Below are 72,089 nucleotides of genomic sequence, written 5' to 3' on the forward strand. Positions count from 1 at the left end.
TCTTATTTAATTAAATTTATTTAATTAAATAGGTTCATTTTTCTAATGTGTTTAAATTTAATTTAAATACTTCCATTCCTAATGTATTAAATCTATTTAATACATGATTCTCCATAAGTCCATTTTAAATCAATTCTATTTATTTAAATCCCTTCATCTCTATTAAATTCTTTAAACCTATTACTAGATTAAATCTTATTTAATTTAGTCTTAAACCTAGCCTAAGACCTAGTCTACACCCATCACTTTCATCCTCCTAAGCCTACCCACTACTTAATCCCACTTACTTTTCCTAATCACCTTGCTAAATCCCCTTTTAATCCTAAGTGTGTGCTCACACATGTGTGAGGAACACTCACACTTCCCACACCCCTCACACTTCTCACACCTCTTACACATTTGTCCCCCTTCACATGAGAATCAAGGTGTCTCACACATGTGTGAGAAACCATGCTTCTCACACCTCTTACACTTGTCATTGACCCATCACATCAAAGATTTCTCTCACATGTGTGAGAATCTTTCCACCTTTGAATGGTCAAAAACCCTAATCCACAGGGAGTCCACTTGGCCTCCACCTCATGGACACCTCATTGATCCTAAGAGATCCTAGACCTTCATCTTGCATTGAATCTCAACCGTCTCTTTCATCTCATTTCCTATAAAAGGAGAGCCCTCTCCTCATCTCCATAAGCACTATCTAGCCCATTGTTATGCTGCAGGATTTGTGAGCAACCACATCCCACAACAATGAAATTATCAACAACTTGGTGATTTTATGAGGTTTGCATTAGTGCTATTTTGAATGTTTTAAGCTCTTTTGATTTCATGTCATCATTATTTACATGTTGTCTTTCATATTTGAGGTTTGCATGAATATGTAGGAATAGACTTTAGTTGCTTATTGCTTATTCTGTTGTTACATTTTATGCAATACACCTAGTCACATTAACAATATCTATGTCAACCTTTAACAAGGTTGGCTCCTAGCAAATCTCACTTCAAAAGAGTGAATTTTTTTAGGTTGCTGGTCCGAGGTGGTTTTTACCTTTACATGCTTTCCACGTTAAAATCTTTGTGTCAAATGGGTGAAAGTTGTTTGACTAATTTGATGCATTGTAAACAAAGTGCTAAGGAAAAATTGACTGATATTATTAGTAAATTTAAGCATTTACATGCTCAGATTTCCTATCATGCCCCTAATATTGATATTTTGTTTATTTCAAATTTGCAAAAGGATATTAGAGATAAGATTTTTCAAATTTAATTTAACTCTTTTCAACAACTTTGTGTAGCACTTCATCATAATCAATTACAAGTGAGTCAATTTGAGAGAAATACTCCAATGATTCCTGTTCCTATTGATAAAAGTGATGTTGCTCCTAATCCCAAAAATTTTCAAAAATTCAACAACTATGTCAAGATAAACAAACAAGAAAATGTAATTGGTGATCAAGTTGTTATTGCATCTCACAATGCCACTTCTACATCCACTGCTTTTCGATTAAATTGTATGTTTACTCCTCTTTGTGAATCTTTACATTCTATTATGAATAGGTTGTTAACTTCTAATATGCTTACTTTACCTCCTATTCAAACTCTTTTACCTACTACGATTACATCTAAATCCTTTGATTCTAATTTTTTTTGTCAATATCATCGTCAAAATGGTCATGATACTGAGAAATATTATTCTTTAAAAGATAAGGTTCAAGATTTAATCGACTCTAATGTCTCATCTATTGATAATTTTGATGGTAGTGGGAAAAAATATATTTCTCCTCGTAATCAAAATCTTCAAATCTATACAAATCCTTTACCTCAACATGATACTAATACCATTGCTTAGCCATCTTCTATGGATATTGTGTATGATTCAAATATGGATGATCTTAATCACATTATTATTCAAGTGGAGCATATTGTTCAATCTATATCTCCACCTCAGTCTTAACCTCAGATTCAATCTCAAGTTCTATCTCAACCTCAACTAAAACCTAAGCCTAAATTGAAGACTCAACCTAAACCTTGACAACAACTTAAGAATAAAAGACCTTTGGAAATTTTGATTACCTTTGATGATTTTGAGACTATTAAAGCTCCTAATGGTCCCCTTTATAATTATGCTAGGATTTCTCAGCTACCTACTCTTGGTTGTCTTGTTGATCCTACATCCTCAGTCAATGTTATTACTGAAGAAAATGTTTTTATGAAAAGATTGCAATGCGATTCTTATGATACATCTGATGTGTGGATTCAAACTTGTAATGGTTTTCTTTATCCATCATTTGGTTCTATTAATTTATCGATTGAAATTTGTGGTAAAATTGTGAATACTACCTTTGTTGTTGTTCCTAGTTCTAATCAATTTCAAGTTAATATTGGTTTTCCATGGTTAAATGTCATGCATGTTGTTGCTTTACCTATCCATAAATGTCTTAAAATTTATTCATGATGAAGAAGTGAAGATAGTTAATCATAGTTTATACCACCCTTCTAGGCCTAAGGATTGTGCTACACTTGACTTCTTTTGGCCTTCATTATCTAATTCATGTTCTTCTCAACCTTATCATCATGTTTTCTCTTATCAAGCCTATAAGCATCAAAAGATTCTCAAATTAAGATTACCTCCTATGGATTTTAATCATGGTATTTTTCCTATACTTTTCATACCTCCTTTATCTATGGCTTTTACAATTGTTAATCAATCTCCTCCTATTGCTTGTTCGTCTACTGATAATCCTATTAATCCTCCTATAGAACATGTGAAGGATCTAGTAATTGCTCCCCCTAGTTCTCAACACATTTCAAACAAGAAAAAATGTAATCAATCTTCTAATGAATGTTGTAAGAAGTGTTGTGCTCAAGATAAAGCTCATAATTCTATTCTTCAAAAATCTTTACCTTCTTTGGATACAACTATGCATGATGTGTTAAAAGAATTTGTTGCTAATAATGATGTTAAGATGCAGTATTCTGATGATTTAGTTCATATCTTAGATCCTATTTTGATTAATCTAGATGAAGAAGATACTCTTGATGATACTGATGATGTTAATGATGAATATGAAACTATTGACATTGACATTGATTTACCTAATATGCTTTCATCACAATTGACACTTATACCTAGTATCGAACATTGTGATTCTCAAGAGAATCCTTGTTTGGAACTGGCTATCATTCCTAATATGTTGGATATAGTCCCTCTTACAAGTTACCCACCTTCTCTAAATGATATTGGGAAGAGTAGGCAACATGCTTGTTTTGCCTATCCTTTATGGTAGCCCTTTTGTGTGTTTGTCTGTTGTACTATGCTTCTCCTGTGATGTGTTTGCTAAATGTTGTTAGATTATTTTATACGATCCTTGTTGCTCTATTGGTGCAAGGTGATTAAAGAATCAAACTATTGTTTCATGTTATGTTTTACCTGTGCTATTATTTGTAAATGTTTTCTTGTGTAATTTTCTTGGATCCGTCACTTGGTAGCACTGATTCTTTTTGGTCTCTACATCATGGTCTAAAAAGATTTTTCTTCGTATTTCTTCTGTGATCTTTTCCTTCTTTGTGATTGTAGTTCTACTTTATTTGGGGAATGATTTCAATTCATTTTCAATAATACCATATATATTATCTTATGATCATATTGGCCCCATGATAGGTAGATCCCTTCTGTGTTCTCTACATGTCTATGTGGTATTTCTCTTGATTTTTCTTTGGCTGGAGGCATTTCATAGTGGAAACATAATTAGTGGAGTTGTTTATGTTTCCATTAAAGCCATTTCTCTTGTTAAAGTGTTAGCAATGACTTTAACATGAGGATGTATGCTACTCACTTATTGCACACACACAATTTTCAATATACATATATTATTTTTCAAGATATCTTTTCTCCCTTTTTGATTAGTGATTAACCCTTAAAGCATGGATTTGTATTTTAGGATCTCTTGATCCCTCCAGTTTCAAAAAAATTGATCACTTTAGGTTGAAGGTGTCCTTAAGATTGGATCTATTTTTCTTTTTGGCTTTACTCTTGTGGAATAGAATATTTTTGAGGGTGAATCCTTGATGGGTTGACTAGTGAGTAGCCACATTCACTAGGAAATTCAATTCCATTTTTCCCATTGCGTTGTTTCCTTGTGTGGTTCACAATGGGGCGTAAATTCTTATTGGGTGAGATAATCTCTTTCTATATTTCTCTTTCTCTAGAGACATCTCTCTTATTGTGATCTTGGAGTTGAAAAAAACTTGACTCCCTAGGGGCTTGAGGATCTCTTTTTCCCTTTGATTTTAATAAGATAATCTTTTCATTACGATCTCCTTTACCAAGAGTTTGCATCGAGTCCATACTCTTCCTAAAGTGGGGGTTTAATGCATCATCTTAAAATGGAAGCACTTCCATGGTAAGAGCATTTGGTCCTCTTGGAAAGTGGTCTAGGGTCATGTCAAGTGCCTTGAATAGGTATTTGCATGGATATGGTTGTTTCCCCCTATTCCGCTTCTCTCCCCCTATTCCCAACCTTTTTTTGACAACTTTCTCTAAGAAACTGAAGACTTTGACTTTTTGGGTCAATGATGACTTGAAGGGTCAAGGTCGACCCCAACCTTGACCTAGGTCAAGGATGAACTCAAACCTAACATAGGATAGAGTCAACCTCAACCTTGACCCCAGGTTCAAATTTCAAGTTATGAAGGTTTTGGGATGTCGAGCTTCAAAAAGTTCTCATTTTCCTACTTCTGGGTCAATTGTTTTGGGTTTTAGAATGGTAAGCTCTTAAATTTCATTTAATCTAGGTCCATTTCTAGGGGTTATGGTTAATTAGGATTTAATTCTCCAATGTCAACCTCTCTAGAAGTTTGTGCCCTAGATCACTACCTCTCATTTTTTTTAACAAGAAATAGGAAGAGAACATAACATAGCAAGATGAGACATTGTACCGAACAATCCATTATCAAGCATTCAAGCATTGAAGCATTCAAGATCCAATTCATTAGGAGATCCATTGTTATCCGTTGAAGGATTAAATTTCTATGGAGCCCTCTTGTTGAAGATTTCTCCATTTACATTCATTCAAGCCTCTTCCTATGCTAAGATCCATTCAAGATCGGTGTTGAAGATCTAATGCTATTGATTTGAGACATCCTACATTCATTTGGAGCATCCATACTCGTGGATTCAAGGATTCAAATCCTCCACAAGGATTTCAACATAAGTAAGGTGAATAGTTCTATTTACTTTATTTATACATATTGCAATTTTAATTACATTTCAAGGTTGATTCCAAAATGGGGTTTGACCAAGGAAAATCTCCTATCCAAACAAAAAAACCATTTTTCTTGCAAGCATAGGTACAAGACAAAAAATTGAAGTTCATATTTGGATACCCTTTTCGATGAACTTCTGAGATCTACAAACATAATTTTTGTCAAAGTAGTATAGGTCAAGGTTGACATTTTGGGGCAAGATTGTGCCTCGCTATTTGGGTTAAGGTTGATCTACCCTCAGAAGGACAATTTTTTTCTAGGTTTTCTCTATCTCGGCATTTCCAATCCAGAGTAGCTTGTAGAATTTCTCGAAACTATGCATAGACAACATAAATCATTATTTTCTAGATCTTCCCTACTTTGAGGTTAGTATTTGTCTTCTACTCATTCAAGATTTCATGTACATACTTTCTATAGAAAATTATAAGATTTCCTCCTTTCTTCATATTCTCCATTGTTTGATTCATTTGTGCATTGATCAGTTCTTTGTGATTAATCAATTTGGATCATTCTTTTTGGGAATTTGGGTTAAGGATAGGTCCTATATTCCGCCTCTTATATCATACACATATATTTCACTCTATTCACACGTCATCATTTTTTTATTCTATTCAAGTTACAAAATAATTTTCATTTTATTGCAACTCAGTAACAACTAAGTTAACGTTCGATAATAACTAAGTTACATTAGTATCAATTGATTGTAATAGGAATAGTGAATGAACAATTTGGAATAAAGTGATTAAGTTATTTAATTGTGAAGTTGAACAAGTACACCAAGTGATTTCTTATGGTGTTTATGAAGTTTGTTTAGAACTAAAATTGTTTGAAGGGACTGTAGGATAACTAAACGTAACTGATTCACCACCCCCCAAGTTATCTAACGCATGGCTATATGTCATGCATGTTGTTCCTTTAAATCTTCATCTCAAAGTAAATTCAATCTAAAATAATTTAGTGTATACACTTATTATTGGTAATCAACTTAATAATTATTTTCAAACTCAATCTAGTCTCCACAATGTCTATGAAAATTCTCCTTTGGATGTTTATTTGGGGTCATTTTTTGTGCATGAATAGATGCTTCCTTATAACAACATGGGATCCTTTATGGAACTCAATATGTCATTAATTTCACTTGGTTTTCAAACCATTTCAACTCATACTGTAAAACATTATTTGGTATTTGTGCCAAAAATGATAGAAAGCACCAAGAAAACAATTGAATCATATTGTTTTGACCCTCCTTCCTTGTCCATGACTTATAATTTATCTATAACTACCTTTGATTAGGATATCATTTTTCCTCAACTTTTTTCTGATTTCCTCTTTGCATGCATCACATGTATCATGATAACTCTACTAATGAATGTCAATCTTTATAAATACAATTAAACAACTCATTGATAACAATGCAATTCACATATCTTGTCATAGTGAGTTATATTCCAATCCTATTTTCTCAAGACAACATGACAATCCCTATTATGTTTTTTTGTACCATGTAACATAGTCAACCTATTCCTTTAGGGATTGTTGTCTTGCATGGTCCATTTTGTGAGTGGCATAATATGTTCTCTTTTCCCTTTTTCTTACACAAATCTCTTTTATTCTTTCAAGAATCCATTTTTATCTTGGTTAAGTGTTATTTATTTATCATGTAATATCCAATCTTACAAAAATATGTTGGTTTATATTAAGGATACAAATCCTTGAGTGCAACCTTGTTCATTATTTGCAATTGGGTTTCCATGGTAAATAGATCACTGTCTCAAAGGCTAAACAATGTGTTGTCATTCATAAATATTTCCTTTTTCACTTCTTGAATGGTATCTCATTGCATTCTTCCCTTCTATGGCCTCATTGGAGCTGCAACCTCCTTGGCTTGGTTTGGGTGTCTCTTATAGATATTTTCTTGATGTTGAAATTACTTTAGCCTTGTTCAACACTTCCTTAAGATGACAAAATTGTGCTTCTTTTTCCATCTTAAGGGGGTATACATAGTCTTCCTATTGCATATATCTTTTTCATTTTAAATGTGATGGATAGATTACACTAACATAACATAATTTTCTAGGGCCAATTACTCTCCCTTTTCACATATTTAGGATTTGTTGACTAGTATAACACAAATTGCTAGACCATTTGACCTACCTTGGAACATAAATTTATAATACACATGGTGATATATTTATTGATCCATTGAATTCAAAAATAAATAAAACCTAATGAATACAAAAAACCCTAATCCATTCATGAGATGCATATATATACATGCGTGTAAAATGAAAAGCTAGCAAAAGACACCAGGTTTTTATAGGATTGACTACTAGGCATAAAAGCCTATTAGACCATTTTGTTTTGTTTTGTTTTGTGTAGTTCATAGCAAGACACATAAGTCTTACTAGGTGAGGAAATCACATCACTTTTCTTTTTTGTTTATTAGCAATTACTCTCTTGTCATGATTTTGGATTTGACAAGGACTTGAGTCTGTTGGAGACTTGGTTATTTTCTTGTCCCCTAGGTTTTAACAAGACCATCTTATGTATTTGATCTAATTTACCATGAGTTTGAGTTTGGCTCATGCTTCTACTAAAGTGGGGCCTAAATAAATTTTCTTAAAAAGTGTATGGTTTCTTGACCTTTTAGCCACCCTTTTTAAGACCTCCTAGAACATAGATGTATTTATGCCTAAATGTTGTATTTTCTCAAGTTTATATCCATTTATAAGAATTTTTTCTCTATACCTAAGATATTGGAGAGAATTATGAGGAAAAAAAATCTTAGTTAAAGGTTGATATCAACCCTTACCTAGAATAGAGACCTAGATTGAGCCTTACAATGAAGATCAACATCTACCCAAGGAGAGTTTTTGCAGGATTAAAAAATTTCCTCAAGAATTTCCATTATTTTCTACCCAAATATAGCTTTCCCCCTTTTCAAATTTGATCTTGAATTTGGTATAAAATTATTTATCTCACTTTATTTGGATAAAAAAAGAGAATCATTTTCTAGAAGCAATTCATGATCCATATTTTTGTACAAGCATTCATGATATTCAAGTCATTGTTTGCAAGAAAGCTTTCAATGTGCATTCAAGGAGTTCAAACCAAAAAATAAAGGATTCATTAAAGGCCCTAATTCATTATTCATGCATTCCTTTCTCAAGATCTAGCTAGTTTACTCATTAGAGATAGTGGAGTTAGCCATGAAGGAAGGAGATCCTCATCACCATTGCATCTCCATTCACACGTTCATCCATGCAAGAATTAGAGTATACTTATATCCATGGATATATGCTTTGGAACTTGCAGATCTATTGCATTTGTGGAGTCAACCTACATTAGCATTGCATGTCTTACACATAGCTACATACAAGCATTCATACATCTTTATGGATTATAGATCTTGATTCATCCATAGAGATTTGACAAGTAAGGTGGGTATTTATGTTTGTCTTACTTTTACATTATTTCTTGTTTCAAGGTTAATTCCTAAATGGGGGTTCAACCAAGGCAATCCCATTCCCTCCAACATTTATTTTTCTTTTTTAACAGGTACAAATTTATAAGTTTTTGGAATTGAAGATTTAGATTCATGAAGATTGGATTTCACCTTTTATGAGAGTGTCTAATTCATAAAATTTTGTTTTTTCTAGATCTAGGATAATCTTAGTCTTAACCCTTCCCAAATTGTCCTAGATCCTCAAGATCAATCTAGACCCCCCAATTTAGACTAGATCTGTGACCTCTAAATATTAAGGGTTCACAATTTCAGGTCTTGAGTGCCTAGATCTAGTTTGGTTTTAGTTTATGTCACAATTTGATAATAATTTTTGAAATTTGAAGTGATACCACACTTTATCCCTCAAGTTGAGTATATTTCTCTCTTTTGCACTTCATAGAACTTCTTTACATGTTTCAAGTTTGATCCTTTTATATGCTCAATTGTCATTTACACTTCTACATTCATTTGCATCTAAATTAATCAATCTTCTTCATATGATAAATCAACACACATAAAAATAAAAATCATAGAATATAACATCAATCAAAAAAATCACAAAAAAAGAGATATATAAAGACCTTTTGAGTGTATACTTGAAGGATCCTTATATTTAACATTAGTACCCCTTGATCTATTTGGATTATGCTAATCTTATTTGGGTTCTTTTGACCTAATGTATTTAGGAGGTAGAGTAATCAATATAAATGCATAACTCTTATTTTATGTATTTATGTACCCCTTTTCCCACATCATAAGTAAAAATTCATGTTGCATCCACATCATGGCTACAATAACTTGATTATGAAGCTATGCCTTTTTTATGTCATATTTACCTTGAGAATGGGCATCTACAAAGAATGCAACATATTTAGAAAAGGAAAACAAGGAGTCCTTTAGAGTACATTAAGGAATATAATTCAAAAATTAATTAGTATTCAACCTATTAATCCTACTTCTCTTCTAACTTTCCAAATGCTTCCAAATCTATAACCCAAACAATGTGCAACATTAAATCCTTTTTTCCATGCATGCAATCTACTCATATCATAGCTGAAATTGTGTTTACTCAAGACAATTTACCTTCTAAAACATTTCAAGACCAAAATCATGCTCTTATGGTTTTGTCTTTATCAATAAGATCCAAATTAATACTAGTTTACGACTTAATAATTATAGCATTAACATGTAACATGAAATCATGGTTGATCTTTCAAATATCAAACCTAATCTTATTCCTATTTGTGTATTTAATGATGTTACTAAATGATGTTTGGTTGTTATCATTTTGCCTATTTAGGTAGGCCATGCTATTTTACATACACATATTAATGTCATGCCCATATCTTTTAGCTATAATATTCTTCTAGGATGCCCACAACTATATTCCATTAATGGTGTTCCTTTAACACTTTATGTCAAAGTAAATTTCATCTATAAGAACTTAGTGTATATACTTTTTGTTGATGATCAACTTAATACTTGTTTGCAAATTGAATCTGGTCCCCACAACATATCTATAAATTCCACTTTAGATGTTGATTAGGGTTCATCTTTTTTGTGTGAATATAAGCTTCCTATCAACAACATTAGATCCCTAATGGAACTTGATATGGATCCCAAAGTTAGAAGGGAAGTTCTAAAAGACTAAGACTAAAGAAAGGCCACAAAGGAGGAAGTTGATCAAATAATGAAAAATGATACATGGACCTTGGTCACCCAATCAAAAGACAAGAATGTCATTGGTACAAAATGGGTGTTCTAAAACAAGATTAACAAAGATGGAGAGGTACAGTAAAAAATAAGGCCATACTTGTATGGATAGGCTATGCACAAGAAGAAGGCACATACTATAGGGAGAAATTTGCATTGGTGGCCAAACTAGAATGATTCATAATGCTCCTAGTATTTGTAGCCTACAAGAACTTAAAAGTGTCTCAGGTGGACATAAATTCTACATTCCTAAATGTATTTCTAGAGGAGTAAGTGTATGTTGAGAAACTCGAGCGGTTTTAGGATCAACAAGGGAAAAATCAAGTATGCAGATTGACAAAATCCAAAAATGGAATGAAACAGGAACCTAGATCATGGTATGAGTGACTACATTCATTTTTGATAAAGATTAAGTTCATTAGAACTAGTGACAACTATAATTTATACATGAAGTAATAAATACAAATAAGTTTGTTGATTATATAATTCCTTGTGGATGATATAAAAATCAAGTATGTAGATTGACAAAATCCATATATGGATTGAAATAGGAACCTAGATCATGGTATGAGAGACTACATTCATGTTTGATAAAGATTGAGTTCATTAGAACTAGTGACAACTATAATTTATACATGAAGTAAGAAATACAAACAAGTTTGTTGATTGTATAATTCCTTGTGGATGATATCATCTTTGGAGGAGATGATAAGATATGTGTTGGGTTTTCTAAAGCCAGGAAAAGAGAATTCAAAATATCCATGATCAGAGAAATCAATTTCTTCATCAGACTTCAAGTATCCAAACTAAAATGAGGGATCTTTATAGGGAAAACAAAATATGTAAAGGAAATACTAAAGATGTTTAGTATGGAAGAAGAAAAACTGGTGGGTATTCTAATGGTGATTAGTTGAAAACTCTCAAAGGAGTATGAAAGCCCTAAAGTAAATTATTTTTTTCATCCATGACTAGTAAATTACAACATGTAATGCATATCGGGCCACATATAGAACATGTGGTTGGAATAGTAGCCAGATTTTTTGCCAACCCAAAGAAATCACACATGGTAGATGTGAAGAGGATCTTTAGATATCTAAAGGGTACTAAAGAGTATGGTCTATGGTATCCTCACAAGGGAAAATTTGATCTCACTATCTTTACTGATGTTGGCTGAGCGAGGAACATAGATAACCAGAAGAGAACACCTAGTGGTGCTATCTTTCTTGGAGGAAGATTGGTTGCATGAGCCAGCAAGAAGCATAAATACACATTATAGTCCACAACTAAAGTAGAATATGTTGCTACAACAATGAATTGCACTCAATTTGTTTAAATAAAATAACTACTTCAAGGAGTTCAAGAGAAAATGGAGGGACCAATAGTTATCAATAGTTATAACACTAGTGCAATCAATATATGCAAGAATTTGGCGATGCACTCAAAGACAAATCATATCTCCATAAATTACCATTTTCTGAGAAAGAAAGTGCAAGAAAAAGAGGATAGGTTGGAATATGTACAAACCAAGGAGAAGTTGGTTAATATTTTCACAAAGCATCTTAAAAATGATACTTTCAAGTATCTAAGAGGAAGCTTAGGGTCTCACACCTATCTAGCCTAAACTAATGACAGACATGTAATCGTTAATCCATGATCCAAAAATAAAGAACTCTAATGGTGGATTGATGAGAGAAAGAGACTACTATAAAGGGGGAACAATCAAAAGAAAAGAAGAAGAGAAAATACGATCACCTTTGGAATTGTTTTCAAAGGGGGAGAAGTTAAGAGAGAAGATAGAAGAAGAAAAAAAAGGGGAGTACACAACCAAAAGAAAATGAGAAGAGAAAGTGCAAGAATACACAAGAAAGAAGTTGAGAGGAGCCAAAGAATGGTCAAAGCATGTAGATGCATCATCTTAGGGGAGATGTTGAAAAAAAGAAGACAAAGAGAAGGAAAGACACCAAAATAGTGATAAAATGTCTAAGTGTTTCCATCAATATCAAAGGGGGAGATTGTTAGCATAACTGTATTGAACCCTAAAAACTAATTGATAGATCAACCATAAGACTCAGTTATTAAAGGTATTTTCATTGATGTCAAGACACAATAAGGAACTAATATTGGTAGCGAGAAAAGACTAACAAGGAACATTAGTGTGCAACTCTAGTTTGCAAGGGTGATCAAAGAAGAAAAAATGTGTGGGGCCAATAGAGGTGATGAAAGAGATGATCCACTTACATGAAGTATGCTAAGTGAAGTCTGTATAAGAAGGAGGATGCCAAGAAGAAAGGAAAGAAGATTGAATAGTAGCTATATAAAATGGTTTGGCTAAGTCAAAAAGAAAAGCATGGAGCAAGACACCCATGACTACCACATCATGAAGAGGGTACGAACACACTCATCATTGCACTAAATGGTGATGAGTTAAGATACGGAGGAATAGTGAGAAGAATTCAAATTTGAATTCTTTCCAACTAGAAAAATTCATCAAGGACACATGAGACCTTTGACTCCTATAAGAACATGCTAAATCTAACAAGAGCGATGCACTACTGCAATGGGAAGTCAAGCTAGAAATGAGGGTGAGAATTCAAATTTTGAATTTTCAGATTAGGGATTCTAAGTGAAGCAAGAAGAAAGTATAAAAGGAGATAGAGTCGAAAGAGAAAATTTTAGATTGTTGAATGATTAGCCAAAGAGTTGAGCTAAGTGTAATCTCAAGATGTGAAGGAAAGTGAGATAGAATTCACCTCTGAAGAATTAATGTGCTGAGGAGAAGCTAGTAAGCCTGAAAAAAACAAGCATAACCATGTACAAGAGCAAGGAGAGTCAAGAACACAAGTTATCAGAGTCTAAAGTTACATAGCTAAGAGAAGGTAGAGCATTACAAGTTAAGAGAGCTAGAGAAGGATCTATTTTAATCCAAGTGTATTAGATACTTTAGATCATTCCCTATTATCTACTAATCTCCACAATAGTAAATCCTATCAACGATGGACCCTAATAGGTTATTTGTATTGATTCCCCTAGCATGGTGACACATTAACTTGTATTGAAAAGTTCTTCAACCATGTTGCTCCTAATAGGGTGAGACTCTAATAGGTCTCATCAAAATCCCTTAACCAGGTGGCACCCAATAATGTCTTTTTAATCTTTTGACAAAGATAATCTCTTGATTGGGCACACTTCAAGAGAGTGCAAGCTTTGTGATGATCAAGTCACGCACTATGGTTTTTACCCTAACTAGATTTCCACAAGATAAATACTATGTTATGTGTTACTATTTTCATGTCCTTTGTTTTTTCTTTATCATGACCAGTTAACTTATATCTAGCACAAACCCATAGACAAATGTAAAGTGTGATAGAGAGTAAAAATTTGAAACTAGTGAGTATATTGATTCACCCCCTAGTATATTGACCTATGAGAGGAAAAATAATTACTTGATTATATAGTTTTTGTTAAATTTATAAGCTAGGAAGATATTGACCATGATTAGACATAGGAACTTAAAATTTTGAGACAACTGTTAGAGATCAAACCCGAGTCAACTTTGTGATAGGAATATATATCACTAAATCATATTCAAAAGAAGCACTTCACCATACAAAATACATATAATCCCAAAGTATTAATTAGAATGATAAGTTGGGGACTGGGAACTCTTGCATTATTCAAGATTTTGAAACCATCAATGTAAGTTCAAATTCATTTATTAGGAACCTATGACATTTTGGAGGTCTTCATAAATGATTAATCCAATGATATTTCCTTGCTTGTTAGTGTTCATTATCTTAGGTTGTACAAAAATTCAATAGTTTACAAAGAACTCATTAAAATGGTCTAGAAAGATGATATACATATAGTATATATAATCTTCCTCTTCTTGGAAACAATAGCTACTCATAAAAGACATTGTTTTAGCTTTATATTTTCAAAGTGTGGAGGAAACAAAACATGTTAATTTGATAGAAAGATAGTTGTTATAATTATGAATAAAGAAATCAGCCACAATCAATAATCCAAGAATAAACATTTATAGAAAATTATACAGTGGCAATTCACAGGTCCATAAAATCCACATGGGCTCTCAAAACTCACTTTGTAGGAGTTTGTAGATGCCAAAGTGTCACTTTCTACCAACTTTTCACTACATGGCATTGGCAACTTTAGATCTAAATTACTTAACTCACACATGCCAACCATGATCATATTCCAACATATTATCTTTTACTTGCATTTAATTTTTATTGTGTCCATAATCATTTTTTGAAATTTAATGCTTCAAAAATAGGCTTAATAATTTTATTTTATCACTTTAATTATTTCTAAACATATGCCCAAGTGAGGACGCTTTTCCAAGTAAGCTAAGGGTATCATTATATTTGATGATCAATATTTATATCTTTGATGCTTTCAAACATGAAAAGTTTGAATTCATTAAAACATGTGGTTTTATTAGTATGGTCTTTTCAAAATTCAATACTCCTTGTGCTTGTAATATTGCAATGATTGCTTGAAAAGTAATCACACTACAAGTATGATCACTTAAGTTTTCTAAGAAAATCATAAAGATTTGCTAGTAGGCCTCTTTACCAACTCCAATAGTAGAATACCTTATAGAATCAAATCGAATATTTAAGGCCTCCAAAAAAACTCAAAGTTAGTAGTAATCAGGAAAATAATTCTAACAATGAGAGGAGACCCAATTTTAAGTGATCTTGTTGTTCATAGTCTTATAGATCACAATGACTACAATACATGTCTTCACTTTAGAAGATAATGTAGTAATAATTAAGGGAATAAAAGTGCATATAAAAATGCTACAAAATCCATATTTTTGAGGAGTATCCATTGATAGGGAAGATTACATGATATCTCATAACCCAATCTTTGCAGTGACAAAGTCTACCATAATAAGAGATAATATTTTGGAGACCTAAGAAAGGCACAAAGAGACTTGATTTTCTAGATAAATAGACTTATATTTTTTACTTTCATTATCACTTTACATGTAAGGGAAGTTTGTTCAACCTAACTCATGCCATAAAGCTATCTCAAACATGAAAAACTCATATACGTTCTCGATTATCTAGCACACTTCATTGCCAAAATGGAAACTAAAGTTAAAAAAGGTGAGTATACCTTGGTTTCAAACAATTGTCTCATTAATTAATTGGTAAAGAGGTTCTTAGGAATATATTTTCCTAAAATGTGTTGGAATTTTTTTATTACAATTAAGAGGGTTAAGAAAAATAATTTAGGACCTAGGAAAGAGAATTTAGATTAAGGGGAGAGTCAAGTAGAAGAAAACTAACATAAAGAAAGGAAAATCCACCTCCTCTAAATAATAAGAATCTAATGTCTATAAACCCAAAACTAATCCTTCTTATTGTGAGTGTATAGGAGTGAAAACATCATCTCTTGCATGGAAGACCTAGTTCTATAAATTGGTCCAAAAATCATCAACCTTTGCTAAGAAAACCAAGAAACTCTTTATTCAATAAGTCAAGAAAGGAAAGGAGTCAAGAAAAGAAAGGGTGATGTAGGTTCTTCTAAGAAGAATCCTATGCAAGAAACAACTACTCCCATGTCAAATGAAAAGAAGCAAAGGGAATCTCCTATAGAAAAATAGAAAAAGAAGATTGCATCTAATTCCTTTCGTAAAAAGAAAAATTAGACACATTATTGAAAGATAAATGAGTTAATTTGAGAAACTATAGTGCAATTTGGGACAATGTTAAATTTTTTTTTTTATGGCTAGTAAATAGAGAAATATTTTTATTTCATTGCAGACTCCTAGATAAAAATGCTAATTCCTTATGCACAAATTAGATAAACATGCTAGAGGAAACTGACCTAGACTTTTACACATGTATGATGGATTAAAAAGATGGTACCACTCTCCTAGATTTACATCGAACCAAGATTGCCACCTACCACCAAGGATTAAGAAGATCTAAAATTGTAAATAGTAGTCAAGAAAAATACCAAAAGATCCCATCAATTCTAAACTAATTTTAACAAAAAGGAAAAGAAGAATGTTCAATCATTAATATATATACCTTTTGAACCAATTCATGATTAAAAAATGTTGAACTTGATAATGTGGAGCCAAAATCAATGCTCAAGGAGGTACATAATGAAGAACAAATACATGGGTTGCTAAGAGTACCATTTGAGAAAAAAGGAAAGGATGAAGATGAAACCCAAGAAGAGGAGGAGTCTAAAGAAGAAGAAGAGTCTCAAAATGAATAGGGGAGAAAAGAAGAAGTATTAGATGAGGAGGAAGCATTAGGGTGAAGTAGATATTTAGAATCAATACAAAGTATGTGTCAGAAAGGGAAAGCTAGAGGAGGCTCCGTAATAAGGTATTCAACATGAAAATATAATGGAGAACATTGAGTTAGATTACAATATTATGGATAGACTAGTAGAATTAAATGCTCAAAAAACTTTGCATGTTATTGACTAGATTATTGCATTTGTTCTTGATCATAAAACCTTACAATTCAATACCACTTTATCTTATTTTCCATTAACCTTAAATTATGGAACCAAATAAAATAGTTAAAGTTGAAAAAAGTAAGCTAGGCTAAAGAGAAAGAAAATATACAACTTAAATTTGAGAAGGAAATCCAAAAATTTATTTTGAAATAAAGAGAATTAAAAAAAATGGATAAGATATTGGAAATTTGAGTCCCCCCTATTACCAATTACCTACTGCTTTCCCATACACTCTCTATCTCAAGAATGAGTTATTCAGATTTTTGTTTATGGAGATATATTATGACTCAACTAATCTTTAGTTAATCCTAAGTTGTATTTTAGTATTTTATAAGAGTCTATGACTAATATGAAGAATGTCATATATAAATTCATTTTGCACAACTTAATTGTTCCATATGATGAAAATTGTAATCCTTTGTTGTATGCTAGAGACATTCAAGTATGATCACTTTGTTCTTACAAGTATAATGAATAAAATGGAAAAATACAAATGATTAAATACAAAGAGTTTGAGAAGTCTATAGTACTACATATAACATGTAAATTGAAGGATCTTGATTCGGTCATCAATACTTGTGTTATATTGATGAAAAAACATATAATACAAATGAAAGTATTAGAAGATAGGAAAAATATTTACATTATTTTTACACATTTTGTGATGATAACCAGGATAATGTTTCTAATGCATACAGAACAATGCTAGGAGGAGCTTGTAAATGAATTAAAATGCACTTAACCATGCTCTTTTTTTTTACTATCATACAACAATAGGGAATGATTAGATATATTTATAGTTGGTGATGTAGGCTTACCTTTATTTATTTTTTTAAATGTAAATAGGTGATGTAATAAGGTCAAAAGGAAACATGTCATGTGGGTTTGAGATAAACTAGACCTATATTGTTTACAAGACTTAAATGACGAACTTAGTAAAGTATAGGAATTTGAGTAACCAATGGTAGTGTAAATTTTGCTTAGAAAGGATATTCTAAGGAGAATTAGAATTTTGGGATGGTTCATGGAACACTTAGGAGTGAATATGAGCACTATGAGTTAAAAATCTCAAAGTTTCTCAAAAGTTGCAACTTTTGCAACAATGTTGCAAGATTGCAAATTCAATCTTGAAAATAAGTTATGAATGGGCATAACTGATCCAAGAGAAGATATAAGGCCTTTGAAAGTTATTTTTATTTTGGTTGGATTGAGCAAGGCAAGGAAACAAGTTTTTGTGCTTAATTTTGCTCTATTTTTATCACAAACTTGATATTTCTCGTATTGTAATTCATAGGACATTAATTAGTTTGGTTGAGTAGGTAGTTGGATCTTCAAGAATAGTATCTTAGATTACAAAAGAAACTAGTTTTAGGTTCTAATATTTCTTATGTATAGAGAGCCATGCTTTTGAAGCACATACAAGCTTAAAACCCTCAAAACCTAGGGTTCTAAGGTTTAAATAGTTTTACCTAGCATTTCATGGTCATAATTCCAAATGACTCCTTCGAATGCTAGTTCAAGTTATTTAGAATTTTTTTTTTTGGTTTTGGCCTCATCAAGGTCAATTCTCTATTTTTCTAATGAAGCCTTAGGCTGGTCTCTGGGATGTGGTGAGCTAGGAAGTGTGAAAGAAAATTTAATTACAGAGAAAAATGGATTGAATGCTTGAAAATGACAAATGTATAAGGTTCTTTATACATGTATATACCTTATTAAAATTCTTAGAATGCAAGGTTAAAATATTGGTGAAGGTTTGTAAGAGTTGTATGGAAAACTAGTCTAAAATTGATCATTAAGCCTATTTTTGCTCTATTTGGGTTAAGGGCATTAGAAGCATACTCCAAGTACAAATATTGCATATTTTTTAGAAATACAAAAAGGATTATTTATTCAATAATTTTCTTTAGTGGTTATTTAATAGTTGTAGGAGATCAAGTCCAAAAACTTGATTAGGAGGGCTAATTCAAGTAGGTCACTTTTAGGCATTCCTGCAACAAAACTCATTATCGATTACCAAGACAAGAACCAAATAATATAAGGGAAAATTTTAGAAAAAGCTAACCCACTTGATGCCATTAGAAGTGAGGAGCTGGTTAGATCCAAGTTGTTAGAGGGATTGTGGTAAGTATTCCTTAGGAATAACTAGGGTACAAGACCAAAGTGGTTGATGGAATTTGTATGTCAATGAAGTATAATGGGATTGTCTTGGTAGAAACCTTGGGAAGGTGAAGGGAAAATCTTAGGTGGGTCCTTAGGAAGGCCACTAGTGCAGGAACATTGGATGGTCAATGTGTACCACCTTATATTGGAAGCACTCCAATTTGATTAAGGTTTAGCACGTATTTAATGCAAGATCACCATCTCCTTTAATTTCTTCATCTTTCTTGCCTTTTATTATCCTTTCTCCTAGGTGGAATTTGGGTATGACCTAATTGATCCTCTCTAAAGCTCCTATTTAATCAACTATTGATATGTTCCTTCTTTCATTGATGTCATTTCATTGTGGAGTCCTAAGTGCATATAGTTGCCTTTTGATTCCATTTTCATTGAAGAAGATGGTAAATTCATCATAGATAAATTCACCTCCTCTATTAGATCTTAAGAAATTTAGTTTCTTACCTATTTCCTTTTCAAATATAGCCTTATATATTTTAAACTTTTGAAATGCATCAGACATTTCTTTTAGAAATATAATTGACATCATCCTTGAGTAGTCATCAACAAACAAAATGAAATACCAATCAGCATAATAGCTTTGCACTCTCATAGGACCACAAAGATCAGTATGAATCAATTCCAATATTTAATTATATGAGTTAGGCTTTCTTGAAAAAATGATTTAGTCATCTTACTAATTTGACATTCCTTACACATAACTTTTTTAGGCTTGCTTAACCTCAATAAACCTCTTACTCTTTTCTCTTTACTAACCTTGATCAAATTAACAAAATTAAAATGAAAAAACCTTTAATTCCATAACCAAACATCCTCACTTCTTACAATCAGACATTTAGAATTAGAACTCAAATAGAATAAGTTACCATTATATTGATCACTAGTATCAATTAGATCTCCAACAACATCATAGATCTTCACCTTTCAGTTTTGAAAATCTGATCAGTGACTTGTGTTATTCAATTATGCAACACTCAAAAAATTGTACTTTATTCAGTAAACCCAATAAGTATTTTCAAACTTAACCTTTTCATTCAACATAGTAGAGCATTTTCCTCTTACAAAATATGAAGCAGCATTTCCAAGTCTAATAACAAATCCTCCATCATATTCTTTCAAAATTTCAAACTTTTCACTATCATCAATCATATGATGTGAACAACCACTATTAATAATCCATGTATCAATTTTATCAACTTGAGAAACAAGAGATTTTTCATCTTCATACCCTTCTTCTTCTTAATAATCTTTCATTGCAACATGAAAAACTTCTCCACCTTTTAAATCATCTGATTCTTCATGAGTTTGGTCTTCCTCAACTAGATAACAAGACTTCTTTCCTTTATCCTTGTTGTCTCTAAAACTTCTAAATTTGTTATCCTTCTTGTTATTATTATCATTCCTCTCATTTTTAGTACAACTAGATGCTATATGACCAATCTTGATGCTACTAAAATATTCCAGGAGCAATTTACCTTTGTACTTTCCTTTTCTTCTTAGTAGTCTCTTTGCTAGCAATGCTTCCAATTCTTCTAACCCTTTCACCTTAGATAGTAAATTGTCACACTCACTTCCACCTATACTAGAGTGGTTTTTTCTATCTCTTTATATCCTTGAACTACCAATGGTTAGTGAAGACTTCAAGCCATTCTCTATCTTTGGTAAACTATTATCAAATTTATTAAGCTCAAATGTAGTCAATATATTGATCGAAGAATCAACGATAATTATATTGTCAGGTATGGATCTTAGTTGTTGAACAACAAAGACTCTAATAGCATATATATAGGTAAGAGAGTTCTAAGATTTTTTCTTACCACATCTTCTTCACTATGATTCCACTAGCTCCTTTGATATTGCTTACAACTTCCTTGATTATGTTATTATATTGTGCAATATTCTCACCTTCTTGCATTATCATGTCATCAAATTTTCCTTTGAGACTCTCAACCTTTTCCCTTGGTAAATTTTGGTCACCTCCATGAACAAGTGCAAGTTTTTCCCATGTCTCTTTTGTTGTAGCATAGATCTTGACATCATCAAATTTGACATGAGTTAGAGAAGAAGCTATCTCAATAATCAAGGTGTTGTGCTCTTTCTTTTCTCTTATCTGCTCAACTCTCATAGGTGCATGTGGTGGTGAAGTATAATGATTATCTAGGTAGTATAATTCATAATCTCCAATTCTAGATAAGTATAACCTTATCCTAATTTTCCATGAAGGAAAGTGTTCCTTGTTGGATTTGAGTACCTCTCTCTTATTCCTCTTTAGATATTTAGCTCAAGTATTTTAAACTTTTCATCTAAGCACAAGTAGTTCTAATACCAATTATTGGATAACTGAGAGGGGACAAGGGTGCATCCATTATCTCATGTCCCTTAAACAACTTTCACCTTATAAAACTTATCAATAGATGACTCAGTAATGTATTCAATCGACCATAGTAGCATATATGAAAATGTTAAATTTTATGCAAACACTCATAAATACATTATCACCATATTACCCAATTTGAGTAAAAACCACTATCGAAATTGTCACCCTCAAAAAATTTCACTCTTCTCAAGTGAGTTTGATTAGGAGCCAACCCTCTTGAAGATTGCAAACACATTTGTTAAATGTGACCCTATTAGGGGATTTTCACCATAGATCAGTTAGATATGTCACCCTATTCATGAGTGACCTAATTAGAGGGCTTAGTGCATTCTTTAGAATGCAACCTTAGGATTTACAAATAAGACTGTCAAAACCACTCAGTTAAGAGATTTTCTTCTACAATGGTTAGAGAGAAATAATGAAATGATATGTATGAAATAGCACTACCTTTGTTTTTTTATATCTCCATTTTTCTCATTTGTCCTCTCCCAACTCTTTGTTGTTGGCTAATCAACTCACACACTTCTTTTCTTCACTTTCATTTTCCTTCTCTTGGCCTCTAATATGCTTGGTGGGTCTTTTGTCCTTTTTTGGCTATCGAAAACATCCTCATTCTATTTCATCCCTTATATTAGTTAATTTTTTTCCACTTAATCCCATTCATTAGGGTTTTCTTGAATTGCTCTCATCCATTCAATCACATCTCAATTTACATTCATTGAATCTCCCACTAGGTAAAACATTTTATTTATTGTGCCAACTGTAATTCATCTTGGAACTTGAACTTTTCTGGATCACAAACCATTCCTTATTTTTTTTCCATTTTATCTTACCTAATCAATTTCATTAGTAGATTTCAGTAAAAAAGTTTTGGGTTTCCTTAGAACCTTCTAGAATAATCCAAATTGTCACTTGATGTCATCCCAAAAAATATGAATACATCTTTCCCAACTAGTGTTCTTTCTTTACCAAATAACCTCATCAGTTCAGTTAAGACTATTTACAAGTAGTTGACACTTATTTGCACAATAACATGTGCTTACTTGATGCACACAACTCCTCGGTTTACTAGCACCCATTTAGTAAAGATTACAATGAACAATAATCCTTTGCTTACGGACCAACATTTGAACATAGTAGCACACACTAATTCCTTTTTTTACCTCAAAACTTTATTCATTTATTATAGACCGATATAATATGTTTGTACATCATCTTAACACTTCATCAAATCATGGAAAATAATCAAACCAATACTACCTTGTCAAAAAATGATTCATCAAATGCCCATTTAAGATCAACACTTAAAAACACTTCTTTATTTCTTCTTCTATCATTAATCAACCATTTCTTTACTCAACACCACATTCTTCAGATGACTTGGCAACTTACATAAATAAGTGTCAATAAGCTTGATATCAATGACAATATAACAATTGACCTGATTTTCCTACACACTTTTCATACCTTGGTTATCTAACCTTACAACGTTATTAGTTTCAGTATTAGCTGGGTTATTAGACTCTAGTTGAGACCATTAGAGGTAGCCAAAGGTGAGAAAAAGCCATTGGAGACAGTTGAGTGGCGAACATAGGAGCGAGTACAATTCAAAAATTTCCTAGCAATAAACTCTTTGATTATGTACATTGTATAATATATTCTACAAATTAATATTTTATATATTATATAAAGCTATATGCATTTATATTTCGATGTAGTGATTAAAAATTATAGTTCTTCGAGCTTTAATTCTAATTGACTCACATTTAGTTTGCAAAACCTCCACATTATAGATTTAACTTTTATAATACACAATTTTTATTTATTTATTACAATCTATTTTGAATCAAACATGTTAAAAATTCTACCAACACAAACTATAAATCACCGCTTGTTTTAACAAGATAAGCATGTGTCAAAGTTCTTGCTATTTGCATTTTTAGTCTAAGATGAAATTGAAGTATACTTGAAGATAGTAGGGGATAAGAAAAAGGTGAGAGACAAGTAGACATTTGGAATTAATGTTACTCACTTTTGCAATTGATTGACTAAAAAAAAGTATTTTCATATATTATTAGTTATTGAAGTCATGAGAAAGAAGCTTAAATAATACAATTTTGCTTAAATCTTATTTTTAAAATAATTTTCTTCAATAAAATTTAATAAATAATTAAATATATAGATAAAATATATTTAATAGATTTAAATCAATTATTACTATTAAATATTTTATAAATATTTGAGATCTCATATGAATAATTGAAAATGAATACAAATTTTAGAAATAGGAAAAGTAGAAAGTTGAACATAATAGAAAATACTAAAAAAAAAAAAAGTATATTAAAAAATATTAAGACTAAAATTTTATCTATTACATTAAAAGTTAGTCATAATTGAATTAAATTAAAAAATAGACATTTGTAAATTTGTACCATCTTTCATGTACATTTTACTCTACGCCCATTTTCTTTGGAACAATATTTATAGAAATGATTGTCTAAATAAAACTGTAAAGGTAGTACTCATAGAAAAGAAAAAAATGAAGTGTTTAAAACTATGCATACTTGAAGCAAGGCCAACCTATTACATATATGTAGGATGTTGGTAAAGGAAGCATCTCAAAACTATCTCGAAGTCAAATGCAAAACATATTTGAATGATGACAATATTTATACAATGCACATAATTGGAGAAAAATAAAATCTTTTAGACTAATTTGTTTTATTAATTTTTATAGATTATAAAAGAAAACAAAAATTAATAAAACAAAACAAAATCATCAATAATTTTATGGATTATCAATAAATCTAATATTTAAAATATAAGTTTAGAAAAATTTAAACACTAAAAGAGCATTAAAAAATTTGTAAAAACTTTTTTTTACAGAACATCTCAAGTCACAAAACACACATTAATAGATAAGAAAATTTAATCTAAAATGTCAATTAAGTAGAACCATCCAAAATCAAATTCATAACTTGTAGTCTACAAATATCTATTTGTTTAGCCATGAAGTAAGACATGATCTAATATATCTTGTTTATTCCATTAGTACAAAAGATAAAACAATCCAATTATTTTACCAACTAGCTATGGTAACAAAATTAATTTTATCCCTTACTTTTATTACTAGAACCAATAAGGAAAATAGATAAATAACTTTATTTAAATAATTTAAATAAATATAAAATTAAAAAATTATTGTACATATACATATGTTTAAAAAATTCTTTAATATGATTAGTTATTTAAATATATATTGCATCTAATGAGTTAGTATCTAATGACATAGGCTATAATATATTCTCATCAATATGAATAACAAACTTAAATGCTATTAAAATAGAAAATGAAAAGAACTTTTGTAGTTCACAATTATATATATTTTTGGTCTATAAATGACTAATAATAATATGAGATTACCAATTATTACCATAAAAAATAAAATCAACAAAACCTTAATGCTACAAAATTGGGAAAGAAAAAGAAAGAATCTTTTGGATCTTTCCTATAAATTTAATATTTTATATCCTCCTAGCTCACAATTTAATTTAGTTGATATTTCATATTACTTAAAGTTATATGCATTTATATTTGATTGCCTAATTGATATTTTATATATTACTTGAAGTTATATGCATTTATATTTATTAAAAATTATAGTTCTTAGAGCTTTAATTCTAATTTGTCTCACATTTTGTTTGCAAAACCTCTACAATATAGATTTAACTTTTAGAATAAGAAAATAACATTTTTTTATGACAATCTAGTTTGAATCAAACATGTTAAAAATTCCACCAATACAATTAATCATCACCACCTCTTTTGATAAGATATTCTCATCAATATGAGCAACAAACCTAAATGTTATTAAATTGGGATAGGAAAAGAGCTTTGGTAGTCCACAAATATATGTTTTTGGGTTTAGAGATGACTTATAGTAATACTAGATTGCATGTTATTCTCATCAAAGTAAGTAACAAACTCTAATGCTACTAAAATTGAAAAGAAAAAGAAAAAAGAAAAAACATTTATGATCCAACCATATGAATTTGGATAGGGGATTGACTTCTATTCCTTATAGAAGAATCTAATTACACTACAAAGAAAATTTACATAACATACCTCTTTACTAAGGTCATCTATCCTAATGCAAAAAGCAACATGGTACATCTGGAAAAAGACAAGATGGCATGTCTTGACATGTATGGCCATGTAATGCCTATCCATTGGGTGTGAGCTTCAACAAGGATGACTTCTACTTTTAGTCAAACAAAATTTAATGGACACTAATGACATTTGATGATAGAGGTAGGAGGGGTCACCAAAAAGAAGAATAATTAATTGCTAGGAAAAATAAGGTTACACTGTGCAGTTTGGAAGAAAGGGCAAGAGTGGTTAACTTTTAACCATGTTGTTTGCTAAGCTACTGTCGACTAGATTGCGTGTTTCTTGTCCTATTTCAAACTAGTTTTTGGCACTCATTCTGTCATTTTGGGCAACACAAAATAGTTTAATAGAAAGAACAACTTAGGTTCCTCGATTTAAAGCTTTGTTCTCTTGTTTAAGCTCGTATTATATGTCACAACATCAAGTTAATTAGGAAGTCATGTTAACTTTGCTAAACATATATATTACAAAATTTGAAATCATGAAGCTTCTAGAAGTTGGTGCTTACATATTTCAAAGTCTCTCTTTCATTGCTATGTATAAATCCAATAGATCTATTGTATGTTAGAGCAAAGAACATAATAGAGCCATAACTATTTAGGTGCAAAAAATAGTGTGCTTGGCTAAAATGTAAACTAAAACATAAATCTTACCAAGGGGGGCACTTGAGAGTTTGAAAAAAAAACTATCCCCCTTGGTAAGATTTATATATCCCATTCTTGCATGTTGTAGCGCCCATGGTAAGAAACAAAAAGTCATGATAACATCAACATTAAAATTGTGACAAGACATCAACTTTAAAACACTACTACTGTGTTGGGTACACTATAAAACAAAAAATCTATATCATAGATTTGTCTATCCTAACACAAAAAAGTGACATATTACATGGAAAAATGACAAAAAGACATGCATTGACATGGATGGGTATCCAATGTGCATCCATTGGGTGTGGGCCACTTTAAAATTTGTATCAAATAGAGTTCAAGGACACAAATGACATTCATTAACAAGGGAGGGTAGGGTTTCCAGAAGGAAGAACAATTAACTTCTGGAAAAGATTAGGTTACACCATCCAGTTTCAAAGAAAGGGTAGGAAGAGTTTATATGCAGGAACAACTCTATATCACATGTTGTGTACATTATAACTAGTAAGCTCATATTTGTTAACTAGTTGTGTTAAGCTCACACATAGCATTTAAGTTTTGAAATAATGATGCTTCTAAGAGCCAAATATTGGTGCTAGTTTTGAATTTCAAACTAGTTTTTCGTGCTTTCCCTTATTTTGTGCAACATGGAATAGTTTAATAAGAAAGAAATAGCTCTGGGTATAACCCTAATCTAGTATTCAGTACGTTATAACATGTAAGCTAGCATTAAATATCATAAGTAATGTAGTTGTAATCATGAAGTTAGTTAGAAAGTCACATTAACATTGCATGACACATTTCTTACAAATATTGAAATCACAAAACTTCTAGATGTTGTTGCCTACATTTCTATTTCAAACTACTTTTTTGACGCTCAGTTTTCATTGCTATGTAATAGCCTATATATCTATTGTAGGTTAAAGTGAAGTAAGATGATGTGATGTAATAGAGTCCTAATTATTTAGGTGCAAAAAATGATATGCTTGGCTAAAACATAAACTAAAATGTAAATATTACCAAGGGGGCCACTTGGAAGTTTACATTTTGGTATATGTTTCAAACTCATCTTGGCGAAGATGCAAATTCCATGACATCAATAATTACATTGATCACATATGTGCTAAATTTAGAATGTCCTAGACTCCCAGTGTACATTCAGATACAAGTTGTCAAGTGGGAATACATCAGTGGTATATGAAGATGCCAAGGCACATGGTTGTCCTAGAAGATAAAGTTGTGGCCTTCATAGAGAGGAGCTCAAGGAGTATAACCTCAAAAATTCCATTCTAGTTGATATGATGTATGATTCTATGTTATAAATGGCTATTAGGTTCAACCAAATGAAATATAACATATATAATCATGTTCATTAATGTGAAATGTGCCATGAAAGTAATGAAAGTAGGATGCAATATAAGAACATGCAAGGCAATATACATATCTAAGAGACAATAAAAATTATGAATGAATTGATGATAAGAATGATGACCTCTAATTTATTAATGTTCCTCATGACTACCAAAGTGCCCCTACAAATGAACAACCTGCATGAACAACTAGTCTTAGATAGGGTTTACAACCAATAACCAACACGAGGCACTGCATAGAATTCCTATATTCCCCAAATCACACAAGTGTGTACACTACAAGCCCACAAAGGGAATACAATAACATAAAACATGCATAAAATGTGCCAATTATCTTTTTTCATAACAAAAGTGACTATATTTTAGTATGTCCACTCACCAATTGAAGAATTGTTTGTGTTTTTTATACAAAGGCCTGCATGGTAAAAATAGAGTTAGTTGTAGTCATACTTCGAAATTACAAATTCAAAAGGTACCAACCCATTTATATTCAAGATTCAGCAAAATTGAACATAATGTTATGCTTCAACAACACACGTAGTTTTGTATTGCCAATTAACACAAACAATCAAATATTCAATACCACCATAACCAACAATTCAAAATATTGGTATCTCTAGTGATACATATGACTAACAATATTTGTCAATTTTTCATGATGCTAAAATTGTGCATCAGAGGATGTTCATTCCAATCTAATGATTTACACTACTTATATGTATGTGTTAAAACATGTATGCCAAGATCTCTAGATAAATTGCTTGAGATTACATACCACTTTGAATTTGCAAGTTAAAAGGGTACCAAGCTGTTATTTTTAGGAGTCAACAGAATGGAGAAAAATGATATGCTCCAACAACACATATGGTGTTGTACTATCAATTGACATACACAATCAACTATTCAATACCACCATAACCAAAAATTCAAAATATTGCTAACATTAGTAATACATATGACCAACAATATTTGTCAATTTGTCATGATGTAAAAATTGTGCATAAGAGGATGTTCATCCCAACCTAATGATTTGCACAAATCATATTGTCTTTCATGGTAAGAAAAAGGAAATTACATCACATTTTCTAGTCATGCTATGGAGGTGGTCGAAAAGCCAAATGATTGTCTAAAAGATAGAAGGGACATAAAAAACACTAAAAAATAAAAAATAGGCATCAAGATGCACATGTGCCATAATTATAAAGAAAATAAATTGAATAATAAATATTTCAATTTGGTAATATGTCCCAGTTGCAAACAATGAAATTATGTCATCGATAAAATACTATCCAGATAGTCAATATGACAACTTAACACATATCTAGCATTAACCCATTAACCATAGCCACTTGGCAAGGACGATTCTAGATGGTTGAACAAAATAATATATTGTGGGAAAAATATATTAGTTTCTGCATTTTTCATGCAGAGAAAATAGAAGCTACTTAATAGAAATAATGGATAACATGAAGGTGGATCCGTCCAAGATATCAACAAAGCATGACACTTTTGGCTAATGATATCATGTATCTGCATTCAGTGAAGCATGTAAAATATGTCAGTGAAATTTTCCCATAGGGGTGTCATAGCCCATTGAAGTGCAAGTTTTCCTTGCTTTCGATACAGGATGAACCTAGCCATTGAGAGAAATGTATCACAAATTAATAAATGGTTTTGTGTAGACTCAATAAAAATATGTTCTGCCACATGGTTTCCTTTTGGTCAATCGATGGGTGTTGTAGGCCCTTAATTTTGGCACGTTTTCTCAAGTCTTATGTCATGGATCTCTTCAATGATCAATGGCCCGAGTTTCTTTTGTATTTTTCACAACAACATTGTAGGGGTTCTCACAAAATGGCGACAGTCAATGGGTCAACTTTACAAGTGTATGCAGGTGGGTTATTACTTCGAGTTATCCCATCTCGATAGTTTTTGACAGTGACACGATTTGATTGCATGTGGCCACAAACCATTTCCAGAGCCTGTTACTTCCCCCAATGTCATGAACATGTCATGCCTTATTTGTAGTGGCATCATGATTACCCAAGAAACCAAGATGCTTAATTTAATTCAACTTACCATGTCATTATAGGTTGTGAGCATGTTCAATATGCCCCCATTTGATACATCCAAGTCCAAGATTACCAAGCTTATCTCTAGGAGAAGCAAGAGAAATACCATGAAGATCTCTTTCACTCCCCATAATGGGAGGTATTGCATAAGAAATGTTCAGACCACCTTACAAAAAGGATTGCTATAGAAAATCAAGAGCTGATGTTTAAGCTTGCTCAAGTGCAAGCATTGGAGGCACACAAGTGTCCTAGAAGCAAATTTGATAGTTTTAGATGTAGAAATCCTTCCCCTTTTCAAGTTATTGTACATGAGATGATGCCAATGGGGGAGGAATCAGTGGTGCAACAGGTCAAAGTGGAAGAACACATACTGTCAGCCATACACACAAAACTATTACTACGACAGTAGGGTACAAGTGTTGCAGAGAACAACAACATGGTCAAGGCTGATCACTTAGACCTAATGCCAACAAGAGGATGCCCCATTAACTTTGCAACAAATCAACATGTTTCCCCTAGTCATTCTTGTTTTGTGAAGTTAAAGGTGCGATAATACGTCATTCTCTATTGGTGACTCCATGCCCAATGGATTGCTTAAGACCACTAGTCTTATGCTTAGTAGACACGAATCTTGTTTGAGTCACCAGAAATGTTGGCTATTTTTTCCTGCAGTCATCCCATCACAGATAATTGATTTGAGAAAATTTCAATGGCTTGAATTTTTTCATAGTGGGTTAACATGTACATTCTATGGATAACCTTCGTGTAAAGCTCAGTTTCCTATTTTGCAGGGTCCACTTTCTGTACCTTGCAAAATGGTGAAAATAAATTTCTAGGGGTCCTTGTGGCATGGTGATAGTCAATGGTTCATCTTTACATGTGTTGAGTTGAATATCCTCACAAAATCCATGCTTGTAGATAAATTTAGTTTTATGATATAATGCTCTTATGAAACTAAGTTGGAACTAGTATTTTAAGGAAAAACTTGTAAATTGTCCAAAAATGTGGACTTTGTAATTCCAAAACACTTTTTAATGACAACACAATTCATTGTAAGTAATAAAATTCAATGTGGATGGAAGTGCTCATTATCAACCACATAGCTATATTGTCTGCATCTGACAAATAATTCAATGTCAATGGCTATTTGCCTATTGAAGATTCAAATTAATAGAGAAGTTCACGTGAAGCATCATCAGATAAAATAAGGAATTGAATGAACCATATAATATAGCGCCAATACAAATACCACATCTGCCAAAAAAATCTACAAAAATGACCATCCACCTAAGCATACAGGTCCATATGCATAGCTCTCCCCACACAAAGAAGGTATTTCTTGATGACTTCAACAATATAGTCTTGAACATTCATGCAATGCAAGTTTTTAAACCAAACCATGGAAGAATCATGAGATAGAACAAAGTCTACATGTTGTTACCCCTGACTAATTAGGGTTCTAAGATAGTAGTTTTGTTAGTTTATGGTGACTGACCAGGGAAGTACTGTACATACTCCATAGTCTCCTTAGTGGGGTTTGGCCTTGCCTTGAGAATTTTTTTGGGGCTATTTTATTGGCATTTTATGGTTGACATGTTGTAACTAATTTTAACCCTAAAGCGACAAAAATACTTGTATAAAAGGGCTTATGGTTAGGGATTTTCATAAGGTGTGATGCGATAATTGCTTCTTGCAGCAGTATTGAGCTAAAGGGATTATAGATTGTAATCAGGTTGTAATCATTGGATTGTAATAATATTGGACTCACTATTTGGTGGATGTAGCCTAGAGATTGGGTGAACCACGTTGAATCTTGGTGTCTTGTGTTCTCTTCTATGCATTCTATTATTTTCTGATATTGTTTATATTTGCATGTAATTGTTATTTTTGTCTGTGGATTATCCTAACAAGTTTTTGGGCTTCAAATCCATTGGTCCAGAGAATCAACCAATATAGTAAACTTATGATGATTCTCGCTAGGTAATGGCATGGTCATAGATGAAAATACAACAATGTGATAAAAAAAAAGACATCTAGTAGTGACAAAAACCAAAATAGAAGCATGAAGGCAAACATGACACTAGACCACAATGTGTTGTTTATGAATCATTTGTAGACAACAAAATGTTAGAGCTTCAAACCCTGGATAAAATACACACCTTGGCTTTAAGAAACATTAGAGTTTAAAACACTAGTGATAAACTAGTAAAACACCAAGTCTCAAAAAGATCCATCTATCTTAACGCCACAAATGACATGGTACAAGTGTAAAACCTTAATGTGTTGCTAATGAAACATTAATTCATAGAGAAATATTGGAGCTTCACACCCTATAAAATATTGATACCTTGGTTTTAAGAAACTTTAGAGTTTGAAACCTTAGAAATAAAGCTCGACAACTAAGAAACCCTTCTCTCGAAAGGGGAGCTATCTGATCTTTCGAAAACACAACATGTACATGAACAACAAGAAAACACGATATCATAAAATAATACACTTTTTATGAAATATTATTTCACAAAGAAATGTTGAATCTATAGAATTTTCATTATAGAAACAACCATGAAAAGAAAAGGGTTACAAAAACAAAGTAAAAACAGAGTCGTTTGTTCTAAAACAAAACAATGACATGGTGCATGGACAACAGGTAAACATGACAATAAAAACTTATACATTTTTTAGAAAAATTCGTTCACAAAGGAATGTTGGATAAAACCTTATATAGAACTACAAATATGATTTCAGGAAGCTTTAGGGTTTGAAACCCTAGAAATATAGCGTGACAACCATTTTTTATTATTCTCTTAATTCATAATTTTAAAATTATGGCGAACTTAAAATCATTATTGAGTGCATATACAATACCTGGTACACTTGTGTCCCATGTTGGTCAGCTTTTGTTGTTCACCAAAGCCTGTTGCCGCTGTCTCTTGAAATCCCCCCTGAAAAAAGTGGGCAACACAACACATAACATGAAATTAAAAAAAAAATCTCTTTCAACATTGCTTTCTTGATCATTTGCAACGAAATTGTAGAAACTAAACACTTGGTTTTGGAGGTGGCCATGTCCGTGTCCCGCACGCCATTGCTTGTTTTCCCTCGGTGTCCCGTCGAAATTACAAAATTAATGGCTTGCCAACATGTCATGGCTATTTCAACTGGTTTTCAAATTTCCTTTCCGACGCATTTCCCATCAACCAAAATCTTCTTAACCACACAATCTCCGGTGCAATTATGAGCAACCGTCTAGCACACATCATTAAGGAGTAATGTACACCGTTAGGGCTTCCAATTTCCTCTGTCCACATCCCATCATATCACATACGACCTGTCTTATCGCACCACGTCATGAAGATATGGTATATATCACTCTAATAGTGCCTCATGTCAATTTTTTTTTGCATCTCAATAACTACCGCTCTTTACTACTAATTCTTCTCTTTACTAATTGAACTTGTAACCTCGCTTTCATGAACAAGCTCACACCTAGAACAGCTCAAGCTGTCCTACAAACTAATATATCTTATTCTTTTTAACACAGCAAAGCAATGAACGTTTGTTACTGTTATTTCCAATCATAAATTACCAATGCCATCGAATGTCAATCTTACTCTCTCAACTTTATGTAGAGAAGCTCGGTTGAAAGAGGCACTACACATTCTACTCACTACACGAAACCCTCCTGTATATTCTTCTGTATATCTTCGACTATTGCAGAGCTGCATTTTCAGGAAATCTCTTTCAGAGGGTAAACAAATCCACTCCTACATCGCTCAAGGCGGATTTGTCTTCGCTTCAGGCACCTTATTTCAAAATAACGTTGTAAACATGTATGTCAACTGTGGAAGTTTAGTAGATGCACGCGAAATGTTTGACCAAATGACTAAACGGGATGTTTTCTCATGGAATACCATAATTGCAGCATACAGAAGAAATGGATATATTCATGAGGCATTGACTCTCTTTCACCAAATGCAACAAACATGTATCCAACCTGATCACTTCACCTTTGCTAGCATTCTTCCGGCCTGCGCGAAAATAAAAGATGTAGAACAAGGTACGGAGATCCATCGAAACATAATCGAAATGGGAATTTTGTCGGATGTTGTTGCAAATGCTCTGTTAGACATGTATGTGAAATGTGGAATCATACACAAAGCACGTAAACTATTTGACAAAATACCTCAGAAAAATGTTGTGTTGTGGACTGCAATGATTGCAGGATATGCGCAAATCGGAGTTTATGATGAGGCTTCAAAGCTTTTTACAGAAATGCCTCACAGAGATGTGGTTTCATGGAATGTGATGATTGCAGGATATGCACAAAATGGGTTGGTTGAAAAGGCTCTAGAAACTTTTAAGCAAATGCAATTGGAAGGTGTAAAGCCTGTCCCCACAACCTTTGCCAGCATCCTCCCAGGCTGTGCGAAAACGGGTGCTTTGCGACAGGGAATGGCCTTCCATCAGAGTGTAATCGAGTGTGGATACTTGTCAGATGTTGTGATTGTAAGTGCCTTGGTAGATATGTATGCAAAATGTGGAAGAATACACATGGCATGTGAACTGTTCGACAAAATGCCGCAGAGAAATGTGGTTTCCTGGAATGCGATGATTGCAGGATATGCACAAAATGGGTTCTCCGTAAAGGCCCTGGAAACTTTCAAGCAAATGAATTTGGAAGGTGAAAAGCCAGACTCTACAACGTTTGCCAGTATCCTCCCAGCTTGTGCCAAAATGGGAGATGTTGAACAGGGCATGGACATTCATCGACGTGCAATTGAAAATGGATTCTTGTCAGATGTTATAGTTACCAGTGCCCTGGTAGACATGTACGCAAAATGTGGAACTGTACAAATGGCATATGAGCTGTTTGACAATCTACCCCACAGAAATGTGATCTCATGGAATGCAATGATTGGAGGATATGCACAAAATGGTTTGGCTGAAAAGGCTTTTGAAACTTTTAAGCAAATGCAATTCGAAGGTGTTAATCCGGACTCTACAACTCTTGCTAGTATCCTCCCAGCCTGTGCCAAAATGGGAGCTTTGAAACAGGGCAAGATCATCCATCAAATCATCATTGAAAGCGGATTTTTGTCAGATGTAGTAATCGTTAGTGCCCTGATAGACATGTATGCAAAATGTGGAAGCATAGACATGGCACGTAAAATGTTTGAAACAATACCACAAAGAAACGTGATCTCATGGAATGCTATGATCGCAGGCTATGCACAAAACGGATTTTGCCAGGATGCTCTCAAACTCTTTGAACTGATGAAGCACTATGGAACATACCCTGACCATGTAAGCTTCACTTGTGTTTTATTAGCATGCAGCCATGTAGGCTTAGTAGAAGAGGGTTGTAAATACTTCAATGCCATGGGTGATTCTTACTGTATCACTCCTACAACTAGTCATTATATGTGTTTGGTTGACCTCCTTGGTCGTGCTGGCTATCTTGAGGAAACTTTAAACTTAATCGTCAAAATGCCAATTAAACCTGTGGTGGTTGTGTGGACATGCTTGCTTGGTGCCTGTAGAGCGCATAAGAATCCATGTTTAGGAGTATTTACTGCAACCCTTCTTCTCGAAATGGATCCCGAAAATCCTGCAATTTATGTTCTTCTTTCAAACATCTTTGCTGATGCCAAGAGGTGGCAAGAGGTTCAAATGGTAAGGAGATTGATGAAAGACAGAGGAATTAATAAGGTACCCGGCTGTAGTTGGATTGAAGATCACAAAATGGTACATGTTTTCCGTGCAGGAGACGGATCACATACACAGACACAAGAAATCTATGAAAAGTTGGAGAAATCGTCTCAAGAGCTGAAGGTAGCAAGTTATGTAACAGATTCAAACATGCAGTGAATGATGTGGAGCTGGAGGAAAACAGAATCATTCCTCTGCCATCATAGCGAAAAGTTGGCAATTGCATTTGGATTGTTAAACACTCCTCTGGGAGCAACTATTAGAATTGTCAAGAATCTTCGAGTATATGTTTATCTCCAAGATTGTTGGAAGACAAATTATTGTGCGAGATGCCAACCGGTGGACAATGCTCCTGTGGGGATTGCTGGTGATTTTAAAGCAAGCAATCTGTAACAATAAGATTGTACTATAGCAACGTGCACCTTGATGTTAAAAAATATACACAAGAGATTATGTGCACCTTGTCCAGTTCTAAGAAGTCCCGTTTTCCAAGTATTTGGGGATCTAGACCATGATTTTGACTTATAACAGATCTATAGTTTGTAATGATCTTTTTTCCACTACATACTGATGGGCTATTTGTTAAGACACCATTTATGGTAATTAACTCGTTTCAAGAAGTCGTCTGCACATACTTGGAATGAAAAGTTGGAAGGTGGTGGTGAGAATGGAAAGATGCTCGAATAATATGGAGAGAGAGGGCCTCTAATCAACTCGATGCTAAGAGAAACAACTCCAAATTTTGGCATTCGTATGGTTCTTTTGTGGATTGATTGTACTATTTTTGGGACTAATTTACACATAGCAGATTGTAAATGAAATGTACATGTTCATTTAGATATTGTTCTGCCAAGGTTCCTTCACATCCCTCCCTTTTTGTTATAGAGTTAATATATTTTTTGAACTCAAGTTTTGAAGTGTGTAATTTAAATTTATTATTTTTAATTTTGAAATATATTGTTAATATCTATATTTAGAAGGACATCCCTCCCTTTGTGTTATAGAGTTAATATATTTTGTGAACTCAAGTTTTGAAGTGTGCAACTTAAATTTATTATTTTAAAATTTGAAATATATTATTAATATCTATATTTAGAAGGAAAATGAGCATTTTAATTGTATTTTAATGAGTGTAAATCTATAATATTTGCAAAACTTATATAATAAAATTTTAGACTAATATTTGAGAGAATGAATATGAAGTGTATAGATAGAAGTAATATCATGCTTTATATAACAATTTTATGTCTATGATATTAAATATTTGATATAATATGATTCGTATTAATTGATATTAGTGTGAGAGATGGCTTCTAATTTAAAGAAAAAAAGAGTGATCTTTTGTCTAAATAAAATAAGCGATCATTATTTCATTTGAGTCAAAGCTAATATAAAATCACAAGGATTTCAAAAAGTACGATTTAAAAAATTTAAGTGTGAAAGAATTCTACAATCAATATATCATGAATCAAATTGGATACTCTCTATTTTGTACCAAAAACTCAATATACATTAGATAAACTGCATTGTACATGGCAAGCTATAAATTTAAGTCGTGATGTAATGCTTTGTTAGGGAACCCAAGAAATATTAACCTAAATATGCTACTAGGTTTACTGAAGAAATTTTTTCTCTTAAAAGTTTATGCAACATCAAGATAACACTATGGAAGCAACATAATATTTCACATCATATTCACATAAAAGCAATATAGGTACAATTCTCATTTCTCAAGGGTTCCTTAATGTTGAATCACATTTATGGAAGTTTTATTAATTAGATTTAATTTGAAATACAATGTTCACATCCATAATGAAATGCCATATACATGATCCAACAAAAGAATACATAAAGTACATACAATACCACAAAATCTATTCAAATACATGACATCCATTGCACATGTATTAGGGTATGTAGTGATAAACCAAATATAATACATTACAATGCATTGTCCTATAAGGATCTCAAAATAACAATATCTAATACATGAATACATAGATATATCAACTGAAAGTAGAGAATGTCTCCAAGAGATAAGAATGAGAATGGTACAATAGTAATAATGGAACATGCAACATTGGTGCAAATATGTGGGAACCCAATGGTTAGAGAATCACTACCTCTTGACCTCTTGGTAACCTAATCAAGTTCACTCCCTCTGTGTTGGGGAGATAAAGTCCAGTCCACACACAGATAATCAAACCATAAAATCAACAATACAAATCCTAGGTAAGGGATCTGAAAGCTCTCTATTTCAAGTGGTGCTACACATATAACAAGGATGATCCTAGAGGCAAAAAACACAAACACCTAAATATAAATACATAGAAAACCTAAGATGCATATGGGGAAGTGTCATCACATGCGCCAACTCTAAGGTTACACTGATAGTCTCTCTAGACCTCGACCCCCTAATGACTTATGTAGTATCAATAACCTTTCATATGAGAAAGGCTAACTAACTATCTAAGACCTTAATTAAGCTTCGTTTTCCACTCCCATCCTAGCTTTTACTAGTGCTCAAGGAATGAGTAAGGAACACAATTATCTTATTAATTCATTCTAAACCCTCAACTTAATATGTAGTGTTGGTGTTGATGAAAATAGACACCTCAAGAAGGATTAATCTCGACATATTATATGTAAGTATAGATAAGCTACTAGTTGTCGTAGCTTGACATGGATGACATTTTATGATTTTAAATATTTAAATATATAGCAATAAGGGTTACTTCTATGGTTAGTGGTGCGATTATGGTTAATGTTAGAGGTAGGGTTACAATTAATGTTAATGTTAAGGTTAGAGATAATTTTAAAATATTATATGAATTTAAATCTATAATTATATAAGGCTAAGGTTTAGTGTTACAAATAGTGTTAGTACTATGATCAGTAATACTATTACGGTTAAGGTTAGAGTTAGGGTTACGGTTAAGGTTAGTATTAGGGTACTAGTTAAGGTCAATGGTGTAATTGGGATTAGTCTTAAGGTTAGTGTTAGTTTCAGGGTTAGAATTAAGGTTAGTATTATAGTTAACCTTTTCATTCACATAGGGTCAATGGTGGAGTTACACTTCCAATTAGGGTGAGTAATTTAAAGTTATGAGTAGTATATTTTAATGGTTACAATTAGAGTTATAGTTTGGAGTAGGATGGGGGTTAGGATAAGGGGTTAGGTGAGATTAATATTAGAGTGATGACTACTCTTATTATGTTAACAATTAATATTAAAGTTATGATTAAGGTTAGGGTTATTTATTATGATTAGGGGTTAGGATTAGGGTTAGTATTTAGATTATAGTTTATTTAGATTCATATTAAGGTACATGCATATGCTTAAGGTTATAGGGAAGGTTAGGATAAAGTTTACAATTAGAATTTAAGGTCGAGGTTAGGGGTAGGGTTGGGGTTAGAATTAAGACTTAGGTTATGGTCAGAATTATATCCCCCCTCCCCCCTCCCTCCCTCTTTCCCTACTACTAGTCTCTTTTAAAAAAAAAAAACCAAAATATGAACCCCTCTCTCCCTCTCTCTCTCTCTCACACACACACACACACACACACACACACACACACACACACACACACACACACACACACACATCTCTTTCTACTCTCTCTAGATATGAACCCCCATCACCCTCTCTCATGTTCAACCCTTCCTCATCTCACCATCATATCCCTCTCTCTCTAAGATTTCCCACTATTGAAAGTCCCCCTCTCTTGCTTCACCACAAGTATCAACACTTTGTACATGCCCATCACCATACATTGTAAAATTGAATCGTTTATAAAATTTCTAAAATCAACATTTGACAAAAGTATCTTTGCACTATTGAAACTCTATTACAATGAAAATTATTCCAAAAAATTAATGAATTTCTTTACCACTTGCAAACTTATGGAACCATAAAAATAAAAATTCATTCTTAATTCCATGTCATGTTTTTTGCTTGATTCTAAGAGAAATTAAAACATAAATAGAGAATTTCAAGAATATATTTCTTATTGTATTAAATTTAATCAAAAAATTATACTCATTTATCATCAACACCTCAAGGAGATTGTAACATTGGATGGTGTATTATTTCATAGATAGTTTGTGTTGAATCAAAATTGATGAAGGGCATCCCCATTAATATCGTAAACACATAACATAAATAGAGAATTTTTTTTTGAGAGAACAAAATACAACCTTCTTATTATCTCCACAAGTGTGGAATTACAAAATTAAGAATTACAATATTCACACCTACATGGGCACCTTCCTTACAAAAATTTGCAAGATAGAGATGCTACTATCACCCAAAATTTCCCTAAACAACCTACAAGCCTTCCTTATATAGGAGTTTTTCATTGCTCAAGAAGGTTCTAAACACTAAGCCCTAACTCTTAAGGCCAACAAACCTCATATTATATTATTTTATTACACTTTATTACATGGAATCATCTCAAGAAAATTTATAAATTATATTTTTGGATGACCAAATTCTAGAGACCGTAACTAACAAACCGTTGGCCCAATTGGCTATCGTAACCCCTTTTTAGAAATGACAACTCCTGTTCTACAATGGCTGATTGTACAAGTGTCCATCAATCAAGGTTTGACCTCATTTCAGAGCCATTAAGGCTTTCATTACTGAGCTTGAAGTTTGGATAGAAAAAATTCATACCAAAAATCCACAATAGCTGCACTAATACATATGATATGGCAATGAAACTCATATGATAGGTTGATATATCTAAGATGAACCTTTAGATATGAATAAGAACAATCTGAAATCATAAGAAAAAATTACTAAAATAAGAAATCTTCCACAAATAGCAACTCTGCATTGAGACAACTCTTATTCAAGAAACAAAACAAAAATGATTTTGGGTGATTTGAGATTGCTTTTACACCCGTGATGCTCCTGCATCAGACACTTGAGATAATTTGAGAATTGACTCTATCAGGTCTCAAGCAATAAGACGAAAACCAAGACGGTTAACCTCCTCAATCTCCTTTGTAGCTAAAGTAGTTTCCTAAATACTCCACTGTACTTTTGTGACCTCTGTAATCACCCAAAAATGGTCACCTAGACTATTGGCCCCCTTCTCAGCATTTTGGCTAAATTATTTAATTATTTTCCTAGAACAAATCTTTAAAAAATAATTTATTTGATTAAACGTATAGTTTGACCACTATATCCTAAGTTCAAATTTAATTAAAAGGAACATGCCCCCCTTTAATTAAATAAAAGGCCCCTTTCACCCCCTTATCCTAAGTTGCACACATAAATCATTTTCCCCAATTTGAAAAAAAAAAAAAAAACTTTTTGTCTCACATGGAGATGCAAAAATCAACTATTTCTCATTGGTGGAAATGATCTTGCACATGGATCAAAAATCAACCCCCACCCTTGATCATGTTCCTCTAAATCTTTATCTCTACCATCCACACATCTTTAAAAGGGAGAGCTCTCCCCTCATCTAAGGATCCAAATTCAAATTATTGTTATGCTGTGGATTTTTCTATAGGTTTCTTGGAGAATTTGTGGAGAGCTTCTATTCTCTCTCTCATTCTTGCATAAGCATACTAGTTTAGTTTCATAGTGCATTTGTTTAGTTTCTTTTATGTAATTGAGTAACTCACATAGTTTAATTAGAAGAACTTGTAACACTCTAATATTCCTAGTTTAGTTGCATTCTTTGCATCTTATTTAGCTAGTTGCATTGTTGCATTGCATTCCATAGGAGTTCTTGGACAATAGCATTCTTTCTCTTGTCTTAGAATTTCCCATTTCATGGTTTATTTGCAAGGGGCTGCACTCCTTAGGCTTATCTAAGAGCCATTTTATTGCTCATTGTATCCCTTTGCACTCCATGATTAGGGAGCTTTAGGCCACCATCTAGGCTTCTCAATCTATGGGATTGTTTGGATAGAATGGTTGAGAGAAGTGCACAATCTAAGTGTACATTTTTGGCGCCGACCATAGTGTAGAAAAACTCTATTTCACCTCTCTTTGTCCATTTTTATCATTTCTATTTTTGACATTTTTTTAAATTTTGAGGAAGTTATCATGCGATACTTTTATAGTATTGTACGCTATTTGGATATATATTGCTACAATACTTTACCAATTAAAGTATCAAACAGAGTGTAGGATTTCATCACACAAAAGTTGTAGGTTCTATCATCCTCTTTAATATAAAGTATTACACAGGCTTGAAATATCGCCCGACCATACGAGGAAGTATTGCACTAAATTTGTGTAGTGAAAAGTATCATTTGGTTTAGGGAAAAGGACAATTTTTCAGTTTTGATTGGTATTTTGAGTTATTACAACATCTGGTTTAGGTTTTCTACATTCTTTGTTCTCTGATTAGTGACTTGCAGGTTTCTTATAGATTTTGGCTGACCCTTTGTCATTGTACTAACTCAATTGGTTTTGTAGGATTTCTTAGGTTGCTTACAAAATTTTTATTAAAAGGACACATGCCAAAGTCCAATTGCTAAAAGGGGCTACTAATATTTTGTAGGGCTACCCAAGAAAAGAAAAATAATAAACCAAGTGTGCTTATTTTTATTTTATTTCATGTGCGACATATACTAGTTGGTTTATTTTTGTAGGCACATAAAACTAGTGAGTAGGTCTCTTTGTTGGTAGGAGAGTATGCTCTTCACCCTTGTGGTGAATCAAAAATATTGACCCTTCATTGAGTCTCAAATATGAGTGGCATATTCCACTTTTTAGTTGTCTTAATTAACTTTCTTGGTGTGTTTGGGGGAAGCACTTGGAATAGGAGAGTATGCTCTTCACCCTTTGGGTGAATTAGAAATCTTGACCTCTAGGCATAGATCCATGTTGTTTCTATCTCCTAGTGAGATATTACCTTTAGAGGGCCTACTATTAGTGGAAAGATAATAATAAGAATGACACAAAGTGGGAATGAGCATAACTTAGCTAACGTGATCCATTATAATCATAAATCCCTTGACAAAGGCCAAAGCCTTGGGTTCATAGCACTTGTCTTTATTTAGTAGAAGTACTTGTGGGATTGGAACCATGAGGAAAATACTAAGAAAGAATGATTAAGGTACTCTTGTGGCCGCGAGGTCTGTTACCTACTACAAGGTAGGGTATCCTATTCATAGGTGCAAGAGGAGTTTTGCAAATGAGACCCTTTCTAAACACTATAGGAATAGAAGCTACCTTATTTATCCACTCAAAATCTTGTTGCAAGGATCGATCCTAGTGGGATACCTAGATCACCCTAAAATTTTACACTTGCCATTTGTGTCCCTTTGGTTGTGCCAATAGAACCTCCATGACAAAGCCAACATCTATTGTGGGAAACTACTTTGTGTGAGGCAAAGGGGCATCAAGCGTGAGCCAAGTTGTTGAGTAACGAGTTATGACCTTTAGATAGTTCTTCTTGGAATGTGTTTTTAAATGTGATAGACCCGTGAAAACATGTCAAACATAAACATGATGTTAGTGTTCATAGGATTTTACTTTTGATATCCCAAGTGCTTGTGTTGGCAAGGTTGCTTTGTCACTTGTACAACTATTTGAAGACACATTCATATCCCCAATTATTTTTAAACCATTGTGTTTACTGCTTCAAAATAAAGTTCTATTATGTCATGACTGTATTCTAGCCTAAAACGCTCAAAAAATTAAACTGAAATATAGATATCTTAGGCCACAAATTGTACATTACAGGGTTTATTTGCCCTTTATCACATGCCTGCCTAAGAAATATCATGTGATGCTTCACACCTCAAAAAGTATCACACTAAATCAAAAACACTATCACATGCTTGTTATAGGTTCTATTGCACTCCCTGCCAATAAATATCATATTCCTATAAAGTATCACAAGCCTGTTGTATAAAATATTGCATGATAATATCTGCTACACAAGTATCACTTGCTTTGTTGTGAAATATCTCTTGATTCTTTCTTCTTTCAGAATTGAGTCTAGACTACACCTAGTTGAATTAAGGGTATTTTTGCCTAGTCTTATCATAGTCTGGTTTGAAATCCTCATGTCTAGTATGGTCTAAATCTAAAGAGATGGGTCTAGCCGTTTAGATACAAACTTAATGTCTCTTTGTTCACTTGTCAAAAACTTTGTTACCTCATTTTCTTGGCTACTTTCTATCGATCTTCTTGCTCAATTCTTAGCTAGAACCACTAGTGTTGTAAATTCTTGAGCACTCTTGGTAGGCCACTTGCTCCATTCTATATTTTGACAAGTGATCATTGTGACTATACAAGTTTTTACCTTGAAAGGCTCTATTTTTCTTTCTATGCTAAAGACTAATCCTTACATGCCAGTTACAACTAGGCTCCAAGTCATTCAAGGAAGTCACCCCTCATTTACCTTTGCACAATTGACAACTCCAACTAGACATTTTCATATGAAAACCTGTGAGGAAGAACTTGTCCTTGATAGGCAAGAAGAGGCTAACACTAAAACTTGGCATAATCTACTATATCTCTTTTACAATCTTTTTGATACCCCCTTTGACACCCCTAGGGCCATAGACAATGTTTCACTCACCATGAATCCTGAAGAGAGGAATTGTCACCTAGAGGACCTTTTTGCACAAAAAAGAGGAATACACTCATTTAGATAGAGAAAGACTAGAAGAGGATAGGCACATGTCCACTAGAGAGATGTTGTATCAACTTGTTGAAACTAGCATCCGTGCACATGACTTTGAGAATAGGCACTCTGATGGTAGCTACATCAACCCCTTCATGAACAACCCATCTTCTCATAACAGTGGGAACAACATGACACCTAGATCACCAATGATGCATGCAACAGGATGTCCCTCATCCCCTAAACCCTCACAATCACATCATGAGAGTGAGGTAGATAATGAGGTTACTAGTAAGGACCTTATGAGATTCCACCAAGATAAACTCCTTGAAAAAATCATGCTAAAGGACTTAGAACAAAATAGGGACCAATACTTTCACAACATAACACCTAGGGGAGGGAAACTCCCCCAGGACTAATACTTCTAAAGGATCATACAAGAAAGAGAACCAATTGAGATTGAGATCTTGAAAAAATAGATGTAAGAGTTAAGAAGTCAGCTTGCACAATTACAAATGGTGAAAGAGAAACCTAAGACATCTTTTATAAAATCTATCTGTTCTCTACCATTTGATAGGAATATTTACATGGTACCATTTCGAAGGGATATTGAGGTTCCCAAGTATGATAAATATGATGGAAATGGTGATCCACATGACCATGTACACCACTTCTATGCTCTTAGCATGGACTTTATACACGAGGACACATATCTCATGAGGTTATTTCCTAGAAGCTTAAGGGGATAAGCTATGAAGGGTTCATCAAATTGTCACCCCCTCTTAAGACATTTGATGAACTTGCACAAAACTTTATTCAAAAATACTCTTACAACATCCAATATCCCATCACTATGTTGGACTTGTGCAATATCAAACAAAAACTAGGTGAACCCTTTTCTATATATCTACAATGTTGGAGATCATTCCACTCAAAGTATCCTTGACAAATACATGAAAGTGAGAAAATTGACATCTTTGTCAACTCATGCGTGTTTGAGTTATACTATGATTTTAGAAAACAATTATTCACCTCATTTATGATATGGTTGAGTGTGCTTATTTCATTGAGGATGTGGCCATAAAAAAGGGTGATATTGTTCTTATTAAAGAGAAAAATGATAATTGAAATGGGAAAGGCAAAGGTAAACCTTGGAACAAAAACAAATATACAGTCAATGATGGAGTTTTAGATGTTCCTATGACTAAGGAATCAACCTTTAACCTCTCCAATGCTATATATGCTACAAAACAACAAGAGACCTCAAAAACAAAATATTTTGAAAAACCCACGAGGTCCTCTAAACCAAGACACACCTATACACCAATGGCTAAATCATATGAAGTGGTCTTGAATACATTGCTTGATAACAAGCTCATTATGTTTCTCGACAATTTATGTCCCTATGATTCACCTGCCAAACTTGATTGGTGGAGAGATGACCAATATTGTAATTATCATAGGAAAAAAAGTCATAATATGAAGAATTTCTTCAAACTTAAGGATACCATCTAAGATCTCATTGATCAAGGAAAAGTTGTCACGAATGACTTAGTCAAAAAGTTTGATCACAAAGCCTTTAAGAAACCATTACCTGAATATAAGAAAGGTGAAACATCAAAAATCAACAAAAAATTTAATAACACCAAGTATAGATATGCCTATAACAACATAGGCAATGTGATTAACATGCTTAAGCCCCTAAGTGAAAATATTTACATGACGGGCCCCAAGTTCGATGAGGAACCCAACTATGATACCAATTAAGAGAAGCCTAAAGTGGTCTTGAGAACACACAGCTCTCATCAAAACTATCAAGACACTAGGCCTAGCGTATCTCCTAAGGTGTCAAATTCCTCCTCTCCACATGGTAAAACCTTAAACATTGTCACTAGGGGGCAATCTAAAGTTGTTCTCAAAGTGGCACATGATCCCAAGAATGCCTCATCTTCCAAATAGGTGGCTCCACCTACTATATCTAGTTATGATCTCGTAAGTCAATTGTAGCGGACCCCCACATAGATCTCTATTTTTGAGTTACTAAAGTTGTCTCCTCTACACAAGGAGATCCTAGAGAAAGCTTTTTGCACAACTAACGTCTCCACAAATATTGATGCCAATGATACCAAGATATAGTTAACCATATCTCTTCACCTCATTACCTTAAATTTTCCAAGGAAGATGACAAATCTCTTAGTCATCCTCATAATCTCGCTCTCGATATTTGTTGGTTAACAGTTTGTCTTCTCGTTAGATTTATAATCCCTGACTCTTCTTCACGCCCAAGGTGAGAGAACAAGAGAATGTCACCAACAAATGGGTCAGCGTATATGTACAATCACTGCCCTCTGAATTAACAGGTACAACTCCCTGATTGTATTAAATATTCAATGAATTTGTTTTTATCAATCACCAAATACATTGAGTAATGAAATTAACTGAATTACTTTTTTGGCACAAGCAATTCAGTTAATTTCATTACTCAATGTATCTGGTGATTGATAAAAACAAATTCATTGAATATTTAATACAATCAAGGAGCTGTACCGATTAATTCAGAGGGCAGTGATTGTACATATACGCTGACCCATTTGTTGGTGACATTCTCTTGTTTTCTCACCTTGGGCATGAAGAAGAGTCAGGGATTATAAATCTAACGAGAAGACAAACTGTTAACCAACAATTTTTGGCGACTCCGCTGGGGAGAACTTGAAAATATTTTGAAAATAAAGAGTATTAGAAGTTTTTCTTAGAATTATAAATACCCTGGATTCTAAATTTACCACGAGTGCGAAACAGAAGGGAAAAGTTGACCTAGTGTACGAAGAACTTAAGAAGGTCAATTTTCCTATCTTGGATGATAGATTCATAAAAGGAATAACGAGAACAAAGGAGTTTGAAGTCAAGAATCCTGAAGAATTTTAGTTGCCTGTGCAAGCCTCTTTCAGACCAAGAAGAAGCAAATCTTCCTTTCATCCAATAGGTAGAATTTCCATTTCAACCACTTGTAATTCACTGTTGTTACACGGTATTTCTCTTCCCCTATCAGTTTCCATTCATACACCTGTACAAAACTTAGCAATAACAAACATGGCAGTCCCATGGGGAAATGCAATAGGACCATTGAACCTTGCAGATAATCATGATTTACCAAGAGCTTCAAGGAAGAATTTTCCAAAATTCAATGGTGACGATACAGTTTCAGCAGAGCAGCATCTAAGTGCTTTTCATAACGCTTGTAGTTTAGTTAATCCTCAGTATGAAGACACTGCGATGAGAATGTTTGTAGATACTCTTGTAGATGATGCTGTAGATTGGTTTCAAGATTTGCCTGCAGGATGTATAACAAATTGGAATGACATGAAACAAAGATTTGAAGACAGGTATAAAAGTACTGAAGATGCTCAAGTCTTGTTATTACAGATAGCTCAAATAAAGAAAGAACCGTCTATATCTATGAGGGATTTTAATGCCAAATTTAATAAATTGATAAAAAGAATTCCAACTGCCAGTACACCTACAGTGGATAATCAGAAGACTTTCTACATCAGTTCTATGCCTCCTGAACTTGGCTACCAAATAAGAAGAGCTAATGTAGCTGATTTGCAAACGGCTCAAACATTAGCTATAGAGATGGAGGATGATATGATAGCTTCTGGGAGATGGAAGAAAGACCTTCAGATTGGGCCTTCTAATAGCACAACTGGCACTTCAAACAACACTGAAACAATGTTACAAAAGTTATCAAATGAACTAATTGCATTAAAGAAACAGGTCACTAAGCCTGCTCATTCTTTTCATCAGCCTTATCAAGGTGGGAATAAGAATTTACAAATTCCTGCTCCAAAACAGAGGTTGGCTATTGAGGCTCCTCCTAAGAAACATGTGATGTGTGCTTTTCATCTTAGAGCTGATCATGATGGAGACACATGCGCAGATATGATCAGGTATAGACAAATGGAAGAAGAGAAAGAACAGAGAATAGAATATCCAGAAAGTGATGATGACCATGCTCTACATGGCGACTCCGTAAATCTATTTTGTGAGTATAAGTTGGATTCAGAAAATGGAGGTGATTGTTTTGCTACATTGAATGGACCACAGCTCACTGTGATGACCAAAAATCAGAAGAAGAAAAATCAAATATCCAATGTTGTACCTAATAAGAATCAGGCATCTTCTAGTAAAATTGGTAAAGATAATAATATATCAGCAACTTCTTCACACAAAGATCACAGAGGTAAGTCATCTGATTCTTTTGACATTGTATAGTTTTGTGAAGAAAGTAAAATTCAGATTTCTCCCATTGATTATTTGAAATCAAATCCTGATCAACTTCAAAGATTAGTAGAACATTGTACGAATAAGGTTGATGATTTTGTCAATGCTAATGTCAATAGTAAATCCTTAAATGAAGAAGGTGTTTCAATTTCTAAGTTGTTTCAGGAAGAGGAGTCCGCTGTTTTAGCTACTGGTTCAAATTTAAAACCGGGACCCTTCTATATATCTCTTTTTATTAATGGAAATAGATTGAGTAATTGTATTATAGATTTAGGGCCCTCTAATAATGTCATGCCTGCATCAGTAGCTAAAGCCTTGGGATTGCCTTTGACTAAAGCTTTTGGTAGATGCTATTCAATGGATGCAAAACAAGTGCCCCTAGTCGGCCAAATAAAAGATGCCCCAGTTGCCCTTGCAGCCTATCCTTCCAAAAGATTAAAACTCACCATACTTGTGGCTGATATCCCTACCAGCTATGGGATGCTTCTCAGTAGAAGCTTTTGTAAAGACATAGGAGGAGAAATTAAATTAGACTAGTCTGTTGCAACTATTCAAGTAGGGGATAAGAAAGTGAAGTTAGAGCCAGAAGAAAAAGACAAGTTTACTGTGCTCAAGTCAGATGATCCTAGGTCCCAAATACTTTATCAAGAAATGCAATTTGGTAATTACATGCTTTTCTTTGATGATTCTAATGTTCAGGAAGAAAAAGATCAGACTAATTTTGATGATAAACAAATATGGACATTGGAATTTGATGGTAGCTGTGCTAAAGCCGGTTCTGGTGTAGGAGTAGTATTGATTGCTCCTAATGGAGAAATTACATGCTTGGCTTATAAGTTAGATTTCAAGAACACTAATAATACTGCAGAATATGAAGCACTCCTTCTTGGTATGGAAGCGGCTAAGAAAAGAGGAGTCAAATTGTTGAAAGTACAAGGTGATGTTGAATTGGTGGTAAGACAAATCAGAAAATAGTATTCTGTGAAAAATAATAGATTGAGAAACTACAGGAATAAGGTATGGGATGAGATTGAGAGTTTTGAAGCATTTTCAATAATTTCAGTACCTAGAGATCAAAATACTAGAGCAGATTCTCTGGCCGTATCTGCATCTTTGTTGTTGCCTCATCCTGATTTCAAAGATCAAGTGTATAGAATGGAGGTTTTGTTCATACCTAGTGTCCCTAATAATGAAGAATCTTGGCAAGTGTTTGATGATGATAAACATATTTAGCAATTTATTGAAGGTACAGGCCCTTTTGTAGACCTTTGTTTTGAAAGTGATCAGCAAGAAGAACATTCATCAGATAATGAAAGAAAAATTAAATCAGTCACAGTTCAATTAAAAGGTAACATAATTCCTTCCCACTTTGTTCCATTGGAAAAACTTTTCAATAAACATGATGCTTACATAAGGAAAGAAAGAAATAAAAAAGGGAAAACTTGTGGGGAATTTGATGGAATTAATATAGGGACAGAAGATAGCCCAAAGATGATAAACGTAGGAAAGTATTGTACTCCAGCAAAGAGAATAAAAGTCAAAGAATTGTCGATTAATTTGCAAGATGTATTTGCTTGGAGTTATGAAGATCTAAAAAATTTGATGAATGGAAAATTCAAACACACAATTCCCCTTAAACCTGGAGCAACACCTGTTAGGAAAAAATAGAGGAACTATAATCCTTTGATAGAAGGTGCAATTTTCAAAGAAATTAACAAGATGTTGAAAGCCACGATTATTTACCCTATTCATCACTCTACTTGGGTGGCAAATATTATGCCTGTGAGGAAGAAAAATGGAGAGATAAGAATTTGTGTAGACTTCAAAAATTTAAATTAGTCATCCCTCAAGGACAACTATGCCTTACCTAACATGGACCATTTATTGCAGGTGGTTGCAGGATCAGAAATGATGTCCATGCTTGATGGATTTTCAGGATATAATTAGATACAAGTAGAGGAGGAAGATCAATACAAGATAGCTTTCACTACACCTTGGGGCACCTTCGCATATAACAGAATGCCTTTTGGTTTAATAAATGCAGGTGCAACTTTTCAGAGGGCCATGAATCTATCTTTTGGTGATTTGAGGAATAAGATTATTGTGATATATCTTGATGACTTGACTGTGTTTTCTAAAAAAAGGAAAGACCACATTACAGATCTGCTAAAAGTGTTGCAATGGTGTAGAGATCATGGTATTTCATTGAATCCAAAGAAATCAGTATTCTGCGTTACTGAAGGTAAACTTTTGGGCCATATTGTTTCTCAAGAAGGAGTGAAAAATGATCCAGATAGAGTTAAAGCTATTCAACAATTAAGTTTACCTTTGAGTAAAATAGGAGTTAAATCCTTCTTTGGCCGGGTGAATTTTCTAAGGAGGTTTGTGCTTGATTTTTCTGAGATTGTAAAAAGTATTGTTGATATGATGAAAGGAAATCAAAATTTCAAATGGACTGAAGTTGGTAAAAAATCTTTTGAAAATATAAAAGAGGCTATTGCAAATGCGCTTGTTTTAGTTCATCCTAATTACAATAAAGAATTCATTATATATTGTTATGCTTCAGAACATACTGTTTTAGCCATACTAATGCATAAAATAAGGAAGGCATACAAGCTCCCATTGCTTTCATGAGTGTGCCTTTGAAAAATCAGGAATTGAAATACTCTCACATGGAATAGCATGCATATGCAGTTGTAAAGGCATTGAAAAATTTTAGATTTTACATTTTACATTCTCATTCAGTTATTCATGTGCCTGATGTTGCAGTAAAAAGTATCTTGAATCAGAAAGAAGTTGGTTGTAATCATAGAGGAACATGGATTGCTAAAGTACAGGAGTTTGATATAGACATAAAACCAACGAAGTTAGTAAGAGGAAATGCACTTTGCAAAGCTATGGCAGAGGATCAACACATTGAAGATGATCATAAAGTGCTCATGGTGAGTTTACAAGATCCTTGGTTTTCCAACATTGCCTATTATCTGACATATGGTGAGTGTCCTGATGGTTTAACAACAAAACAGAAGAGAGATCTAAAAAATAAAGCTTTGAAGTACATAATATTTGATGATGTTTTGTACAAGAAAGCAATAGATGGCACTTTCTTAAGGTGTGTGGATAAAGAACAACAGGTAAGATTATTGAAGGCTTTTCATGATGAAGCCTGTGGAGGACATTTCTCTTCTACTGTGACTGCATTTAAGATTCTCAGACAATGCTATTACTGGCCGGGTATGTTTAGAGATGCATATAAATGGGTTGCAAATTGTGAGAAATGTAAGTTGTTTACAGGAAAGCCACAATTGGCCACTTTACCTTTAAGACCAGTGATAATAGATGCCCCTTTTCAGCAATGGGGTTTAGATTTTATAGGACCTGTAAATCTTGCTTCAAGTCAAGGACATACCGATATCCTAATAGCCACAGATTATTTTAGTAAATGGGTAGAAGCAAAGGCAATGAAAAAGACTACTTCTACAGTGCTTTGTGAATTCATCAAAGAACAAATATTGGTTAGATTCAGAGTTCCTGCAAAACTGGTAATGGATAATGCATCTTACTTTACTTCTGCAAAAATCATTGCTTTCTGTTATGATAATGGAATATGGGTTGGTCATTCATCAGATTACTTCCCTCAAGGAAATGGACAAGCAGAGTCCAGTAACAAGAATTTAATTAACATCTTGAAGAAGTTGGTCTCAGATAATCAAAGGAATTGGCACAAGAAACTGTATGATGCATTGTGGGTTGATAGGACTACTCTGAAAAGAGCTATTGGGATTTCACCTTTTGAATTAGTTTATGGTGTTGAAGCCGTCTTACCATTACCACTTGAGTTAGCTACCTGTAAATTGAAGACTACAATTGAAGATGGTGTGTTCAAGGAAGGATTAGAAAGGAGAATTTTGTATCTAACAAAGCTACAAGAAGAAAGAGTAGATATGGTAGATAGAATTATAGAACACCAAAGCAGAGTCAAGAGGTTGTTTGATAAAAGGGCAAGGCCGAGAAAGTTAATGGAAGGTGATCTAGTATTATTATGGGATAAAATACAGGAGCCTAGGGGAATGCATTCAAAATTTCAATCATTGTGGAAAGGCACATTTCAAATTGTACAGGAAAATCAGAATAATTCATTCAAACTGGCTTATCCTTCAGGTGAGCGGCTGCCATACTCTTATAATGGGTAGGACCTAAAATTGTACCAAATGCAATAATGGGAAGCAGGTAACCCCTGCATAGTTGTTAGTTAGGTAGGTTTTCCTTTTTCCCGTTCTTGGTTAATGTGTTTTGTTCTTGTTTCTGTTTTCCCTGTTAGGTTAGTTTTTATTTTCATCAAGTTGTTGACCCATGTGCGAAACCAGAGATGATCTGAGCCCTTTCAAGCATTATCATACTTAAATCCCCAGATGGAGCCAGCTGTTGCCCGAGTTTCAGGTTTTCTATGTTATGAGTTGTGTTAATGATCATGTCAAGTAAATCAAAAGAGTCTAGGTCTAAGTCTTCTTTAGGTAGGCTATCCTTGTCGAGTTTCCCTATCATTGCCTTTTCTTCTCTAAGCTGGTTGGGTTGTTCTAAAGGTCTATTCATATTGGGTAGGTTGTAGATCCCAACCCGGCAAGGATATCATGCTCTTATTGATGATCTTTTGTAGATGAGAGTTGTGAAATGTTCTCTAGACATGTACAAGGGAGCTGATGAGAGTCTTTCTCAAGATGATTGATGTACTATTGTTTTTGAGAAAAATTCATAAGGTCATGGAGTTTTCCATGTCCTTGGTATTCAAAAGTTCACCTATCCTTGGCACAGCAAAGGAAGTGGTAGATTATCACAAAGCTCTTCTTGGAGACATGCATCGCCAACTTCTAGTTCATCATCTTCTGAACATTCTTGGAGGAATCAACCTTCTAGTCCTTCCAATGTCTCACGAGGGGGCACTTCTAGAAAATCTGCTATCTAGAAAGGGGTAGTCCTTATATTTAGACATTCGCTGTGGCAAGGTTGTGATAAAGCCAATTTGTCCAGGATCAAGCATTGGTATTAATGTGCCTTAGGTGTTGATGATGCCCTTAGAAAGGAAGATAAATTGATATTAGAGAGTATAGATATAAGAGTTGTAATTGAAATATTTCTTGAAGAAGGGATGAAATTTACAGTTATTGTTCTTGATCTTCACTACGGATTTGATTCTTCCAGTTACCCTTCTTCAATTGATGTTATTGATCATATTCACACGGGAACACCAATGCTCTTTTTGTGCTTGGGGCTACTTGATCTTGCACTTATTGTTTGGTCTTGAGACATACAATGATCACAGGAATTCATCAGCCATCCTCCAAATTTATTGTTGTCCATTCTCACATGCATCTATCTCTACACATTATGTCTGCCAAATACAATCGAGTTTCGAAGGCTATTTCTACTATTAGAGATCAAAGGATAACATACAATAACTGTTTATTGCATATGCAAAAAAAAAAATAAAACTGTTGTCAATAGTGACATTCTGAAGGCATTGAGGATCTCGAATCAAGTTCTGAAGTTCAAGTCAACATGCTCAAAGTTAGAGGCAGAAAGGCATTAGTTATAATTGACTGATACGAATGCACGGAGAGAGTAATTCAGAAGTACATGGGAAGTCATAATCAAAAATTGTTGAAGCCTTACACTCTTTCTACAGGCAGTGATCTGGAGCATTGGCAAGAGGAGCTACAAATGTTAGCTAGAGGCGATGTATCAAATCCACAAGGATCACATCAGGAATGTCAACAGTATTCAAGTCAGAATAGTTTTATCTGAAATGGTTAGAAAAATGAATTCAAATAGTGATTGTTTGAGTTCCCAAATTTGAAAGTCTTTTTCTCTATATTTTGTCTTTTTGTATTCAAAGAAGAGGAAAAGTCAAGAGCCCTTACGAGTTTGATGTATTGAAAGGTCTATATATACTACTATGAAAAGAAATGCGGGGGGGGGGGGAATTGGAAGGTAGCAAAGTAATTCCATTTACTTAGCCTACTTATTGGTTTGTTGTTCCAGTATTATTTTAGTTGCAATTTTTTTTGAATAGAAAGCATACTTATATTTTGGATACTGTGATGTCTTCCTGTATTCTATTTCTTGTCAAGCAAATTACAGTAACGGTAATTCTATTTGCCTTTCATTATATAGGATTGCTCCTATTCGCCAATTAGAATCTGCATTTCATATAAAATAGGATAGAATTAGTTAGATATTAAAACTCATGTAATCGACATTCTACTGGGGGTTATAGATTATCTTCATTTTATCCAGCCTGAATTGCTTGTGCCGACAAAGTAATTCAGTTAATTTCATTACTCAATGTATTTGGTGATTGATAAAAACAAATTCATTGAATATTTAATACAATCAGGGAGCTGTACCTGTTAATTCAGAGGGCAGTGATTGTACATATACGCTGACCCATTTGTTGGTGGCATTCTCTTGTTTTCTCACCTTGGGTGTGAATAAGAGTCAGGGATTATAAATCTAACGAGAAGACAAACTATTAACCAACAATATTGAAGTTCAAATCTACCACATCTAAGTTCAAAGAGTCCTGATAGACAATAGTGTAGGGTTAAACATTATTTCCTTCAGTGTGATAAAACAACTGGGAATGTCAAAATTTGCAATTGACCCTAGAAAGAAGATCACTATCAAATCATATGATGAGGTCAAATGATCTTTCGAAGGTCTAATTGTCCTTCCTATCCATCTGGGTCCTTTTGAGAAGGATGTGATCTCGTAAGTGCTAGATATTCCACTTGTATAGAATATTTTGTTAGGTCAACCATAGATCCATGAAATGCAAGATGTACCATCCACATATCACCAATGTATCAAATTTTCATTCAATGGTGCAAAAATATTAATCCCAAGGGACAATTCTATGTCCATCAACATGCTTATAATTGCCAAATCACTAGTACCCCATAATTGACCCTCTAGTGACATTAAACCATATATTATAGAGTGTGAAAAGAAGCTAAAAATGATGAGCTTTGGGATGGGGGATTACACTTTAGACTGCATTGCATAGCTTCCAGTTTCTCCATGGTCTTATGAGAAACCCTTTAAGAATATCCTTTGGCTTTTGCCATGACTATTTTTGGTATGTTTGTTCAATCCTCAATTCCTTTAGAAGATGAAAAAGAAGACCAATCTATTAAAGATTAGATTTATAGAGAGTAGGAGGATAATAATGAGGTCATTTTAACTACATCCATTTCTCCTAAGAGAAATGGAAAGGATTGCAAATTTTTGACAAAAATGGGTTATCAAGGTCAAGGACCTTTGAATGACAACAAAGATGCTCTTTCTAAACTCCTAAGTTGTACCAAAGGACATTAAAGTAAAGATAGTATAGGCTTAGGGTATGCTATGGACATTGACTTGCAACAACTTGATCAAGAAGCCCCTATTGATAGTGAGTCCAAAAATGATACTCAACACGTTGCTACTACTTTGACACATGAAGACGACTTCACCCCTTCTACCTTCCTTCTTTGGGAAGGAGATATGCTATTTTATGATAATACTATTGAAGCACCCATGTTTCGACAACCTAACTTTGATGAATCAAATGTTGAAGATCCTAATACTGAGAGAATTAGAAGAAACATAACTCGACCTATGGCTTGTAACCAAAGTACTGAATCTTAGGAATATGAGTGGGAGTCCCTTTATGACACTTCTTGTGAATTGGGTGTAGCTGTGATACATAACTATGTTAACCAACTGAACATAGTTGATGAGTCTCGTGTATGGTCAGATTAAATGGATTCACAATTTTCCATAGTAGACCACGCTGATGTCTTTAAGTCTTATCCTAATTTGAACTCCTTTGCAGTTTTTTCTATAAGTTTGACCTCCCTTGTCACTAGAGATGAATCCTCTTGTATCAACAATCTTGAAGCTTCCACCCCCACTTTCTCTTATGCACCTAGATCTCATAGATTGGTATGTTCAAAATCAAAGACTAGAGCTACTCATTCCAAAATGATTATCAAATTGCATGTTACCTCAACATCATTGAACCCATGGTTTCTTCCACCAACGAATTGATAGTCAATATGACCAAAATAGACATTGAATACCTTAGTCATAAATTAAAGATAAAAATGAAAAAATAAGCATTTAGATGGAAAAAACCACCTTGTCACAGTGTCTAAATCAAAAAAATTAAAAATTAAAATGTATCTAAGGGTGAAAACCTCATCCAAGTGCTTGAGGATGAGGTATTGGGTAGTCTTCCAATCTACTTCTAGGATAGATCCCTGGTTTTGATAGAATTGACACAACCAATTAATCTTGGTACCACAAAATCTTCTAAAATCACACATGTGGCTCAATCCTTATCAACAAAGGACAAAGAATAGATCACTTAGTTTTTCCAGGAGAAGAAGATCAATTTTGCATGGAATTATGCTGACATGCCTGGAATTGATACAAATCTTATTATGCACCATCTCTCTATAGCTCCTAGCATCAAGCCCATTAAACATAAATTGCAAAAGATACATCCACATGTGGTCCTACTTGTGAAAGCTGAGTTAGAAAAACTCCTAAGTGCCAAATTCATTAAAGAAATTGATTATGCCAAATAGATCTCAAGTATTGTCCCTATTTCCAAACATGACAAATCCATTTGTGTCTACATTGATTTTAGGGACTTAAATAAATCATGCCCAAAGGATGATTTTCCAATATTAAACATAGATATGATAGTATACATGACTGTGGGTTGGTAGATTTTTAAGTTATAACAAGATACAAATAGCTCTTGAGGATCAATAAAAATTAGCTTTTACATGTGCATTGGGAACCTTTTACTAGAACATCATGCCTTTTGGTCTAAAAAATGTAGGAGCTACATATCAAAGGACTATGACCACAATCTTTCATGATATGATGCACACAAATATGGAAGATTATGTTGATGATACCTTAGCAAAATATAAACAAAGAAGCACTCACTTGTCTGACCTAAGTATGATACTAGATTCTATAGAACATTTTAAACTTAGGCTTAATCCAAATAAATGTTCTTTGGTGTCACATCTGGAAAAATATTGGGGTACATCATCTCAGCCAAGGGAATAGAAGTTGATCCAAAAAAGGTCCAAGAAATTCTGGAGATGCCACCTCCCAAAAAATATTAGCTAACTAAGGAGTCTGCAAGGAAACCTTTAGTTTATGAGGAAGATCATTTCTTAATTAGTTGATCAGTCACAACCTTTTAACATAAAAAATATACACAAAGGATCAATATGTATATGGAATGGAGAATTTGAGAAAATCTTGGTTCAAATTAAAGAGTATCTATCAAATTCAACTGTTCTCATGCCTCTAATTCAAGGGAAACCATTGATCTTATATATTTTAGTTGTGGAAAATTCCCTAGGATCTTTGTTAGCACAAAATAATGAAAATGGGAAAGAAAGAGCCATATACTATATCATCTGCACATTGGTAGCTTATGAGCTTAACTATAAGAACATTGAGAAATCTTGTATAGCTATAGTGTTTGTAGCACAAAAACTTTGCTACTAGATGCTTGCTCACATCACATAGTTGATTGCCAAAATTGATCCTCTAAAGTATCTTCTAAGTAAGGCTACACTTAATGGGTAGATTGGAAAAATGGATGATGTATCTTTCTAAATTTGACCTTCAATATATTGAGCATAAGGCCATTAAATGATGAGCTATTTGTGATCAACTAGCTGAATTCCCCATCAAAGATAGTGCTCCTATGCAAATTGACTTTTCATATGCTTCTATCATGTACATTACAGATAAAACTTGGAAGATGTTTTTTGACAAGTCATATAGTCAAAATGGTGTTGATGCTAGAATTCTATTTGTCACACCCCATGGCTACACTTTTACAAAGTCCTACAAGTTGTTGTTTTCATGCATAAATAATATAGCTGAATATGAATCTTTGCTTAATGGAATCAAGCTAGCTCTAGAATGGAGGATATAAAATTGTATATCTATGGAGATTCCAACTTGTCATTAATGAAGTGAGCAACGAGTACTAAAATAATGATGAAAAGCTCATACCTTATAAGAAGTTGATTGATGCCTTAAGGAATTACTTCATTTTTGTCACATTCTAGCAGATTCCTAGAGTAGAAAATAAAGCTATTGATGCTATGACTACTTTGGCATCTATCCTACAACTACAAGAGCATAGATCTCACTTTGAGTTTTTGGTGGAAGAACTACGCCATCTTGCTTATGAATCCCCTGATGACAGAGTAATTTTTAGTGTTTTTGATCATGATTCCTCTCACTATTCTACCATTTTCTCCTACTTGAAGGATCAAATCATTTCTAAAAATCTTATAAGTAATGAAAATGCTAGCTTATTCCTAATGCCTCTCACTACACCCTCGTCTCTGGTGACTTATATAGGAAGGGCCTAGATGGAACAATGCTTAGGTGTTTGGAGATGGATGAGTCCAAAATGGCATTAGCTAAAGTCCATGATGATATTTGTAGGTCACATTCTAATGGCCTTGCACTTTCTCAAAAAGTGCTTAGGGCGGGCTACTACTAGCCAACTATGTAGGCTGATGTTGTCAGATATGCTATGTCATGTTAAAAATATTAGTTACATAGAAACTTGATTCATGTTCCTAGATGTGAACTCATTCCTTCCATCACACATTGGCCTTTCTAGTAATGGGCCTTTGATCTAGTTGGTAAGATCCATCCAAGCTCGGCTAGCAAACATAAGTTCATAATCACAACTATTGCATATTTTAAAAATGAGTTAGAGTTGTTCCAATGTCTGATGCAATGGGAAAACATGCTCCCTTATTCATACTGAATCAAAACATTTTTCCACGATGGTATTCCTTCTTCCATAGTTACTAACAATAGGGTGCAAATTAAAAATAAGTACCTAAAATAACTTTGCAAAAATTTCACAATTAAGAACTATTGGTCCTCAATATATTATCCCCAAGGGAATGGCCAAGCTAAGGCCTAGAACAAAAATTTGTTAAAGATCTTGCATTGAATAGTTCACAATTTAGGAAGGGGCTGACACTTACAGAGTAATCTCGCATTATTGGCCTGTAGATTAACCATACAAACTCCTACATGGGCCACACACTTTGCTTTAGTCTATGGTTTCAAATCTATACTCCCACTAGAAGTTGAGATTTGATCTCTACGTGTCTCTTTAAAAGGATTAATCATTGATGAGGACCATAGGCATATGAGAATTCATGAACTTGAAGCTCTAGGTGAACACTGAAAGGATTCTTTTTACCACATGCAAGCTTATTAGAAGGGTTGTCCACTAGCTATATAAAAAAGTCCATCCTCATGAATTCCAAGTGGGTGAGCTTGTTCTTTGAGAGAACCCTAAGGATAAACAAAATAGAGAATAGAAGGGTAAGTTTGAGCCTAACCGGTTAGGTCCATACATTGTCACTACTGCATTTGGATTTGGTGCCTATCAACTATCTACACTTGAGGGAGAACAACTCTCTAAGACTATCAACATTCTCCATTTGAAGAAGTTCTATGCCTAAGGCTCTTATGAATCAACTATTTGTCCATATTATATGATACTAAAAAAATCCTAAAAAATAGAAAATGTTGTAAAAAAATGATCATCTTAGTGAAAACCTAGCAATAGGCACTTTGATATATCACCAAAAAAATCAAAACATTTCAAAAATAAAAAATATTATAAAAAGTCCTGACAATTTTTTCAAGTAGTGAAAACCAAGAAAAAAGCGCTACTTGAGACCCTTGCATTTTTCTTGGTTCTCATTCGCTTCACTTTCAATTTACCCCACCTAGTTTGGAACTCACTCTCTCATCTAGGTCTAGGGGGTACAAGTGATTAACTTATCAAGGTCTCTATTTGTACTGGTGTTTCTTTGGAAAGTTGTCCAACAATGTTTCTCAACACTTCCCCTTAACATTGAGTGTTTATCAACACTTTTTAGATACCTTAGTTATATTATGGGGGGATATGATATTTCTCACTACTAGATACGAGTCCTAAATATCTAGTCATGCGACTTACACACACACACACACACTCAAATATTAAACTTGTTGAGATTTGATTGCCTTTATCTTCTTTTTATGATGTCTATGAAGATTTCTTTGTTGAGTGTTCCCTCCCTAATAGTCTCTCGAGGATGTCATGGACTAGAATACTAGGGGTATGTGGCATGTTTTACTTGTTTTATGCTTGTGGGTATACCTTGTTAATCTAAAGTGTCATGAGCATTCATGCTTGTCCTACTTGACATTTTGGGCCTAAAACATATCATCCTTGTCTATTTTTGAAAAATCCCACTCAGGGGTTATCCTGGTGCTTATACCTCAATATAGGTTTAATATTTCTATATCAAACTTTGGGAATCTAACTGCATTAGTCATCTAGACCTATATGCCTTTGATTCTTAGGTTGGATTCTCACATACCTACCCAATATATATCATATTCATATTCTCATAGTTATACTAGTGATCATTGTATGTGTTGGAAATATAGATGGAGCAACTGAGGGTGGGGGGGGGGGATCAATTACCACAAAAAAAAATCCATAGATCCCTTAGTTGTTTGATAAAACTATTTACTGCTGTCACTTGACAAACATACTTAAAATGTTATAACTCGGTAAATGAAGTGTAAGTTAACTTTAATAGATCTTAAACATTCACAGTGATTAACATGCAAGCATGAACACATGATACACTAGATTTAATGTGGAAACCCAATATGGGAAAAACCACCAAGTAACTAGCTACTGATTTTCACTCTTCTAGATTGAGCCCTATTAGGAGCCAACCTGGTTAAAGGTTACAATACACATTGTTAGGTGTGACCTTGTTAGAGGATTTAAACACCCTGTTAGGAGTGGCCTTACAAGAGGTCTTTAGAACAATTCAATGGAATTGCCACCTTGTTAGAGGATTTACAACTGGTTATTAAGAGATTTTGGAATTACTACTACAATGGTAAGAAAGTAACAATGAAATGACCTGAATGAGATGCAACTGAATTGCTGATTATATATCTCTATTTTTCTTCACACTAGATCCTTCCTTATCAAATATAACTTTGCTGCTCCGTAAGGATATATGACTATCCTTCAAATTCGCTCACACTTTCTTCTCCAGATAATCAATACACTTGCATATATGCTCATACTCTCTAGAATCTCAACTTGACCTTTCATTTATATCATTCAGATTACCAAGTCAGCCCAATTACAAGTTACAATTACCAATAATCATTACCACAGTTAGCTAGAATCAATACTTGAAATAATTAAACTTCATATTCCCAAGTTAACAAAATCCTTCATTGGCCAACCCTGCTTAGTAAATACTAATCCTGAAATGATTTCCTATGTTAACCAATAGAAGCTCGGTTAACACTATGATCCTACAAAAATCATTTGGCAACCGAGTGAACTTAGTAAACACTAACCTTTGACCAACTTCCTTCGTTAACCATGAGAGCTTGGTTAATATTATTTTTTGCACAATTTCCTTTGACACCCAAGTGAGCTCAGTAGACACTATCTTCGTAGAGTAATCTCTAAGAATGCTTGGTAGACACAAAAAATTGCCTTGCTAACCAACTGAGCTTGGTAAGCACTGACAAAAAACTGATATGACATTTGTGTAACATCATAGACAACACACAATTAGACAATTGTATCCAACAATCTCCCTCTTTGGCATTGATGGCAACACAACATGTCATAGCACAATGAAATTTGAAAACAAGTCTTTCTTTGATAGAAAAAATTCTCCATCTTAGATTTTATGCTATAAACTTCTCTAATGCCATAATCTTCCTCTATGAAGGAATTACATTGCTGCTTCTTCGAAGTAAACTCTCCCTCAAAAAAATTTCAGAAAGATATGACAGTAAACTCTCCCTCTTTGACAACACATGCGAAAGACAACACATACCAAATGAGTATCAATGTACCTTGAGTATTGATTCATATGCAATATTCCCTTGACTATGCTGCATCAACTGATAGATCTTCAACTTGGTTCCTATTGATGCATCACTAAAACTTTATTTTAGTGAGCTTCAGATAGGGGAACAACCCCTAACTTACCTCTTAGATAAAATAATGCATCCTTAGGTAATGGCTTGGTGAATATGTCTGCAATCTGTTCTTTTGTATGAACATATTTCAATCTGATTCCTGTATCTTGCACCAATTCCCTGACAAAGTGGTATTTTATAGCAATGTGCTTGGTTTTGAAATGCATCACTGGATTCTTTGATATGTTAATTGCACTTGTATTATCACAAAACATGACAACTGGTTCTTTGATCTCAACCTTCATACTTTCCAACAACTGTTTAAACCAAACAATATTAGAATAGTTCACTACTACTGCAACATATTCTTCTTCTACTATAGATTAGGATGTGCAATTTTTCTTTTTGCTTGTCCAAGATACCAACCTATTTCCAAGAAAGAATGCTCCACCACTTGTACTCATTCTATCATGAATTTTTCCTGCCCAATCAACATCAGTGAACACTTTTAAGTTTAGATTATCTCCAAGTTTATACCATAAGCCATAATCTTTAGTACCTTTCAAGTATCTCAAGATCCTTTTGATTGCCATCATATGATTTTCTTTAGGTTTTGTCAAGAATCTTGCTACTATACCAACTGCAAGAGCAATATCAGGCCTTGTATGAACTACATACTACAATTTTCCAATCATTGATCTATATAAGGTTTGATCTACCTCTTTTGAATCATCATCTTTGGTAAGCTTTAGTCTAGTACACATGGGGGTTCCAACTGGTTTTGAATCTTCCATATCAAACTTCTTGAGTATCTCCTTGATATACTTAGACTGAGTGATGTAGATACCATTCTTGCTCTGCTAAATCTGAAGACCAACAAATAATTTAATCTCACCAAACATAGACATTTCAAATTCTTTGTTCATTCATTTTGAAAATTCTTTGCATAGATCATCATTCCCTATAAATAAAGTATCATCCACAAATATTTTTGCCAAAAAAATCTTGTTATTTGGTCCTTCCTTGATGTACAAACTACTGTTATCATTAGTTATTTGAAAACCAACCTGAATAAGGTAGTTATGCAATCTCTCATACCATGCTCTAGGGGCTTGTTTCAGACTATACAATGCTTTGTGTAATTTTTAGACCATGTCCCTTTTGTTTGGATCAATAAAACCTTCAGGTTGTTTAATGTAGACTTCTTCATCAAGAATACCATTGAGAAATGCAGATTTGACATCCATTTGATATACCTTGAATCCTTTATGTGCTGCATATACAAGTAAGGTCCTGACACCTTTTAATCTTGCAACAAGAGAAAATGTCTCACCATAATCAATTCCTTCTTCTTGAGAGTAGCCTTTACATACCAATCTAGCTTTGTTTCTTGATACCTTACCATCTTCATTCAACTTATTCCTGAATACCCTTTTTGTTCCAATCACATTTTTATCTTTAGGTCTAGGTACAAGAGTCTAGGTTTTGTTCTTCTCTATTTTCTCTATCTCTTCGTTCATAACCTCAAGCCAACTTTTATTTTCCAATTCATCTTTGACATTTCTAGGTTCAAAATCAACAAGTAAACATGTACCTTTTAGCTTACTTCTTGTCATAGTACCTTTTGATTTATCTCCAATAATCTGATCTGGTGCATGATGCCTCTTGACATACTTGGCCAATATAGGTTCATTGCATTTTGAATGAATTGCATTGTCATCCTCTTGAAATTCAACATCAGTTTTTGGCTACTCAAGCTCAGTAGGCATTGGCTCGGTGGCTTCAGAATGTGACTCGGGTCCTTGTGACTTAGTTTGAACTTCTTGCAACTCGGTGACTGAGGAGGACTCAGGAGTAGAAGTCTCCAAATTTATAGATGTATCTAGCAATGTATCAGGTTCAATGTAAACAAATCTCCTATAATCTTCTGGTTCCTTTTTGCTTTCTTCTTTAGTCCTTTCTACAAACTCATCAACTTTCACATGTGGACTTTCTATGATTTTGTGAGTAGACAAATTCAAACATCTATATGCCTTACTCTTTCAAGAATATCGTGAAAATATACCTTCATCACCTTCCACATCAAATTTTCCTTTTCTAGATTCTTTAAATATATAACATTTACTTCCAAATAGTTTTAGGTAACTTACATTGGGTTTATATCCATACCAGAACTCACAGGGGGTTTTGAATGAGTCTTTCTTCAACTATACTCAGTTTAAGGTATGAACTGCAGTGCTGATAACTTCCTTCCAGTATTTGATAGCAATGTTCTTTTCAATAATTAGAGTCGTTGCACAATCCATGATAGATCTATTCCTCCTTTCAAGTATTCCATTCTGCTTAGGAGTTCCAAGGGCTGATACCTGTCTTTTGATTTCTCTTTCAATGCACAATTTATTGAATTCATTGGAGATGAATTCGCCACCTCTATCTAACCTTAAGAATTTCAATATTTTCCCCATTTCCTTCTCCACTCTTGCCAAATACCATTTGAATTTCTCAAATGCTTGTGACTTCTCTCTTAGATACATAACAATCATCATTCTAGAGTAGTCATCAACAAAAAGAATAAAGAATTTTTCTCCAGTGTAGCTCACAATTCCAATAGGTCCACACAAATTAGTATGCATAATTTCAAAAATATCTTCAGATTGATAGTTTTTAATTTTAAAGCTAGTCTTTCCCATTTTACAAATCTAACAATTCTTGTATAGACCAACATTAGGTTTCTTCAAACTAGGAATGCCTCTTACTTTCCTGAATTTACTTATTTTCACCATGTTATCAAAATTTACATAACATAACCTTCTGTGCCATAACCAACTTTCTTCAACTTGAGCAATAAAACATGAGCATTCACCAAGATCAAGATAAAATAAGTTACCTTTTGTTTGTTTGCCTGATCCAATCAGTTTTCCTTTGTCATCCAGTAGTCTTGCCTTGCCATGCATGAATTCCACCTTGAATCCAATATTGATTAGCTGTACCACACTCAATAGATTATGTTTTAGTCCTTCAACCCAATAGGCATTATCACATGCAAGTTCTTTGGTTAATGAGATTTGAACTCTCCCTTTTATGTAACAAGGTTCATTGTTTCCAAACCTTACACTACCACCATCATAGTCTTCAAAGTGTTCAAACTTTGTTTTGTCACTAGTCATATGATGTGAACATCCACTATCTATGATCCATGTATCATTTTTTCTCACACGAGAGATAAGTGCCATCTTATCTTCTTCATCATTATTAGATTCATCTTTCACAACAATGTAAACTATTTCATCTTCACTATTATCAAAATCCTTAGCTATAAAACATGTCTTCTTACCTTTGTCCTTGAATGATTTAATATCTTTCTTGCCATTGCACTTATGACCTTTCTTCTAATCCTTGCTTTGTTTTTTTGGGTACCTGGCTGCAATATGACCAATTTTTTCACATAAAAAATAGATTAGGGGAATTTTACCTTTGTATTTTCCTATGCCTCTAGAATATTTCCCTGCAAGTAGAGCTTCAACAACTTCAAGATCACTGTCAGAACTTTCCTCTAATTCTTCTTCACTTTCTAACTAAGTGTCCTTTACTTTCTTGCCTTTTTCTTTAAGTGAAAGATTGACCTCAAATGAAAATTCAATATTCTTGGAAGCTAGAACTTAATTGTCATAGTTATCTAGCTCAAAGGCTGTCAACTTCTTACTAAGGTATCCAAAGTTATCTTATGATTTGTCTCACACTTTCTTTCTTGAATTGCAGATCCTCTAATTGCATAAATCATAAGCAATGTTTTAAGAACTTTACTTACAACAATTTCTTCCTTGATCTCTCCTCCAGAAGCTTTGATTTCACTGACACTTTCTTTGATCCTTCCAACATATTTGGCAATGTTTTCATCCTCTCTCATTCTGATCTAATCAAATTATCCTTTGAGGCTTTCTACTTTGGCTCTCCTCACATTGTCATCACCACCATAGATATCTTTTAGCTTGTTCCACATAGAAAAGGTAGTTTTGTAGTCATTAACATCATCAAATTCTTCATAGCTTAGAGCAAATGCAATGTCTATCATCATGGTGTTATGAGTATTTTTCTTAGCAATGCCACCAATAGATAATGTACCAGAAGGAGTTGTATATTCTTCATCAAGGCATTTCAATCTTGAATCACCAATGGAAGCTAGATGAAGTCTCATGAGACCCTGCCATGCTGAAAAGTTATCTCTATTAAGCCTTGGAATTTCTCTCTTGTAAGACATCCTGATCTTTAGCTTAGGTCCTTAAAACCCTTCCTGCAAGCACCAAAAGCTCTGATACCAATTGTTGGAAATATAGATGGAGTAACTAAGAGGGGGGGGGGGGGGGGTGTGGAATCAGTTACCACAAAAACAAATCCACATATCCCTTAGATGTCTGATAAAACTATTTACTACTATCACTCGACAAACATACTTAAAATGTTGTAACTCAGTAAATGTAGTGTAAGTTAACTTTAACAGATCTTAAACATTCACAGTGATTAACATGTGAGCATGAACACATGAGACACCAGATTTAATGTGGAAACCCAATATGGGAAAAACCACCAACTAACTAGCTACTAATTTTCACTCTTTTGAAGTGAGCCCTATTAGGAGCCAACCTGGTTAAAGGTTACAATACACACTATTAGGTGTGACCTTGTTAGAGGATTTAAACACCCTATTAGGAGTGGCCTTGCATGAAGTCTTTAGAACAATTCAATGGAACTATCATCTTGTTAGAGGACTTACAACTGGCTGTTAAACCAACTCTGTTAAGAGATTTTGGAATCATTGCTACAATGGTAAGAAAGTAACAATGAAATGACCTGAATGAGATGTAACTGAATTGTTGAGATGTAACTGAATTACTAATTACAAATCTTTGTTCTACTTCACACTAGATCCTTCCTGATCAAATATAAATTTTTTTCTCCTCAAGGATATCTAACCATCCTTCAAATTCACTCACACTTTCTTCTCCAAACAATCAATACACTTGCATACTCATACTCTCTAGAATCTCAACTAGACCTTTCATTTATATCATTCAGATTATCAAGTTGACCCAATTACAAGTTACAATTACCAATAATCATTACCACAATCAACTAGAATCAATACTTGAAATAATTAAACTTCATATTTCCAAGTTAACAAAATCCTTCATTGGCTGACCCTACTTAGTAAATATTGATCCCGAAATGATTTCCTATGTTAACCAATAGAAGCTTGGTTAACACTACTATCTTGCAAAAATCCTTTGGCAACCAAGTGAACTTGGTAAGCACTAAACTCTGACTAACTTCCTTCATTAACCATGAGAGCTGGGTTAACACTATTTTTTGCACAATTTCCTTCGATGCCCGAGTGAGCTCAGTAGACACTGTCTTCACAAAGTAATCTCTAGGAATGCTCAGTAGACATAGAAAATTTCCTTGTTGACCAACTGAGCTCGGTAAGCACTGAAAGACAACTGATATGACATTTCTGTAACATCAAAGATAACACATAATTAGACAATTGTATCCAACAGTATGATCTTCCAATGTCCCAAATAAAGCTCAATGATTAAATTAGAGTCTCAAAGTTATGTGTCCCTTGCATTTAAATGTTTTTCATTTTAAGGATCATTCTAGATTAGTCTTACATTGTGCTTATAGAGAGAGATCTCTCTTCATCTTTGATGGACACATCGACTAACTGCATTCATCTTTTTTAATGCTTCTTCTATTCTTGTCATCACAAGGGGTTAATCTCATCATCATATCTAATCTATCCAAGTATCACATCTTCAAAACATGAGTCTACATCATAACATGAGAGCTAAACACATTTATGAGAAAGATACATCTATGAGCATATATGAAAACATAAGAATAAGTACTGAAACATCCATACAAATCCATCACATGAGAAAGAAAAGAGACAAGTACAAAACTGATGTTGAACCTATTATCTCATATATAAAGACAAATCAAAAAATATATACATGTGAGATCAAAAATCTCGATCACTATCTCAAAATACATCATTGAAATGTCACAAGGACATCAACCTAGACCTAGCCCTAGACCTAAGACATACTCTCTCCCTCACAAGTAGGATGTGACTAAGGGGGAGGTGCATGTGTTCTAGCTAGAGGTTGATTAGATCTTCCTACTATCTCTAAATAGAGAGGCACCTACTCTCCTGCTGGAACCACAACTATATTGACTCCATGATAATATGCTTCACTAGCTCCTTGCCTCTCTTCCTCTTTTCGAGCCTTTGCTAGATCCTTGTACAAGGATATGTCCTAACTTTTGGCCTCTTACCTGACATCAACTAGCTTCTAGTCTTTGACTACAATGGTTGTCCTCAACTAATGTACCTATACCTCTAGAGCCTAGATCTGAGCATCTCAAGGATCCTCCCTATCCCCCCCGATAGGATGCTCTTGCCTTGGCTCTTTTCTCTCCACCATATGGCATCTGACAAGTCTCTCCTCCTACTTAAACTCCTCCATCTTGACATGACTCCATGACCACATTTGGCTACCTGATACTCCTCTAGAGATGCTCCCTCCCTCCCTCCTCTTGACACCTCTCCCTTCACTATCTTTTCCATCTCCACCATCTTCTTCATGTCCCACATCCTAAGGTAATACATTTTCCATAATAAAATTAGGGAAGGGGTTCCTCTAGATCTCATATGCACATGTCATGTCTACTCCTACATCTACTACATCGGGGAGATTCTCCCACACCTCTCATTGTAAAGATGCACTATCCTATAGGCTATTTGGTAATATAACATGGGTAACCACCCCTGACTCTCCTCTCCCCTAAATAGAGAATAAGTAGTATATGATATCATGTAGCTCATGATACATGTATGCAAGGATAGTTGGTCCCCATGCCATCCACCTTGGTTGTCTGACTATGTCTGATACCAATTTGTCCTGGCCTAAAGGGAAGACCTTCTAGCTCCTATCTGTCACTAGAGCCTAAGCTACCAAAGAAAATACAAGACATGATATGGGATATTGATCCTTGTACTCCTCTATCAACCCTACCAACTCAAGTGTATGTCTAAGATGGTGACATCCTCAAAATGATCTTGTATTGCAGCCTTCCCTCTGTTGGGGTTTGATCATAGTACCCCTATGATAAGCCAAAGCTTATGTGAGAACTTATAGTATGGAAACCATGAACCAAAAGAGAAACCCTCAAAGAATATCTAGTTATTGGGTCCTTGTGACATGGTACCTAAAGGATGAAACACACATCCTTTAGTGTGACCATGGCCTCTCTAGTGGGCAAATGAAAAGTGTTATGCTTATAGTGCCACTGCTCTGCCAACACTGTAAAGGCCATGGTTTACCCAAATATGGGGTATCTGTAACAACCAACTAAAACCCATGCTATCAAGTGTCACTCTATCATCATCATCTAGATAACGCACTACTCGCAACCCCACCACCTTAGGGGTTTTGATGATCAATGTAGGAAACACCATCTGCACAACCAAAACAATGGGAAAAGTGCATCAATACTAACTATGGTGAATTCAAATATTTAGAGAAAGGAGAAATCAAAATCAACATTGTTACCCACCCTATGGTCTTGTATGTTTTTCTTCAATATTTCAATAACGTTTCCTTTCTTATCTAAATTTGAAATTGAACCTCAAAGTCAATTAAGTTCTAAGTTCAAGGTTCAAATAATCTTGGTCTCATCATTATGTCCTATTTTGGATTGTTTTATTTTCTTTCCTTGAACTTGAACTCCAAACCAATTGAGTTCAAGGTTCAAACTTTATCCTCCCTTTCTATATGTTTTTTTGAACTTGATGGGGCCAATATCATCAGTTAGATTTTGATGCTTCTTTTGAATTGAACTTTGAACAATCACCCATTCAAACTCATAATCCATTAATCATGTAATTTCCTTTCATGTTAAGTCTTTTCTTATGCACCAAAATCCCTACAATTACCATCTATTGAACTTGAATCCTGAACCTCAAAGTGGTTCAATGGTTCAATTTGCTAGCCTAAAATATTTACAGAAGGCAATAGGCAACACTACAAAGATTGTCAAAATATTTCATTGTTGGTGTAAATACGTATTTACTATTTACACTTAAGTTTACTTAGGTTAATGCATTATTTTATTATTTTGCATTATTTTATTATTTTATTTTGTCAGGCACTTAGGAGTTTGAGCACCTTTTTGAGTTGTCATGTTGACAACATAGAAGTACGTAACTCTATTTCAGCACATGGTGTCTATAACACTAGAGTTTGCATCATTCACTGAGTTATCATGTAGACAACACAGTTATTTGCACTCACTTCCACGCTTAATGGAGGATAACCCATATCTAGTGGACATGTGCTTGGTTGTATGACTTATCATGTAGTTGATTCTGAGGCATTCTAGATGCATCTAAGAGGCCTTTATATACATGCACTCCTAGTGTACTGTAATGCATATTGAATGAATATATCATCATTCTGATCATACTCTCTCTTTCTAGTCTATAGTTGTGGTTGCCTTTGAGTTCTTAGTTCTTAGGTGAATTTTTCCCTAAGTCAAATTCTTACATGGTATCAGAGATTGGAGATTTTCTTATCGCATAGCTGTTCGAGACCATTGTTGCTTCAACACCTCAGCCCAAATCTGGAGTACTACAAAAATTGGGAGCGTTTAGAGCCAAATCTAGCCTCGACAGTATGTTTGAAAAGCTGATTTGATGAAGATTGACTATAAACTCAGCTACCCTAGGCCAAAGTCAACCATGAGGCAATTTTTTTTTGCAAATCGACAGTTGGAGGCCCCGATTCGCAATTTGGGTATGGTCATTTGTAGATCTATTTGATTAATTTTTCAAGTCTATAATTTTTATCTTTGCATTACTTTTCAACTGTATTATTTCAAAACTTTTTTTGCCCTCCAAGCAGGTAGTAGAGAAATTTTTTTGCAGGTATCGGGTTGTCAGATCCTAGCCATGCGTAGAGGAATATTTTTTTGAATCCATGAGAATATTCCAATTTTTAAATGGCATTTATTTGGCATCGATTTAATACTAATTTCAACCCATTACACATCGACGGGCAAGAACTGGTGACCTCAAAAGCTAGTGCGGCAAGCACAATCTGGTGTATGCCCTAACACCCCGATGGCCTTGTTTATTATAATGCCCATGGGTTATTCCTTTAAAACTGTGGATGGGTTCTCTGCACATCAAATGTGGGACAATTCCTACCAAACCTCGTTAACCAAAATTTGAAAGCCAACATCGCTTGACTATTTTTTGACATGTTGATTTTCTCAACTTCAACAACAATAAAATTATCACCCACGGTGCCAATTTTTCATTTTCTAGTGACCGCGACAGTATATTTCAGCTTGCGCAGATTCTGGCAATGCTATTGCCAATTTTGAAATGAAAATTTGTAACTTCTGATAGCGAATTAAACGGGCTCGCAAAATAGTAAACTTCAGTCACCTACCAGATCTTGCCCATCATGTGTAGGTTTTACGATTGACGCATTTTATTTTTGGGCTTAGCCTTTTTGATCCTAGCGACGATGTATAAATTTGTGGACCCATGCGGTGTCTT

General features: G+C 33.8%; 1 protein-coding gene across 1 annotated transcript; it reads left to right on the top strand.

Annotated features, from left to right (window-relative positions):
- The first annotated feature begins 33,373 nt into the window (after positions 1-33,373).
- Positions 33,374-36,414, top strand: LOC149541569 (pentatricopeptide repeat-containing protein At2g13600-like). The gene is made up of 2 exons (XM_089796083.1): positions 33,374-35,474; positions 35,566-36,414. The coding sequence occupies exons 1-2, from the start codon at positions 33,390-33,392 to the stop codon at positions 35,629-35,631; spliced, it is 2,151 nt and encodes a 716-aa protein (XP_089652209.1). The 5' UTR covers positions 33,374-33,389; the 3' UTR covers positions 35,632-36,414.
- Positions 36,415-72,089: the final 35,675 nt, after the last annotated feature.

This window comes from Cupressus sempervirens, chromosome 8 (assembly GCF_028749045.1).
Source record: "Cupressus sempervirens isolate cs-2001-9-10 chromosome 8, ASM2874904v1, whole genome shotgun sequence".
Lineage (NCBI taxonomy): Eukaryota > Viridiplantae > Streptophyta > Pinopsida > Cupressales > Cupressaceae > Cupressus > Cupressus sempervirens.

Excerpts from the sequence above, each read along its gene's own strand:
- LOC149541569 (XM_089796083.1), top strand. The coding sequence starts at position 33,390 with ATGCCATCGAATGTCAATCTTACTCTCTCAACTTTATGTAGAGAAGCT. Across the intron at positions 35,475-35,565 it reads GGTGGCAAGAGGTTCAAATG|GAGACGGATCACATACACAG; the intron begins GTAAGGAGATTG and ends TTTTCCGTGCAG.